Source organism: Oryctolagus cuniculus, chromosome 4 (genome assembly GCF_964237555.1).
Source record: "Oryctolagus cuniculus chromosome 4, mOryCun1.1, whole genome shotgun sequence".
NCBI classification, from domain to species: Eukaryota; Metazoa; Chordata; class Mammalia; order Lagomorpha; family Leporidae; genus Oryctolagus; species Oryctolagus cuniculus.
Window position 1 is genome coordinate 147,038,513 of NC_091435.1, and position 68,848 is coordinate 147,107,360.

The following is a 68,848-nucleotide window of genomic DNA, read 5'->3' on the forward strand; positions in this document are numbered from 1 at the left end:
CAGGGCCCAAGCACTTGGGCCATCCTCCACTGCACTCCCTGGCCACAGCAGAGAGCTGGCCTGGAAGAGGGGCAACCGGGACAGAATCCGGCGCCCCGACCGGGACTAGAACCTGGTATGCTGGCGCCGCAGGCGGAGGATTAGCCTAGTGAGCCGCGGCGCCGGCCGTGATGCTCTCGTACCTCCTGGGTGAGACTGTGCACTAGCACAACCTCTCCTGAGAACCGCTGGGCGCTTTCTGTAAAAGCTGGACCCACACCTCCCACCTCCAGCAGCCGTTCCTCTCCTAAGTGCCTACCCGAGGGAAGAGAAAATGGACCTCTGGGTAAAATCTGGTACAGGACTGTTCACAGCAGCTTTATTTGGGGGAGCCATCATCTGGGGGGAAAAATCAATATCCATCCAAAGATGAATGGATGAACAAAGTCTGGTCCACGCACACAATGGGACACTACCTGGCAATAGAAAGAAATGAATGGGAGTGGGGGATGTCATAACAGAGACGAAACTCAAGGGAATTATACTCAATGAAAAAAGGCAGACCAGAAAGGTTGCCCATTGGTGGGAAGTTTAGAAAAGGCAGAGCCACCTACAGGAACCAGGGTGGGGGAGGGGACAGGCCCAAGGGAACTGCAGGGGAGGGACACGTTCACGGCCGTGGTCACGTACGCACACTAAGCCGAAACTCAACCAAGGGTTACATTTAGTACATGCCAAGGAACCCTCAATAAAATCTTTTTTAAACAAATACACAGATGCACCCAAGGGGTCAGCAGGGAAGTCAGGACCCAGAGTGGAGCTCCGGAGCTCCAGAGCCCAGGCTCACCCCGCCCACGCAGGCCGCCTGCCAGAAAGCCAAATTCTGCTGGCAGGAGCTGTGTGCTGAAAATTATGGCTGGAATAGCTGGAATGCTTCACGTAAATGCCAGGAAACCCAGGGGCTTCTGGGCACCACATGAAAATAAAAAGAGGGAAAAGTGGCTCCTTTTTTTGAGAAACACAAACTTGGTGGGGTGTTGGGGGCCCTCGCTGGGTGTTTGTCAAGTTTGGAGGTGATGTCGGGAAGAGAATGCCCCGGTTCTCCTCGCCCCTTCCAGCCGGTCTCAGGAAGAGGCTGTCACGGAGCCCTTGGAAGCTGATGGGAGGGGAGGGAAGCGGAGGGGTGCCTGGAAGGGAAGGGGCACTCACTCGGGGGCGTGGGGGGCGTCATAGCAGGGGAACTGCTGTCCCCTGAGGGAGACCGATGTTGCCTGCAGCTTTCCCTGGTGTGGAGGGGGCTGCTCCCAGCCAGAGCCAGCTCCGCTCTGCAGGTAAGACACACACCTGCCCCCCGCAGCTCCTCGGGCTGCCCCTGCGATGCTTGCCAGACCGGACTCCCGCAGGCTTGTCGCTTTGTGACCAGGCCTTCCTCGTGCCATGGGCTCGGTCTTCCTCTGCACGCATGCTAGCTGAGTGCCTGCTGTGTGCTGTGCATCTGGTGGTCTCAACCTCAGCCCTCGCGAAGCTCACCTTCCAGTGGATGAACAGAGCATGCGCAAGACAAGAGAGCGTGCGGTGTGTGATATGGGGCGGGGACCAGGGGCGTGGGCAGAGCCAGGAGGGGATGGCCGTGTCACCTGCCTCAGAGGATGGCTTTTCCTCCCCATCTCACAGCAGAACACAAAGAGGCAGGTGACTTGGGGCTATCATTGTGGTGTAGCGGGTAAAGCAGCCGTCTGCAGTGCTGGCATCCCATATGGGCGCCAGTTCGAATCCTGGCTGCTCCTCTTATGATCCAGCTCTCTGCTGTGGCCCGGGAAAGCAGTAGAAGATGGCCCAAGTCCTGGGGCCCCTGCACCCATGTGGGAGACCTGGAAGAAGCTCCTGGCTCCTGGCTTTGGATCAGCACAGCTTTAGCCATTGCAGCCATTTGGGGAGTGAACCAGCAGATCTAAGCGCTCTCTCTCTCTCTCTCTGCCTCTCTCTACCTCTGCCTTTCAAATAAATAAATAAGTCTTATTAAAAAAAATAGTCAGGAGACTCTGTTGTCCCCTGGTAGCTGTATCCACGACTCACCCACACGCTCAGTTGCTTCTCCTGGACAGGAGGAAGTATCATGGCAGCCCCGCACATACACAAAGTCCTTTGCAGCCTGCTGCTAGGGGCTGCTCATCCCTGCACCCATGGGGTGAGCTAATTACTGGGTAATTGAGCACTTTCCTCATCTCCCTTTTAAGAATCAATGCCGCCAATCCCACCCCCCAACCTTACACAGGCCCTATGCTGCAGCCTCGTGGGATTCACTGAGGCGCTGTCATGCACCTTGTGTCCATTCCAGTCATTTCTCTGCCCGTGGTCTTGCCTCATCAATGCCCATCTCCGAGCCTCTGCTGGTGCTGCTTCTTACCGAGCACACTCAACTGTTCAAACACTCAAAGCCGAAAAACGACCACTTCCAGAACCGGCCCCTGCCCACCCTGCCCAGGCCGGTCCCGGGACTCCCCGTCTTGCTCTCTGGCTGCCTGCTACACCTGTGCCTCACACTTCAGGCAGCGGTGTCTCTAGGACTCGCTGTGATCTCCCCACCATTGGTCCCATCCCTCCAGTCGTCTTGGGGGCTCCTCCCATGCCTTCCTTTCTTCTCTACCCCCGCAACATGGGTTCATGCTGAGCACAAATGGCACACCACAATGCGGCAGGTTAAGCTGCTGCCTGTGATGCCGGCATCCCATTTGAGTGCCAGTTCCAATCCTGGCTGCTCCACTTCCAACCCAGCTCCCTGACCATGTGCCTGGGGAGGCAGTAGAAGATGGTCCAAGTACTTGAGCCTCTGACAGCCAAATGGGAGACCCAGATGGAGTTACTGGCTTTGGCCTGACCCAGCCATGGCCATTGAGATTATCTGGGGAGTAAACCAGTCTCACTGTGTCTCTCTCCTCTCCCTGTAACTCTGCCTTACAAATAAATACATCTTTTTTTTAATGAATACCACAAATATAGTCCATTTTTCCCTTAAAAACAAGGCTTTGGGGGCTGGGCATTTGGCGCAACATACGGGAGTGCCCGGGCTCAGGTCCTGGCTCTGCTTCTGACTCCAGCTGTCAAGTGCACATTCTGGAAGGCAGCGGTGCTGGCTCAAGTCCTTGGGCCCCTGCACACACAGGAGACCCAGACTGAGTCCCTAGTTCCAGGTTTCACCTGACCTGGCCCCAGCTCTTGCGGGCATTTTGGAGAGAGAACCAGAGAGTGGATGAGATCTCTCTCTCTCTCTCTCTTTCTCCCTCGATGTCTCACTTGCTCCCTCGCTTGCTCCCTCTCTCGCTCCCTCTCTTTCTCTCTCCCTTTCAAATAAACAAATAAATTAAAAAAAAAAAAATAGAAGCAAGCCTTGGTCTAAATTCCCACTGTCCATCTGAGAAATGGAAAAAATTAGGAAAATTCCAGCATGGGTATGTTCAGCCTTGTTTGAGTTGTGCAAGTGGGGGAAACTATGCTATTCCCCAAATTAAGAAATTCCCCCAGTCCTTCTTCCAAAGCAATTCACAAACCTTGGAGCCCTTTACGTAGCCATTGGTTTCATCAGCCCGCAGAGAAATGGCCTGTCTTCCCGGTTGTGTGCTGTGTGCACACAAGCAACTGCGGGAATGAGGAGGAAGACGTCAGAATGGGAGTTCACCAGTCTGGAAAACGAAGCCAGTGACAAGTGACAAGTGACAGCCTCTTTGATGCCCATGTGCAGTGGTTTTCCAAAATAATGTCTTGGTAGCAGCAAGCCCCTCCCTGTCTCTATTCTTCCTCTGTCCTTCCATTCATTCATTCCCCCATTCAACAAAGTTCATTGAGAGTCTCATGTGCTTGGCAGAATCTCAAACATTGCCCAGTGATGCCAACTTCCTGGGGCTGACACCTGGGGGAGTCTTCCTCCCTCGAGCGTGCACTGGACCTAGCCAGTTTGAGTGACAGCGAGATGGGCTGTCACAACCGGCAATGATTCAAAGGCAGTCTCCTCCTTGCCCGCACTCTCTCTGTTTCCTCTGGTTCACTCCTCTGATGCCACAGTGGGAGCTGCCCATGTGCCAAGAAACTGAGTGCCGGTGTTGGCCAACAGCCAGTGAGGAGCCAAGGCCCTTGGTACAACAGCCTGCAGCAAGCCGAATCCTGCCAACAACCGTGGGAGCTTGGAAGCAGAGTCTTCCCCACAGGGGTCTTCAGATGAGACTGTGCCACAGGCGGTGCTTTGCTGGCAGCCTCAGGGGAGATGCTGAGTCAAAGGAGCTGGCTCAGACACCACCTGACTCACAGTAACCTTACGGCAGCAACTGAGTTTGGGGGACATTTTCTAGAAGGCGACAAATAATTCTCGGGATTGGCGTTTTGGCACAGCAGGTTCAACGGCCACTTGGGACACAGGCATCCTGTCTCAAAGTGCCAGCCCAAGTCCTGGCCACTCTGCCTCCTCTACAGCTTCCTGCTCATGCTCCTGGGAAGGCAGCAGATGGCCTAAGAATTTGGGCCTCTGCTGCCCATGCGGGAGATCAGAAGGGAGTTCCTGGCTCCTGGCTTTGACCCACCCCAGACCTGGCTATCGAGGCCATTTGGGAAGTGAACCAGATGATGTAAGAGCTTACTCTCTCTCTCTCTCTCTCTCTCTCTGTCTCTCTCTCTCTCTCTCTGTCTTTCAAGTAAATAATCTTTGAAAGCATAAATAAGGAATATGCCAACTGTGTGCCAAGCACTGCTCTTGGCTTTTGGGGGGTGGCGGTGGAGGCTAAAACACTCAGTTTCCTGCTCTCGTGTTGCTGGCAGCCTAATGAGGGGAGATGGGTGACAAGTAAGACACAGTGACTGGAGGTCTGAATGTGTCCCCCCAGATCCAGGTGCTGGAAGCTTGATGTCTGTGGGGGTGTTTAGGTCATGGGGGTTCCATTCTCATGAATGGCAGGAGTGAATTCTCTATCTCTCCCCTCACCCTTCTGCCTTCCACCATGTAAGGATGCAGCAAGAGGGCCCACCTCTGATGCCGGTGCCTTGGGCTTCCTACCTTCCAGAACTGTGAGCAAATACATGTCTGGCCTTTATAAACTCCCAGTCTCGGGTTTTCTGCTCTGGTGGCAGCAACTGGACCCAGATGGGACAGAGGGAAACCAGCCAGTGAAGGAGACTGGGGGATGACCAGGGTTTCGGGGTGAATGGTGAGATTGGGGTGATGGTGTTTACAGCTTAAAACAGAGTGGTCAGGAGAGGCCTCCCTGAGAAGGTGGCGTTAAGCAGAGACTTGCAAGGGCCTGGGGCGAGCCAGGCACTGTCCTGGGGATGGAAAAGTCTAGAACAGATTTTTGTTTTATTTGGCAAAATAAAATCTAGAGCAGCGAAGGCTCTTGTTTCCCTTCTGAGCCTGGGGGAAAAGAGCTGAACACCAACAGCCCATCAGAAACGCGCTCCGACGCGCCCCTGGGCCCCGAGACGCTCAGCGGCCAGAGGAAGGCTGTGCCTCCACGTGGTTTGCTTCCTGCATCCGCAGTACAAGCAGTTCTCTCGCTGGCTGGTGGGATTCATGATTTTAATTTTTGAAGGCTGTTTATTCACTTGAAAGGCAGAGTGACAGGGAGGGAGGGCGAGACAGAGAAGCGTCTTTCGTTAACTGGTTCACTCCCCAGAGGTCAACTCCAGCAGGGGCTGGAGCCTGGAGCCTAGAGCCTGGAACTCCGTGCAGCTCTCCCACAAGTTCTTGGGCCCTTACCTGATGCCTCCCAGGTGCATTAGCAAGAACCAGATTGGAAGTGAAGGCAGGATTCCATCCCAGGCACTTGGATTTGGGATGTGAAGTGGTTAACCTGCTGTGCTACAGTGTCTGTGTGATTTTGGGGGGAGAAAAGAAGCCGTCCAGTGCCTCCTTGTCCTACTGTCTGTCCTGGGGTGGCTTCTTGTTTGACTTGGAGCACAGGATACAGGGATTGGGCAGCTGGAACCCCAGGCTGCACGGGTGCCATCTGGACCAGACTTGTACTGCCCAGTTCAGTCCAGAATCCTTGGGGCCACCGGCTCATACTGGGCCAAACCTTCTTAGGGTCTAAGAAATCCCGGCAGAGCCATCTGACTGCCAGAGGTGGTCAGCGCCAGGGCCCCCCGTGTGAACACTCACTTTGGCATCCATTCCTGGCGGAGGAATCCAAGGGGAGAGCAGGTTACAGGAGGTTTGCGAGTCACTCCTTGAGGAAAACGGGTGGGATCAGGTCATTTCCCAGCAGGAGAGGGAAAGAAGAGGTCTGGGTGGACTCGGAGTCTCGGCCACGGCCCCGTGCTCAGCCACCACGTCTAGTGAGGCTGCGCAGACACCGACACCACTGCTGTTGACAGGGAGCGTCCCTTTGCAAGAGCAGGTGCCCAGAGCAGCGTCCCTTCCGAAACCCGACCCCAGCCAGCTCTGACCCTTTGGCCCAAATCAGAATGGAAAGACCGCCTGTGACTTCTGCCAAACACTGACTACACTGGAAGCCTCTCAGATCCGAGAAACAGGATGTGAACATCGCATCCAACCCGTGCCATCCAACTCTTCACACCTTGGGATCAAGCATGCAGTACTTCTCTGCAGGCAGGAGGAAGGACACAAGCAAGGCATTTGCCTATCAATGGAAATGGGGCCCCTGAGCAAGCCGTAAACCCCCATCGGGACGTGCTTGTAGTCCAAAAAGGAAATGGCCCCCGTGGAAGTACGGAGATGTTGGGAAAGGGCAGGTCCAAAGGAAACGGACGAATTATAAGAGGAAAATAATAATATCTTGTGACGTTTAAAATACGTAGGGAATTAAAATGCACAACAAGAGAACTCATTCAGAGGGGAATCAGTCAAAGTGTTCTCAAATCTTGTCCTAAAAGTGAAAAAAGTACTAATTAATGTTAGACTTCACTAAATCAAGGATACATGTGATAATCTCTAGGGAGAACACTAAACTATATATAATAAATATTTAGCTAATAAGCTGAACTGGATGAAGCAATAAAAAAGCTTCATCCAAAAGAAAGGAAGAAAAAGGAAACAAAACAAGTAAAAGACAAATAGTATAAATAAACCCCACTATATTAATAATTTCATTACACATAAATGGGCTAAATGCTCCAATTAGATTAAATTTTTGACAGACCTAATCGTTTTTAAAGATTTACTTTATTTATTTGAAAGAGTTACAGAGAGAGGTAGAGACACAGAGAGGGAGAGGTCTTTCATCCACTCCCCAAATGGCCTCAGTGGCTGGAGTTGAGCTGATCCTAAGCCAGGAGCCAGGAGCTTCTTCCAGGTCTCCCATGTGGGTGCAGAGGCCCAAGGACTTGGGTCATCCTCCACTGCTTTCCCAGGCACATTAGCAGAGTTGGATCGGAAACGGAGTAGCCAGGATGTGAACAAGTGCCTGTATGGGATGCTGGTGCTGCAGGCTGGGGCTTTAACTCACTGCACCACAGCACTGGCCCCCAGACCTGATTTTTTATTTTCAAAGAAAAAATCTTCAATTGCCAGTGTCGTTGCATAGCAGGTCAGGCTACCAGGTCGTGCTGAAAGATGGTGTAGGACAAGACCCATGAGGGAGTGAGTGGCAGACAAATGACAGGAACAATAAGCTTCAATCATTCATGCCAGGGCAAGAGGACAGGCTCTGGGGTAACATTTGCCCTCAAGAACAGCTGTGGCTGAGAGTGCTGCTTGCTCAGGACTGCCCTCGAGTCCTGGGAAGGGGAGCTAGGTGCTTGAGGGGTCCCAGTGCAGTGAGCAGAGGTGAGAATTTAGAGAGGCTGACTGTTGAGAATATGTTGGATGCCATTAGGCAGATTGTTCCATTAATGCTCGCAGTGACCCTCCCTGTGAGGTAGGTTCTGTTATGATGAGAAAGGCTTGCCTTTTTGTCCAAGAGGCAGAGTCACTAAATGAGGGTAGAGGCTGCTTCCAGTAGCCGCCCTCAGCACCTGTCACCCCTCCTTCTTGTCTCCAGCACTTGGCCACAGGGGACACATTGGGAATAGTACCAGCTGAAGCAAGTACCAGGAACCCAGAGGTGGAGAGAAAGGACCCCAAGGAAGATGTGGCCCATTTGGAAGCGCTGAGCTGAACATTTTGTTCCTTCTCTGCCCGCACATTGAGAGGGGCTTCGCAGGTCCAGGGGGCCAACGTGGCTGCAGGTATGGGGACCATGGGCTGACCAGGTCTCCAGCACTAAGATTCCAGGTTGCAATGGCCAAGGTCTCCCTCCCCTTCCAGGGCCCACCTGCTTCTCCACCCTCCTCTCTAGCTGATTGCCCACCTTCCCTTGGCCTTTGTTCTTCATGGAAATGAGGCAGCCAGCAGATGCTTTCCTGGCAAGCAGGGAGGGCATCTGGAATGTGCTGGAAGGGGTGTCAGCTCCCCCAGGGACCCCAGCTGCAGTCAGGACTAATCAGTCGGCCAATGTGCACTATGAACGTGACATCTCCCCCCTCCCAAGACTGGACCTCAGCAGGTGTCAGGGCCGGCCCTGGGCTGCAGATGTGCCTCAGGGCTCCTCCGCTGCCCTCGGAGTGGCAGGAGAGAGGGAGAGAGGGAGGCACAGAAAGTGAGTTCCCCAGAAAGGGCACAGGGCAGAGACCCAGAGCTCTGCCCCCACATCTCCATTTATTGTGAGCTTCTGAAGTGCCGGGCACCTCCAGGGCACCCCTTATGATCACAGCAGCCCGTGCAAGGGTCCCGAGGCACAGAGAAGGGAACTCACACAGTGCACGGCATGCAGCAGTGGCCTTGAGCACCTGGGTCCAGGGCCGGGCTCGGCACCATGGCAGCGTCTCTCTCTCCTCTCTGCGCTTTCTCATCTGTGTTCTTCCCCCATCTTCCTCCTTTCTCCTTTCCCCCTTTCCCTTGCTTCTTTGGATTTGCTGGCCCATTATATTTTTTAAAGATGTATTTATTTATTTGAAAGTCAGAGTTACACAGAGAAAGGAGAGGCAGAGAGAGAGAGAGAGAGAGGTCTTCCATCCACTGGTTCACTCCACAATTGGCTGCAATGGCTGGAGCTGAGTTGATCTGAAACCAGGATCCAGGAGCTTCCTCTGAGTCTTCCTATGCAGGTGCAAGGGCCCAAGCACTTGGGCCATCTTCTACTGCTTTCCCAGGCCATAGCAGAGAGCTGGATAGGAAGTAGAGCAGCTGGGACTTGAACCAGTGCCCATATTGGGATGCCAGCACTGCAGGTGGTGGCCTTATTTGCTACACCACAGCACCGGCCCTGACCCAATATTTGTAACCCAGCTGTTATGTGCCAGCCCTGGAAACGAAGCAGTGAAGAAAGACAGAGTGCCTCCCCACACTGAGGTGGAGTAGACTGACAATCACAAAACACTCAAATGCATAAACAAAATCTTAGATGTATTGCTACACAGAGTTTTAAGTTGGGTGGTCAGGGAGGGCCTCTCTGAGGAGGTGATTTTGAGATCAGACAGGAAGGAAGAGAAGGAGCCAATCGTGTGAAGATTTGGAGTCAGAGAATTTGGGAGATGGGGATTGCGCTGCAAACGCCCTGGTGGCGGGGGGAGGGTCTTGGCAGGCTTGAGGGACTGCAGGCCAGTGGTTGGAGCACCGCAACCAGACTGCAGGAGAGGCAGCACCAGGCGCGCAGGCCACGTGGAGAAGACGGGCAGGGGTGACTGCAAGAGTTGCAACGTTTCCAAGGAGAGGTGCAGTGTGATCTCAGTCTCGTCCTGTAGGGTGGCTCCTACAGGTTGGGGGCGAGGCTGTGGGGGTGGCGGTGGAGCAGAGAAATGAGGGAGGAGGGCGGTGCCATTGCAGCAGAGAGACGGGGTGGTTTGGGCCCGGGTAGGGACAGTAGAGATGGAGAGAAATGGGCCCTTACTGAAAACTCTGGGTTCCGAGAGGAGAAGGACCCAAGCCCCTGCCTTGGCAAGGTGAGTGGTGAAAAACGGATGAAGAGACAAGTTCACGGATGTGTGCCCTCAGAGTGGACGCAGAGGTTCTGGGCCCAGGCGCGAGGCAGGAGGGAGGTCGTGGAGAGCCTGGGTTCATGCAAAGCCCTCCACTGCAGAAGCTGCGGTGTCCTCGGGGCCCTGACGGTAGACAGCACTCATGAGAGTGTTCCATAAAAACAAGGCTATTAGTGTGTGCCAAGGCCTCATGTATTTTTTTTTATGTTTATTTATTTATTTGAAAGGCAGCATAAGAGAGACAGACAGACAAATACAGGGAGATCTTCCATCCGCTGGTTCACTCCCCAAATGGCTTCAATGACCAGGGCTGGGCCAGGCTGAATCCAGGCTCTGTCCATGTCTCCCACATGGGTGTCAGAGGCCCCAATATGTGGGCCACCATCTGCTGCTTTCCCAGGCGCATTAGCAGGGAGCTGGACCAGAAGCAGAGCAGCAAGTGTTGAACCTGTGCTCTGATAGGGGAAGCCAGTGTCTCGGGCAGCAGCTCAGCTTGCTGTGCCACAGCGCTGGCCCTCGGATATATATATATATTTTTTTGACAGGCAGAGTTAGACAGTGAGAGAGACAGAGAGAAAGGTCTTCCTTCCGTTGGTTCACCCCCCCAGATGGCCGCTACAGCCAGTGCGCTGCGCTGATCCGAAGAAGCCAGGAGCCAGGTGCTTCCTTCTGGTCTCCCACGTGGGTGAAGGGCCTAAGGACTTGGGCCATCCTCCACTGCACTCCTGGGCCACAGCAGAGAGCTGGACTGGAAGAGGGGCAACTGGGACAGAATCCGGTGCCCAGCCGGGACTAGAACCCGGAGCCGCAGGTGGAGGATTAGCCTAGTGAGCCGCTGCACTGGCTTCGGATATATATTTTTTTTTTTTTGAAAGGCAGAGTGGACAGTGAGAGAGAGAGACAGAGAGAAAGGTCTTCCTTTGCCGTTGGTTCACCCTCCAATGGCCGCCATGGTTGGTGCGCTGCGGCCGGTGCACCGCGCTGATCCGATGGCAGGAGCCAGGTACTTATCCTGGTCTCCCATGGGTGCAGGGCCCAAGGACTTGGGCCATCCTCCACTGCACTCCCTGGCCACAGCAGAGAGCTGGCCTGGAAGAGGGGCAACTGGGACAGAATCCGGCGCCCTGACTGGGACTAGAACCCGGTGTGCCGGCGCCGTAAGGTGGAGGATTAGCCTAGTGAGCCACGGCGCCGGCTTTTTTTTTTTTTTTTTTTTTTTGACAGGCAGAGTGGACAGTGAGAGAGAGAGAGATAGAGAGAAAGGTCTTCCTTTTCCGTTGGTTCACCCTCCAATGATCCGCCGCAGCCAGCGCACTGCGCTGATCCGAAGCCAGGAGCCAGGTGCTTCTCCTGGTCTCCCATGGGGTGCAGGGCCCAAGCACTTGGGCCATTCTCCACTGCCTTCCCGGGCTACAACAGAGAGCTGGTCTGGAAGAGGGGCAACCGGGACAGAATCTGGCGCCCCGGCCGGGACTAGAAACCGGTGTGCCGGTGCTCTGTGGACTCCCTCCCAGGTGGTCCCCAATCTGAATCTCTCAGGATACGTGGACTTCTCGGGCCAAGACAGAGGGAGGGCTGGGCATTCCTGCAACATATCTGAGGGGAGAGCCCTGGGGCTTCTACTCAACAGCCAGCCCCACCAATGCCAGCCAGAGCTCGCCCCGGAAGCCGACCTTCTAGCCCAAGCCAACACTGCAGGGAGCCGCAGCCCAAACCAGGAGCTGACTGCAGGCTCTTGAAAGACCCCTGCCAGAAACCCCAAAACCACCCTCAAATGCCTGAGGCAGAGCCCCTGAGCGATCCCAGCTGCTCACTGAGGTGGGCTGGCTTGTTCCTCAGCAGGTAACTGGGGCAGAAGGCAGGTGTGAGATGGCATTGAAGACAGGCCGGAGAGACACAGGAGCAGGTTTCAGGGGGCCTGCCCTGCTGTGCTTGCAAGCCAGGCTCTCCCTCTGCTTGTGGCCAAGGGGCATCCTCTCCTGGGAGGGTCGTCCCTTGGAACCGCTTCCACACACGAGAGCAGTTCTGATAGTCGCCGATGCAGCGTGCATCAGGCACTAAGAGCACAGTACGCTTCCATTCCGTTCTCCCGGCAGAACTTTGGGGTGAATGCTATCATCTCCGGTGCCAGGTCTCGCAGGAGTCGGGGAAAGGAGTGTGCGCCAGGCTGCAGGAAGAAGTAGACTCCCCAATTTTAGGATCCTGGAAAACAAGCAGTTTAATCCTTTTTCATTGAAATCGGGGGCGAGGAGGCGGGGAGTTGAGTGTAATGTGAAAATCCACTGAATACAGCCCTGGCATCTTGTTAATCAAGGTTCTCTGCTGAAACAAAACCAAGGCTCGTCTTTTTAGTATGTGTGTGTGTATAGTTGCATATAGATAAAGACGTATGGAGAGAGAGGAATGTATTCTAGGGGTGTTTCTCATCGAGTTGTTGGGGCTGGCAGACTGGAAGTTCCAGCACAAGTTGATCTGCAGCCTTGGAGTCAAAGGCGGGCTTCTGTCTTGAGTGATCTCCATCCTTTTCTTAAGGACTTCACCGGAGTCAGTGAGGCGCCCCCCTCCCCCCATTATGGAGGGTGATCTGCTTTCCTAAGAGTCTTCCGACTCAGATGTAATCACAGCTTAAAAAAAAAAAAAAAAAAAAAAAAAAAAAAAAAACCAACTTCAAGATTAGCGTCTGATCAAGCAAGTGGATACCCTGGCCTTGCCATGTGGGCGTGTGAAATTAACCGTCACAGCCACCTGTCTCTGTGTTGCAGGTTGTTAGTGACCGGGATAGAAAAACATGGAAAAGCCGATTTCTGCGAGAACCACGGGCCCTTCCTGGTCTTGTACCTCTCTTCGGACTCGACCTTGGCCCCCTGTCGGACCTTGCGTTTAAGAGCAGGGTCTCTGAAGGCATTCTGATGACCTCAGTTCTGTCCAGCGGAGTATCCACAGAGCACCTTGTAATGCAAGCTTCCACAAAGGACCGGATCTTTGCCTTCTTGGCCATTTTCTTCTTGCCTATGGCAGCTGTCTCTGAGGACAGCAGTCATTCCCAGCCACCAGAGCCTGGCTGCAGGGGCGACTGAGTGCTGTCACCAGAGCTCTTCACGGTGATGACCTGAGCAGCTCCATTTCCCAGGGTTCCCCACGGCCGCCACTCAGGCCCACCACATTTCTCTTCTGGAAGGTAACTATTCTATCAGTGAAGGGTTAAACAGATTCCTTTCCTGTGGGTAAAAAACATATGCATTTCTCTTTTTTAAAGATTTATTTTATTTATTCGAAAATCAGAGAGAGAGAGAGAGAGAATCTTCCATCAGTTGGTTCACTCCCCAAATGGCTGCTATAGTCAGGGCTGGGCCAGGCTAAGCCAGGAGCTCAGAGCTTTATTGTGGCCTCCCACGTAGGTGACAGAGGCCCAAACACTTGGGCCATCTTTGACTGCCTTCCCGGGCATATTAGCAAGGAGCTGGACTGAAAGATCAGCCAGGACTGGAACCTATGCCCATATGGGATGCTGGTGTTGCAGGCAGCAGCTTAATCCCCTACACCACAGCACCGGCCCCCAAGTCTAAGCATTTCTGGAGAGAAAAGTTTTGTCATTGGCTGTGCCAAGCTTTGCTGATGGAGGGTGCCCAGCACTTTGTCCCTGTGCGTGCAATGCTGGGATATTGCCCAGGCCCGACACAGATGCCCCACCCAGCTCTCCCCACTCACCCTGTGCACAGCCAGGTGAGGGGGCCAGGAGCTGCAGCAGGCACGGTGGGGTGGGAGGAGGGAGGAGAGGCTGCTTGCCGGTCCGTGCGCCCCTGGGGCTGTCTGCGCCCTGAGCAGGAACTGTGAAGACGTAGGTTGTTTCAGCACCACCAATTTGCCGTCGTCACCTTACCTGCAGAACGTCTTACATGGGATCCCCGGGGCGGGGGTCCTGTGGTAGACTTCCCGCCAGAGGGCTCCGCTCCCTCCTCTGCTCCCCCTGCCTCAGCGGCGTTATCCCCAGGGGTGCGACCCCAAACAAGAGGACACTTAAGCACATGCTCCACTCACACGACTGAGTGCCGATTTTCCCATAAAACGCTACTTTGCTTTGATCGTTATTTTCAACATGAAAAACATGCTTTGTATTGCAGCCACTGCATACTCATGATAATTGCAAGAACTTAATTCAGAATAAACTGTCTAATTATCAGCAACTTATAATCACATGTAAAATGTTTCAAATTGTTTCATTTGTATTTTTATTGAAGAGAGGTGTGAAAGATCAGTGAAAAGAAACTTTTTCTTTTCTTTCCTAAAAACTGAGGACAGCAGCAAAAAACTCTGTGGGGCAAGGAAACAGAAATGCAGTTTCAAGGAGGTGGAAACTGACTGGAATTCTTGATTCTTAGAGGGACTCCTGGGGCCGGCGCTGTAGCGCAGCAGGCTAAAGCCCCAGGCTGCAGTGCCGGCATCCCTTATGGGCGCTAGTTGGAGTCCCGGCTGGTCCACTTCTGATCCAGCTCTCTACAATGGCCTGGGAAAGCAGTAGAAGATGGCCCAAGTCCTTGGGCCCCTGCACCCGCATGGAAGACCCGGAAGAAGCTCCTGGCTCCTGACTTCAGAGCAGTGCGGCTCAGGCCATTGAGGTCATTTCAGGAGTGAACCAGCGGAAGAACTCTCTCTCTCTCTCTCTCTCTCTCTCTCTGTCTCTGTCTCTACCTCTCTCTGCAACTCTTTCAAATGAATAAAATAAACCTTAAAAAAAAAAAAAAGAAGGGCTCCTTCCTGTATTTTTTTGTCTAATGAATATTGATGTGTATTATATTATCATGACATAGCTAGATGCCATATGGTACATTGGAAAGGACAATTGAGCAGTCTTCCTGTTTAGATGTCATTTTTACTGAAAATTGCGTCACTCGACGTGATTTAAACTCCTGACATACAGTGTAAATGTTGGAGCAGGGTTTTGGTGTGGTGGTTAAGACGCCAGATCTCTAGAGTGCTGGGTTCACGTAGTGGCTTTCTGATGCACACTCAGAGAAGCAGCAGCAGATGGCTCAGGTAGTTGGGCCCCTGCCACTCACAGGGGAGACCCAGACTGAGTTCTGGGTTCCTGGTTTCAGTCTGGCCCAGTCCCAGAAGTTTCAGGCATTTGGGGAATGAACCAGAGGATGGGAGACCTCTCTGTCTCTGTCTCTCTGCCTTTTCAATAATGCACACCCAGCACGCAGCCTGGCGCCAGGGGCCGGTGGGAATCCCCGCTGGTGGCTGTGGGCATGTCTGCTGTGGCTCTGCCCCTCATCATCGCTGCCCAGACCAGTAAGCATCCCTGGAAGCTGTTGCCCACTACACTCTAAGCAGGGTGAGGCGCTTCTCAGCCTGTAAGGAACTAACTGTCAGCCGATCTGTGATGACACAGCACTCTGTCTCTGTCATAGCTAAGATTTCATTGGTTGTTTTGAGGATCTATACAAAGACATTTCAATCTAGAACAATTCTTCCAGTGTGCTCTGAAAATCTAAAAAGCCACGTGGGAGCAGGCATCTGGCCATAGCATGTAAGGCCCCTCTTGGGGTCCCTGGTTTGAGTCCTGGCTACTGGGCGTTTCAGACCCGGCTTCCTGCTGATGTGCACCCTGGAAAGCAGCAGGTGGTGGTTCAAGTGCTTGGGCCCCTGCCAACCTACATGGGGAGACCTGGATGGAATTCCTGTCTCCTGGCTTCAGCCTGACCCAGCCCCTGGCAGTTAAGGCCACTTGGGGTGTAGAAGCACTCTCTCTCTCTCTCTCTCTCTCTTCCTGTCCCTCTGTCCCTGTAACTTTCAAATAAAAACATAAATTTTAAAATAAAAAAAAAAAACCCTGACCTGTGGCGCATGGTCCCTGTGTGTTTCACCCTCCTGCCCACCCCATCCCGCCCAGCCGGTGTACCTCTGAGGCGCCCCGAGACCCTGGGGAAACTCCCCTGTTATGGTCAATCTCTTTACCCAAGTGCAGGATTCTGTGGCGCCTCCAGCACAAGCCACTTTGTATCTGCTGCTAAAGGGGTGAGTGACCCCCCAGGCCCCCCCAGGCCCCCGGCCCAGCTCGCGTAAGGGCTGCATCATTCATTGCCTCCAGCTCCGCAGCTGCCTTGCTCTCGTTGGGACGCTGCACTCCCTACTCCATTCACTGCAGGCGTTGCTGAGAGCATCTGGTCTCGAGCCTGTCCTCACATGGGCTCTGAGACAGCACTCACGGCTGGTCGCTTCCTGCACGTGTGTTCAGGGTCCTCACGCAGCCTGCAGCCTCTGGGAGTGTCTCAGGAGGGAACACCAACCATGCCATGTCCCCGGCATATTGCATCAGTGCCCACACTGAAGTAGGCAGGCATACAGGCTAAAATCGATTAGGTTTGTGAGCTGGAAGACCACGCCTTCACCACCTCCCTGTGTGACCTCATCCCCCTACCAGGCCACACCTGGGTGCCCACCAGCCAATCAGGTTAATTAACCACTCCCCTTTGGAAGTGGGTTAAAAGCCTGGGACACGGCGTGTCCGCCCCTTCTCTGCTTCCCTGGCTTCTTGCCAGGAGGGGGCCTGCTGTAGCCCTGCGCCTCCAGGGCACATGGCCTTCGGGCCACCCTCCCTCGGCTTCCTGGCCTAGATGCTCCTCCACGTGGCTGGTTCCTGGTGCTCGGTGTGAACCCAGATTTACCCCTCTCTCTTAGATAAAACTCTCACTCTCCTATGCGTCTTTCTCACTAAATAAAGGCTTAAAATGTACATGCTACCTCATTTATCTGTGCCGGTATTTAGAATTCTTCTCTAAATATTAGGCAAGAACCCCTTGGGCTTATTATTCTGAATTCATTTTGATATGAAGTCAGAGACAGTGTTATTATTAATAAGCACCCCAAATTCCGGTAGCATATGCTGCACCCCAGATAGCACTTCTAGGGAACTTCAAGGGGCCACATTTTTGTATAAATTGTGGGGGGTCATCTCCAATTTCAACACCACACACCCCGAGAGTCTCGGCACAAGCCACGCCAGCCTCCCAAGAGATGCTCCAGCCCCAACCCTGCCCGGGAAGCCACTGAGCCTGCCTGTCCAAAGAGGCTGCAAAAGGCGGGCTTGGGGGAGACAGGGCTCCCTCCCACCACCTCTCTTGTGAGTGCCAGGACGGGAGGAATGAGGGTAGCCCTGGGCTAGCCTCCTCCTGCATAGCCCAGTTTGGTGAAGACCAAGCGGTGTCTGAAGGGAGTATCACCTGTCTGCTGCAAGGGGAGGTTCAGCCTGGGGCCTCCAAGACCCCCAGTCTCAAGTCCTGGCTTCGGTACTGGAGTTTGGCGCCCAGAGCACTACATTCCCAGAAGCACCCGGGCCCTTGCCTGCCCTTGGTGGATGGATGGGACTCCGGCTGGGCGTGGAAGTTGCAGAGCCAGAGGAGCGGTGCTGAGCCTGCCAGCGGTCTGCCTGGGTACCCGCCTAAGTGCCCGCACCAGTCCTGACAAGGCCTGGAATGCGCACTGCAGTGCAGGAAAACACACAGGAGGTCAAGCGAGGACAATGCCTTCACCTGGGCCCCACCCCAGATCCACCTGCTGGCGGGAAAGAGAGGAAAGCGCAAGCCCACCACTCTGCAGCAGAAGGTGGGGGAGGGGAACTGGACAGGTGGGGCAGAGCAGACAGCTCTGGGGAGGGGGGGGGACAGGAAGAGGAGGAGGAGTGCACACCAGGAGCCCCTCCCTCACCCCGCCCAAAGGGAGGACCAACACCTTGAGTGGAGCCCCTCCACTCCCCTTCCTGCTCTGCTCTCAAAGCTGGCAGCCAGGATTGCAGCCTCCAAGTAGGAAAACCTGCCCAACACAGACAACCCACAGAGTCTGCTACCTTGGGGTCCCCAGAGCCCCATCCCACCCTTTACTCGTGCGACCTGCCAAGAAACCGGCTCTGTCCCTAACACCCACAGGGCTTCCACCAGCTGCTAACCGCCCGCTCCCAAGTGGGAACAGTCAGCCAAGAACCCAAGTCATTTTGGAGAAGCCTTAACTACAGAAAACCAGAGACCAAAACAAACAAACCCCGAGAACTGAACTCCAAGGAAACAGAGATAGTGCTGAGATCGGAATGAGAACACAGTTTTCGTTATAATTACTACTCCCAGAGGGAGGAGAGGAGATAATTAATTCATGAAACCAGAAGAAGACTTAAAGATCAAAATCTCCGGACAAGAAACAGCTCGTGGAAATTCAAAGCAGAGATTAAAATGTAGAAAGCTTGAAATAAAAGGGGGACAAAGTTCCCCAGAAAGAACAGACAGTAAGAAAAAAGCCAGCAAACTTAGTCAGGCGACAAGTGACAAAGTGAGAAAACTTCCCCGAGGTGAGGACAGGAGGTGCCAGCTTAAAGGGCCCAGCCAGCCCCAGAACAAAGGGCAGAAAAATACCAAGATGCACCACTGGGGAATTTCAGGACATCAGCCACGCAGGGATCCTCAGAGCTGCCAGAGAAAAACAGCTCATGCCCAGGAGCAGCCGTCCAAGTCGTCATTGTTCTCAGTAGCGACACAGGGAACAAGAAGACGGCGAAGAGACGCGTTTTCAGCCCAGTGATAAACACGCCTGCATCTCCCAGCACAGTACCAGGCTTCCCTGCTGGGGCTCTGGCTCCTGCCTCCAGTTTCCTGTTGGATGCAGACCCTGGGAGGCTGCAATACGATGACACAAGTCACCACAGGAACACCTACCACCCCTGTGGGACACCTGGCACCCATGTGGGATACCCGGATTGAATTCCGGGCTCCTGGCTTCAGCTCGTGTCCCAGTGTGTCCCAGTGCTATTGCAGGCTTCTGGGGAGGGAACCAGTGGATGGAAGCCTGTGTCTGTGCATTCGCATGCGCCTCTCAAGTGAAACCAAAGGCAGAGGAAGAGGAGGAGAAAACACAATACAAATGGAAAACTTTTTCTAATCTAGAATTTTTCACTCAGCCAATTATCAACAGCTCAATGATAAATTTCCAAAGCACCGAGCCGATGAAAAAGGAGACCAAATGTAATGCCAAGAAAAGCACAGGTTTTAGGAAATAGAATTGTGACATAGTCTATGATTCGGCTATGAACAGCATCGCCATAGTCACAGTAACGTACGCATCAGGCTGACCACACCGTCTGGGAGCGTGTGCACCTGTGTGCCCTCCCAGTCTTTCACTGGAAGTGGGTAGATAATTCCTGAAACAGAAATGCAAAGAAACAGAAAGAGGAAGGATTTTTTTTTTAAGAAATTCTAGTATAGGCCGGTGGTTATGCAGCATATCAAGCCGCGGCCTGTGATGCCAGCTTCCCTTATGAGGGCAGGCTTGAGTCCTGGCTGCTCCACTTCTGATCCAGCTTCCTGCTAATGTGCCTGGAAAGCAGCAGAAGATGGTCCAAGTACTCAGGCTCCTGCCGCAGACATGGGAGACTTGAATTGAGTTCCTGGCTCCTGGTTTTGGCCCATTGCAGCCCTCTGGGGAGTGAACTGGAAAATAGGAGCTCTTTCTCTCAATCTCTCTGTCTCTCTCTTCTGATGTTGTAGGACTACTTGATGCTTTAATTATTTTTTTATTAAGGTACACTGGGCTTATAATCGACTCCAGCTATTTAAAGAGCACATTTTGACTCAAGTTCTCATACATATGCACCACAGTGGTGATAGCAAGGGTACCTAGCACCCCTAACAGCTTCTGTGGGCCCTGGGTACCCCTTTCTCCCAGGATGACTCCTGGGGAGGGCCTATGGGTGCCTGGGGGTGAGTGACCACCCAAGAATGGCTCAGTACTTCCTGTTTCTGCTGTAGTGAGCCAGGGGTCTGCTCTAGTTGAATGTTCTCCAGATGTCAGCCTGGTGAAGCCACTTCACAGGCCTCAGCACTCAGCTTGAGAGACACCTCCTCCAGGAAGCCTGCCACGACTGTCTGCCTGTGTCCATTCTCACTTCCTCAAGGTAGCTGGCTTCACTCTGTAGTGAGAGTGAGAGCCTCTTGCCTCTCTCTGCCCTGTACCCAGAGACCTGTGGGCCCTCAAAGGATGGAGGCCCCGTTCGACTCCTAGGCACTGGCCAGAGTAGTTGGTGGGGAAATCTCTGTTGATGATTGTGTAAAATACGCCACAGAGCGGACGCAGGGAAGGGAGAATGTGCGAGGGAATGCCAAGTGCTTTCCATAGAAAGCTGCTTCTGCTAAGGATGGTGTCTCTTTCAAGACCTTGTGAGGGCCTGGCAGAGGCTGAAGTGAGAGGAAACACAATGGGAGGAGTCTGGGAGACACCTGTCTCAGGATGCAACTCTGCCCCAGACATCTCTCCCCAACCTCAACCCCAGCTCCAGGCCCCAGACCCACCCGGGAGCCTGAGCGGAGCGGGCCCCCGCAGCTGGGATGAGGCTCACTAGGGGGCACTCTTCCGTCACACTGGTCCTGCCTGTCCCCCACCCCACAAGCTCCCCTGTCCCCCAGGCACTTTCCTGCAAGAACAAACCCAGGGGCCAAACCCAAGTTCCCTGTAACCTCTTGCCAAGAGCAGAGGGTCTCTCCAGGCAGCAAGGGCCCATCCACACTGTCAGTGCCCGCTCAGGACAAGACAGCTTTGCGAAAGTCGCTGTTTCTAAATGATCTGCCTTGACTTGCTGGCCAAATGGCGCCAGCTCTGAGATGCCCACGTCTGCCTCCTCCCTCAGTCTGATGGTTGCCAGACCAGCATGAACTGAAGGGTGCAGTCCTGTAGCTTGTCCACGTCTTGCATGCAGAACTGGGATTTGCGGATGCGCTGGGCAGTGACAGGGCGCAGAGAAGGGAGACAAAATGAGAGCTTCCCTGCCCATCGTGTGACCCATCCCTATTTGCAAGACTCGTCCCAGCCCTCAACCTGCAGGAACCCCGGAAGCAAAGGGCCCTGGAGGAAGGCCAGGGGCTCCAGGGGTGTGTGCTGTTTGGAAAGGCAAGGCTCCTGCAGTTGCTCCAATTTCACAGGATTTATGGACAAAGGCAACTTGTGCCTTGTGGAGACTCCAAGCCAGCATGCCTGGGAGGGAAAGAGAGACAGGCAGCAGAAGGGGGAGAGCTTGGAGATAGAACCCAGAGGCTGGGCAAGGGGCAGAGGTTTGCAAAAGGACCAAGCGCAAACGACTCTGGCTCGTAACTTCTACCCCAAGATGCAGGCTCTGCCCGTGATGCGCTTCCTGCCCCAGATTCTCGTAGGCCTCCAGTTCCCATAACCTGTCAGAGGGAGTGTCCCCGAGGCTGGCAGGGGGAGTTTCACAACTTGCCGCCTTCCTTTGATGTTGCCAGCAGGGTGGCCCCGGGGGTCCCTCCTCCACCAGCCAACCATTTGGGAAGGGAGGAGCTCATTCCCTTCCTAGCTCCACGGGAGGAGCTGCTGGGGTCCCACTCAGACCCTGCCTGCATGTTCCTGCCCAGCGTGTGAGATGCAGGCACACAGCCAGATCCAGGCGAAGAAGGGAGGGAGGGATGGGTGCCCGGATTCCTGGCTAAGCCCCGTCCACACCTACGATGCAGCCACACCCCCGCGGGCTTCACTCTGCCCAGCCAAGGCCTCAAGCCTGGCTTACTCTGAGAACTGGGTCACCTCCGCACCTTTCCCAGGCAAGATCCCAGACCCAGCCAGCCGCACGGTCACCTGGGATGAATCATTCCCTGAGGGGGAGGGAGACAGCAGTGGCAGGAAGAATGCACTGGCTCACTCTTCCCCAGTTGGCCATGAGAATTTACATGCAAACAGATTGGCCAGCCCAGGGGTCGCCTGTGCACACCTGCCGCTGCACAGCTGAGCTGTGGTCACCTCTCACTCAACTCTGCGGGGTGTTCTGCCCACTCAGGCAGCATAGGCCCCCAGCCTAGCCCTGCCTGGGAGGCCCTGACACCCACCCTTCTTGAGAGAGGAGGAGAAGAGAAGAAAAGTGTGTGGAAATTTCCCTATCCAGGGTTTGGGACCCCTCTGTCCCTCTGTGGTGCAGAGGCGAACAGCTGGGTTTACAATAGCCTTGCCCACTCCAAGATGTAACCGCCTTGAACCAGCTGGCTCCTTTTTGTCAGCATATCGAGTCAGTACCCCTGGGGCTGGCGCTGTGGCATAGAAGGTTAAGCCTCTACCTGCAGGGTTAGCATCCCATATGGACGCTGGTTCAAGTCCTGGATTCTCCACTTCTGATCCAGCTCCATGCTAATGTGCCTGGGAAAGCCACGGAAGATGGCCTGAGTGCTTGGGCCCCTGCACCCACATGGGAGACCCAGAAGAAGCTCCTGGTTCCCGGCTTTGGGTTGGCCCAGCTCTGGCTGTTGCAGCCATTTGGGGAGTGAATCAGTGGATGGAAGATCTCTCTTTCTCTCTCTCTTTCCTTCTCTCTCCATATCTCTGCCTTTCCAATAAACAAATAAATGTATTGCCCTCAATGCCCCTGCAATACAGGACTGTCCCATGTGGTCTTTCCCCTGATTTTGCAACCCCAGGGTACACCTGCCCACACCCAACTCATACCCGCACCAAGTGTTTCCAAGAACGTTGTCCATAAGGCCAGGCCACCTGGGGGCCTCTTCCCTCTCTTACTCCTTTTCTAAAATACCTACCTATTGTATTCAGATTGGGCAGAGGCATATTGGCCACAGCTTCTCTTGCTGAGGTAACCCTGGGAGGGCCAACTATCCCATAGCTTGTCACAAGAAAACCCGTTCTTCACGTATTTCAGATCCAATCCTATTTGGAATGCAATATTCAGCTTCCAGGTAAACTATGCACACACACACACACACAGAGAGACAATGGGAGGGGGTGTTATTAAAAATTAACCCTGTCCCTGACTACTGAGCTTGAGTTTCCTTGTGCCTGCTTCCCTCTGGGGAAACCTGGGAATTGCAACTCTATGCTGAAGGGCCCTCAAGGGGAGTGGAGGGTTTTAGTGTTGGGAGTCCCCCCACTAGGCCAGGGCCCCAGAACGACACAGAACTTGGGGGACAGGAGGCAGGGGTGTTGGAGGTTTTGATTTCCACAGTCACGGCCACCTGGAGCCCCAGAGGTGGGTATGGGGAGGGCCCTTGGCAGGCAGGGGTGTGGGGGAGGTGAAGAGGAGACTGGAACAGGACAGGGCAGGTGGACATTGGAGGGCACCTGTGTGGGTCTGCGTGGGACCCACGATTCTGGTGGCAGAAGTGCTCAGAGGTTGTGATAGCAGAACTGCCTCAGAGGGCGACAGGCGGGACCAAGCCACCAGCGGATGGTTGCCTGCCGCCAGCTCTCGTGGAGGGGCGCCGGCCACCACCTGGACGACAGACAGTGGAGCACCTGGCGGCCATGAGTCACTGGGGGGGGGGGGGGTTCAAATTAACCAGATTTTTCAGCGCGGATACACACTTCCTGTGGAGGCAGGTTCTCAAGGCGCGGGCGAAGATGTTTGTAAACAATAAAAGTGCAATTCAGAGGTTGCCGCTGGGGGTGAGAACAGCGAGGCTTAGGAAGAGGCTGGGCGGCTGGAAGAACCGTCCTGTCTTGGCCTGGCCACTGCTCTCCCTGTCCCCGCCGTACATGCCCCCTCCGAAGCCACCCCCGGAACGCGCCGCGGGCGAGTTGAAGGACGAAGGGCGACAGCAAGGCAGGAACTGGGTGCCCGAGCGGTGTGAAATCGTGCCCGGCAGCTCTGACGGCCAAGCGCGCGGAGGGGGCCGTGCGCGGCCGGGGAGCGGAGCTCCGGGGCCGGCCCCGCGCCCAGCCCTCAGCGCCGCCTCCCCGGAGGAAGGCGGGGGCCGGAGGAGGGAGCCGCAGGAGGCGGAGGGCGGAGGAGGGCGGCGCGCTGAGAGGTTATTTGTGGTTCGCTTTGATCCCGAGGGGGAACCTGAAACTCTCACATTCCTGGCATAGCAGCCGCCTCCAGCGCGGGCCGACCCTGAGGCTGCGCGCTGCGGCCGGAGCGGCCAGAGCGTCGGCGCCACCGCCGAGTGCACACCTCCGCCGCGAGCCGGGCCGAGCCGAGCGGGGCCGGGTCGTCGGATCGGACTGCGCCAGGCGCCCGCGGGCCGCAGCGGTAAGGAAGGCCGCTTGGCGCTCGGGCCAGCGCGCCAGGCCGACCGCCACGCTCCCGGGCCGAGGCCCGAGGTCCCGCGCAGCCCGGCCTTTTCCGGGAGCGGAGCGTCCTCGGGGCGCAGCGCACCCTTTCCAGCCCGCCCCAGTGCCGGGTTAGGGCCCCTCCTGGAGCCGCGCTGTGCACCCTGGGGGGGACTCTTAAAGGCGTGCAGGTGCCCGGGCTGGGGGAGGGGGCCGATGACGGGGAGAACTGGGTCGGTGTTTGGGGTGGCGGGGTCGGACTAGGCGGGACGCGGGACTTGGCCGCAGGCGCCGCTCGGAGTTCCAGTTGCAGGGCCTTGGGGGCTGGCTTGGTTAGGTGGGGGCTACAGGTGTCTTTGACCCCTTCTTCCCCCGGCAGCCCAAGAATTCCTCTTTGTCTTCCTTGGAAAATCCTCTCTGGAGCCACGAACTGGCTCTCACTTAGAAAGAATGCAGCCTGCTGTCCAGCCCGGTGACGTCAGCGCTGGAGTATTTGGAAAACAAAGAGGGCTCGGGAGGGAGGAGGGGGCGGGTCCGCGACGCTTAAAGACCTCTCCCCTGGTCCCCCCCACCCCCCCACCGCCGGGTTCCCAGAAGGCCGCGGCCGGGAGCCCCGGCAGCCCCGGGCCGGTGCGACGTGACTTTAAGACGCCGTAGCTTTGGCTTCTCGGGCGATGCGCGCTTGGAAAGGCAGCTTTCAGGGAGCGAGGAGGCGCGCGGGCGCAGCCGGGGTGGGGAGAGCCGATCTCAGCGGCGCGGTCCTTAGGGGCCTGAAAGGATGCTCGAGTGAGGGGCGATGCCCCTATTCTAGCTCCGCGCCGGGACAGGCGCACCGTTGGCGCGCCTGGAATCTGTGGCGAAAGCTCTGCCTGCCTCCTCGCCGCGGGGGGGCCGCCTCGGCGGAGTCCGCCCAGACGGTGATTAACTTAGGGAATGTCCGCAGCTGAGCTGCTGGCGAAGTGACTCCCAGCGGCTGCTTTTGCCCCTGGGGTTGAGTGCCTGGGAGGCTGGGCACCGAGGTGTCCACCCGGCGCACCCCCACTCGCAGCTCTGGGCAGCTGGAGGCCAGGGGTTGGGGGAGTGGATCAGGAAAGGCTGCTCTCCCGCGGTGTCGAGCCCCAGCCGAGGCAGGGCCCCGGGACTTGGGTCTGTGGCCGAAGACGGGGCTGCATTGCAGCCCTCTCCACACGAGCAGGACCTGTGGCAGTGAGTGTTTGGTTTGGCATTCCCTGAATCCCAGTTTGGAGGTTTGTGTTGGAGGAGGCCGTGGAAAGGAGGCTGGGTGAGGGAGGTGGGCCGCCTTCCAGGCCGGGAGCCGCTCCCTGGGAGCCCAGGCTTACAACAAGGGAGCACCTTCTTTGGACCTTGTTCACCCTTGAGGCTCACAGCCCGCAGTCTCAGCTGCCTACAACCAAGAACCTCCTCCTTGCTCCCTTCCGCCTCCAGGCAGTGGGTGTAACAGGTGGACAAGGATGCTGTGCGCCTATCTGAGAACAAGCAGAGGCTTTTCCAAGTGGGGAGTGGAGGGTGCAGGGCTGGCTGATCCTGAAATCATAGCTGCCATGCCATCCTTTCCCGGCTCTCTCACACAGGGACCAGGCGACCCACCACTAACCTGGCTAAGCACCACCTTTCTTCCGTCCCACCTTATGAAACCCTTGTCTTCAGGCAGGCTTTCTTTTCTCATCCCCTCCTTCACCAGCTCGGGTGCAATTTCTCCTTCTTCCTGTTCACCTTGCGGAATACCGGCCAAGGGCATCCTGTGCCTGGGAGCTCCAGTTCTGTTCTCGGAGCAGCCCTTGGTGAAGCAGAGCTGGGTTGGGGGTGGGGGCGTTGGGGGTGTGTATGTCTGTGCTCCAGGAGCTCAGGGAGAGGGAGAGGAGTGGATGGGGGGCTCGGTGCTGAGGGTGGTAGGTTGAATGCCCAGCCCGGGCTGGGCTCAGGCCTGCTGCACTGGGCATTGACTGCCGAGGGCTTCTGCCGGCCTGCTGTCATCGGCAGCAGCCGGGGCCCTGCCTCCTTCTGCATGGGTCACTTAGATCTCAACTAGGGTGCCCTGCAGTGGCTCATCAGGCTGTTGGATGGGTGGCCTGCTGCCAGGGACCATGGTTCCTGGCCTTAGTTTACTATTGTCTTTCTTTAGGCATAGTAAGTCTCCATGAGAAACATTATAATGGTAGCTGTTTGCAAAGGCTCTGTGGGGAGCCAGGAGCTCCACAGTCCTTGTCCCTTTACTTCCCAGCTCCATGAGGCATTTTCCTGGTGGTTAGGTAACTTAATTAGCAGGTGGCAGCATTATTGCACTTGCATCCAGGCTTGTGGGATCAGCCCCCAACCTCTCCTTGGGCTTTAGCTCCTGCTTTCCACTTCTCTGTGATGGAAAGTGCTCCCCCTGTCCCATGCACTGTCGCTGATTGCTCTTCTCTCTCTCTCTCTTGCCAGGTGCTCTGGGGCCAGGTGCCACTGGCCACTGTCCAGGCAGGTGTGTGCAAGCCACAGAATCATGAGGACGCTGGAAGATTCCTCAGGGACAGTGCTGCACCGCCTCATCCAGGAGCAGCTACGCTACGGCAACCTGACTGAGACCCGCACGCTGCTGGCCATCCAGCAGCAGGCCCTGCGGGGTGGGGCCGGAGCTGGGGGCACAGGGAGCCCCCAGGCCTCCCTGGAGATCTTGGCACCCGAGGACAGTCAGGTGCTGCAGCAGGCCACGAGGCAGGAGCCCCAGGGCCAGGAGCACCAGGGCGGTGAGCCCCACCTGGCAGAGAACACCCTCTACCGGCTGTGCCCGCAGCCCGGCAAGGGCGAGGAGCTGCCCACCTATGAGGAGGCCAAGGCCCATTCGCAGTACTATGCGGCGGCCCAGCAGGCGGGGCCCCGGGCGCCCGTCGTGGTCGTCGGGGCCCCTGGAGGCAGCCGGCGGCAGGATGAGGCCCTGCGGGAGCTGAGACACGGGCACGTGCGCTCCCTGAGTGAACGACTCCTGCAGCTGTCCCTGGAGAGGAACGGCGCCCGGGCTCCCAGCCACATGAGCTCCTCCCACAGCTTCCCGCAGCTGGCGCGCAGCCAGCAAGGGCCCCTGGCCAGGGCGCCCCCTGCCGAGGGCCCCGAGCATCGTGGACCCCCGCCTCAGTACCCACACATAGCCCACGAGACCGCAACCACTGCTGTTGCCGAGCCTCGGTACCGCGCCCGCGGCAGCCAGCACTTTCAGCACGCAGAAGTCAGGTAACTAGCGGCTCCCACCTGGCTCCCCTACCCGGGGAGGCCGGGCTCACACCTGAGCTGGAGCTGGCAATGCCCCTCCCACCCCAGCCCCGCCTTTCCTGAGCGGGGAGGGCCTGGCTGAGGTCACAGAAGGAATCCATGGCATTCCTTGCTTTAATTCAGAGCTGGACACCATTGTGTGCTTTGCTGTGACTCAGGTCCCCAGGGGATGCGGAGTGCAGCAGGCGGCTAAAGGTTAGGTTTCAGAAAAACTTGCTGAAGACAAAGGTTGGGAGTCCTTGCCAGACTGTTTCCAAGTAAAGTGGGAAGAAAGGGCACCCTCCTTCTCTGGAGGCTTTTTGAGAAAAAGTAGACAGCTTGCTTTCTACCGTGATCGGTTGTCGCTGGTGACCGGAGGCTGGAAGGACCCGGTGGGCCTCCTTAGCTACCGTCTCCACTGTTCCTTGTCTGGGTCCAGGAGAGCCCCTTTCTTCGGAGCTCAGGAGAGGCTGCCGGGCAGGGCAGGGACCTACAGTTTGGTTCTAAGGCCATTCCAGGATGGGATTTGGTTTTGCTCTGAAAGCCTTCTCTCTGGCTGCCTGCAGAGAATAGCTTGTAAGGACCAGAATGGAAGCTGAGAGGCCAGAGGGAAGCGGGTGGGACGTTTGCACAAATGGGGGACCCTGGGAACGAGGCTCTGGCACCTGCAGAGGAGCTGCTACTCCCCTACCCACATGGGAGCCAGGAAGCACCACCAGAGGGGCTTGAGGATTCTTCTGCTCTGGTGGCTCAAGGTCAGAAGTCTGCTTCTCCTCCCGCCTGCCTGCTGAGTCTTTGTTTAGTCACCCACTTTCCCACTGTTTGGGCTTCCTGAGAAAGATGCCTGATGTGAGGGCGCCAGAGCCTGCAGCCTCACCATTTTCCCCAGGCCCCACCCATCCCTACCGCCCCGCCCCAGACCCCCCCACCCCCACCTTATCTCCCTTCTCAGGCCTCAGCCGGGAAGAATTTCGGAAGCTGAGTTGAGGTTTCTTCTTTGGGAACAGCCTTCTTGAACCCTGTCAGGAAAAGATAATATCACGCGAGGAAGTGGACTGTTTGCAGAAGAACAAAAAGGGAGGGGGAGGGGAGGGGAGGGGAGGGGAGGGGAGGGGACAGCAAGTAAGCAGGGCAGCAGAGGCTTTGTCGTTCGCTCGTGCTTTCTCCCCCCCCCCCCCCCCCGTAGCCAAGTCATCCCAAGGCAGGCCACTTGGCTGTGCCTTGCCTGGTGCATGGGGAGCGAGTGCCTGCAGCCACGCTGAGCCTGGCCATGTGTCATGGGGAAGGGAGAGTGTGGGTGTCCTAGTGGGGACCCTGTCCCCAGCTCCCATGGGAAGCCCTACAGGTAGAAGGAGAAACTCCCCAGCCCAGCCTCTCCTTTGGGCTGATCTGATACAGGTTACTTGTTGGACCGAGGGGCAGTGGCTGTTTATTGCTTAGCCTAGGGTCCTAGGAAGACCACGGGAGCCATGGGCTCTTGTGGTGGTGGTGGTGGTGGGCAGGGGTCCCGGGAGTGGACTTAAGTTCTCATGGGCCTTCTGCAACTTGGGGAGTTCCTCGGGCCGTGGAGGCAGGTGTGCCCCTTGGAGCCACACAACCCTAGCAAGGTGCCCCTGTCGCCGTGGTCTCTGCTGTCTCAGCCCTGAGGCTGATAGGGTGCGGGTACCAGGGGCTAGTCTCACTGTCCCTGAACACATCATCCAGAGGTGGCCCCACTCCCACAAAACTCAGGGTGGGCGGTCCCCTGGAGGCTTTAAACTGGGACTCAGCTTCTGGCGAGGCGGAGGAGGGGCCATGGCCTGGAGTGGGTGTCTCTGCAGTGCTGTGCTGGCCTGGCGTCCCCCGGGACAGGAGTGCCGGACAGAGGGGCCCAGGCACTTGCCCAGTGTCCAGCTTGAAGCCCATCTTGTCTCCCTGTGTGGGAGACTCTGGAGCTCAGACTTTGCCCCTGACAGCTGTCTCGCCACTCGAACCCTAACCAGGGCCTTCTGAAAATGTTGCTGAGGAGGCAACAGGACCTGCCCAGAGAGGGAGAGAGCTAGGGTGTGCTGCTTTGAACAGCGGCTGGAGGCAGCTGCAGAGGCCCCGTCACCAGGTGGTCCAGCATCCACGTGGCCTCTGAACCCGAAGAGCCCCTTGCACCGATGAGGAGGGTCTGGGCGCGAGTTTTAAGATGCCTCATGCAAACCCTTGTTGCTTAGGAGGTTCGGGATGGCTTTGGCTGATCCCCGAGGCCTCGGCCACGGTGAGGCTGGGCATGAAATCAGCATCCGACAGTAATCCCTTCAGCCCTGCTCTCCAGCCCTTGCGGGTCGCAGGCAGACGCCGCATGGACAAGGCCGTCCTCACTGGCCCCAGCCCAGCGGCAGCCTCAGTAATTCCTTGTCTTCCCAGTCTGTGCGGCAGTCACCGCGTGTGGGCTCTGAGCACCGTCTTCTTCTGTCGCCCAGGATCCTGCAGGCCCAGGTGCCTCCTGTGTTCCTCCAGCAGCAGCAGCAGCAGTACCAGTACCTGCAGCAGCCCCAGGAGCACCCCCCGCCCCCACACCCAGCCACTCTCAGCCATGGCCCCCTGGGCTCCCTCAGCGCCCCTGGGGTGGAGGTGCCAGCGAGTGTGCAGGCGTCGTCGGCCGCCCCGGGCGGTGCCCAGCTGGAGAGCGTGTTGCGGGAGAATGCCAGGTTGCAGAGGGACAACGAGAGGCTGCACAGGGAGCTGGAGAGCTCGGCAGAGAAGGCTGCCCGCATCGGGAAGGTAGGTGCTGCCCGAGGGGCCCCTGGAAGGCAGAGCAGCATGGACGCCTGCCCTGGCTGGATTTCTCTCCTGTTAGCTGCCGCCCCCTCCCGGCTCCCCCAGCCCTCCTGCGCCCTTCACGGCTGACTCCAGACAGCTGCGGAGCAGCCCTGGGGCGGGAGCAGTTGCCTGGCCCGTGGTGCTGAGAAAGAGCCCATTCAGGGCCCCTGCACACGCGCACCCTGGGCCTGCACCCCCCCTCCCGCAGACACCTCCCACAGAGAGCCCTTTGTGTCCCCCACACAACAGCCTGTCTGTTCCAAGCCAGCCCTGGCCAAAGAGAAAAACCCCTCCTCGTGGAAAAAAAAAAAATTGAGCGACTTGTTAGGCAGCAGGCTGGCCAGGAGCACGTGCGGGAGCTGCCTGCGGCCAAGTGGGAGGGACAGCTTATGGGTTGGAGGGGGGCGGGGCTGGCTCTCTGCGCTCAGCCCCGTGCTGGGGTCCCTTCCTTGGTGAAAAGTGACCAGTGGTATGCAGATGGCCTCAGGCCTCGATGAGTGGCCTGTTAGTGGCAGATAGGTCAAAGCACCTGAACATGGCAGAAGTCTGTGCCCACTGCTGGCCCGCATGCTCGGCCTTCCCGACAGAAACCAGCAGGAGTAAAATGCTTCTTTCTGAATGGTGAGCATAGCAAAGTTTGTGTTTGGTCACTCTGGGTCCCGGAGTCCTGGCCCTGGGGTCACTCAGCATCTGGTCCTTAGGACAGCCGAGCTGAGGTGCCCAGCAGTCCCAGTGCACCGTGGAGGCCAGCAGCTTCTGACCTTCCCACGGTAGCCCCCTGGAGCTTTGGCTCCCGTCCCCTTCTGTGATGGAGAGCAGCGACTGGCCGGGGTCGCGCCCTTGGCGCTCTCACTTCCCTTCAGCTCTGCTGTCTACCTCTCGTAGCTGGAAAGCGAGATCCAGCGGCTGTCCGAGGCCCACGAGAGCCTGACCAGGGCCTCCTCCAAGCGGGAGGCCCTGGAGAAGACCATGCGGAACAAGATGGACAGCGAAATGAGGAGGCTGCAGGACTTCAACCGGGACCTCAGAGGTGACAGCCAGTTGGGGAGCACCTGTGGAGGGCTTGGTTCATGTTCCCTGGGGGGAAAAATATCAGTGCACCTCGACTCGGAGGAGCCCAGGTCTCGTAGACAGAGGCTTGTCTGTTCTGTACCTTGGGGTCCCTCATGGAGCTCCGACCGCGTGGCCCAGGTCGCTCATCGGGCCCTGAGTGGAACCAGGGGCATCCCAATGAGCTCAGCCCTAGCTTAGACGATGCAGACCCCAGGGAAAACACCGACAAGCAGCTCCCTGTGACTAAAACATCTCTCCTTCGTTGCAAACAGAGAGGCTGGAATCTGCAAACCGCCGTCTGGCGAGCAGGACCCAGGAGGCCCAGGCCGGCAGTCAGGACATGGTGGCCAAGCTGCTTGCTCAGAGTAAGTAAGGGTCCCGCAAAGAGGAAGCCGGGTCGACTTGCAGGCAGTGGCAGCACCGCTGCTGCTCGCGGCAGTGCTGGGGGTGCTGTTTACCAAATGGTACCCACCTGCAGGCCCGGGACTGCATGTGTAGGGGGTTGGGCTGGCTTTCGAGGAAGACAAAGATCAGGTTCTATATTTATTGGGAAGGTGAACAGAGCTGGGGGACAGTGTTTGTGAGAGCTGTGTTGGTCAGCAACAGAGGGGCACCGGGCAGAGGGAGGCGGACAGCCCTGCAGGAGGAAGCTGAGAGTTGGCCAGGGAATTTCAGGTAACAGTAAGTGTGCAGGGAAGGGAGGAGCCTGTGGACCACGAGGCGGCCAGGTGGGGGCACCTGAGACAGTCCAGGTGCTTCACCAACAGGTGCAGTCTGAAGAAGAGCTTCTAGAGGCTTCTCAGAAGGGGAAGTCCAGCACCCCCTGCAAGGCAGATGAGCTCAGTAACTAGTCCCTTCATTCATTCAGTCATTCCTCCATGTGTTCGCTTGCAGATCTGTGCCAAGCACCAGGCAAGTGTTTAGCAGAGGAGTGGGAGCAGCCCCAGGAAGTGGCTGGGAGGTTCAGGGGAGACTGGTGGGCTGTGGAGGGAGCAGGTTCCCAAGGCCTGAAGGGAACAAGAACGCTGATGGGCGGGTGCTGATGAGGGAGTCCCCAGTGGCCTGAGAGCAGCCCTGGTGATGGGCATGGTGAACTGGCCACAAGTGAGGAGGCATTGGGTGCAATGCGGATGGCCCAGCTCGTGGGAAGTTCCAGGGTTTGAGGACAGAGTGGGCTGGCAATGGCTGCTGTCCACCAGGAGAGCTGCTATGTGTGGCACAGACCACAGGGGTCATGTCCAGTGGATAAGCAGCCCGAGAATGGAGCTCTGGACAGGGCCCTCAGAGAGGGTTTCAAGCCCAAAGCAGGGAACGGGACAGGGGAACAGCGCTGAAGCCACTGGGCAGGACAGTGCTGGATGAGGGTGGGCTGGGGCGGCCATGGCTGTGGGGGACTCTGGCAGGGGGACCCCTGGGAGGTTGAGGGGGAGGGAAGGGGCCTAGGAGTCTGGAGAGGTCTGGCTGCTGGGGGAGCTGAGGACTTTGGGGGGCCTGGCCCTGCAGCAGAAAGGAAGTCCTGGGGCGGGTTTCTGGGCGGCTGCTTGGGGAGGGAGGGGGAGCCATCCAGCCGGCCTGGGAGGCGTTTCCGCTCCCTGGGGAGCGAGCCAGCCAGAGCCGGGCTGTTCTTGGCTCCTGGCTGGAGCCATTAATCTGGCAGCTGTGGGTGACCCGGATGCCTGGCATTCCAGAGCCGGCTGTTCCGCTCCCAGCCGCTCCCCCCGCTGCTGCGGCCTGGCGCCCTGCTCTATGCCGCTGCCCAGGCTTTGGGAGGGGACAGGGCGACACAAGGGAGGCTGGGACGCTGGGCAGGGGGGCCTGTGGGCCCTTCTCCCCCTCGCAGGAACCGCACCCCACTGCTAGGCCCTGGCTGCTCTGTCAGGGTCCCGCTGGCTGGGGATGACCAAGGCCCGAGCCTCCCAGCCCCCAGCAGAGCCTTAGAGGTTGTACAGGGCAGCCCTAAGCAGCCATTCCTTGCTGCAGGAGCCACCCCGGAGGGCTGCAGAATTCTCAGTGCAGATGTCTCTGGTCAGCCTCTTTTTTTTTTTTTTTTTTTTCAAAGATCCTGAGCAAGCCAAGAGCTGGCCTGGGTTGGCTCCTGCCCCAGTCCCCTGAGTCAATGCATCCTCTCTTCCACACGCCAGGGATCCAAGCCATCAGCCTCCCATCCCAGAACTCATCGTCCTAGGCAGGCCCTTGGCCACACGTGGCCCGAAAGCTCAAACTAAGGAGAACCAAGTCCAATCAAAGCTTCAGAGGGTTCCTCCTACCTCCTAGGGTTGCTGTGAGGATGAGAAGCAATTGTGCTCATCCAGTCGGGGAGGTCGCCATCACTGACCCGGCCACGTCTCCCTGCAGGCTACGAGCAGCAGCAGGAGCAGGAGAAGGTGGAGCGGGAGACAGCGCTGCTGCGCAGCGCCGTTGAGGACCAGCGGCGGCGCGCGGAGCTGCTGGAGCAGGCCCTGAGCAACGCGCAGGCGCGGGCGGCCCGCGCCGAGGAGGAGCTGCGCAAGAAGCAGGCATACGTGGAGAAGGTGGAGCGGCTGCAGCAGGCGCTCGGGCAGCTGCAGGCGGCCTGCGAGAAGCGCGAGCAGCTGGAGCTGCGGCTGCGCACGCGCCTGGAGCAGGAACTCAAGGTGTTGCGCGCACAGCAGGTGAGCGGACGCCTGCATGCAGGTAGCAGAGCAAGGGCGGGCATCCGAGGATGCCGGATGCCGGGGTGTGGTGTTCCGGGCCTGGTTCCTGAGGTTTCCGGGAAACCTTTGCTGCATGGTCACTCCCACTCACCAGTGTTAGCCAAGGCTCTGCCACGTGGTCCTAGCCCAGCAGCAGGGAGTGGGAGAAAGACAGCCAGGAGCCTTGATGAGAAAGCTAGCCAGCTCTTACCTGTCTCCCCAAGATCAGGACCTAGGTCTTTCCACCTTCTCCTCTCTTAATAGCTTACAAACCTGATGGCTTTTGCTACCCTCGCTTCCAGCCCTCCCCTTCCCACAGGGCTGGGGTACCCATGCCTCCTGGTTTGCCCAATCCTGTCCCAGTTGACTGTAGTTGGAAGGATTGTGGGGGGGGGGGTCAGTGAGTCCTCTTAGGCTTCCCACCTTGGGGTTCAGGACATAGTCTGGACAGAAGCAGGATATGGGATGGGTGTGGGTAAGGCTGAAAAGCCTGTGAACAAGTGAGAGTCCTCTTGTGGGGGAGAGGACGTGGCTGCCACACCAGCTTCTCCGCCTTCACCATGATGCTCCTTGCCCTGCAGAGACAAGCCAGCACCCCCGGCAGCGGCAGCGGCAGCGGCAGTGGCAGCGGCAGCAGTGGGTCCCCCGAGCTCAGTACCCTGCGGCTGTCTGAGCAACTACGGGAGAAGGAGGAGCAGATCCTGGCGCTGGAGGCCGACATGACCAAGTGGGAGCAGAAATACTTGGAGGAACGTGCCATGAGGCAGTTTGCCATGGACGCCGCCGCCACGGCCGCCGCCCAGCGGGACACCACTCTCATCCGACACTCGCCCCAGCCCTCGCCCAGTAGCAGCTTCAACGAGGGCCTGCTCGCCGGCGGCCACAGGCAGCAGGAGATGGAAAGCAGGTGCAGCATGGCAGGCCAGAGGGTGGCTCCTGAGGTCAGGGGCCGGGCGGGGGGTGCTCACGTCCAGTCCCTGCCCAGTCCTTGGTCCCTGGCCAACAGGGCCCTCTCCCCACATAGCTCGGCCATCCCTCCTGCTTCTGTCTGACCCCATGTGCCAGAACTGTATGCATTCTTTCTCCCAGAAATGCGCATCAGGTCCTAAGTCTCGCCAGGCTGTGGAGGTGTTGGATGCTGTACCAGCTGTAGGCTGCTTCCTTGCCCCTGTGGAGGACTTGCCCTCCAAGGACAGGGGCTGTGTCATCACCAAGGCTGTGTCATCAGATCCTTCTAGAACCACCCCCTGGCCAACCTGCCTCTGCTGGTGTCAGCGGGCCCAGGCCCCCGTGGTCTGGTGGTTTTTTAGCGCCTGGCTCTGAGAACATCAAATTCCAGAGCCGTGATGACAGCTCTAAGTGTCTTGCCTTTTTTTTTTTTTTTTTAAAGAGTGGTGTATTTATTTGAAAGGCAGAGGAGCAGAGAGGGAGAGAAGAGAGAGAGATCTTTCATTTGTTGGTTCACTCCCCAAATGCCTGCAGCAGCCCAGGGCTTGTCCAGGCCAAAGCCAGAAGCCCAGAACTCCATTAGGGTTCCTCGTGTGAGTGGCAGGAGCTCAAGCACTTGAGCTCATGTCCAGTGCCTGCCCAGTCCTTGGTCCCTGGCCAGCAGGCCCCTCCCCCCACGTAGCTCGGCCATCCCTCCTGCTTCTGTCTGACCCCATGTGCCAGAATTGTAAGCCTGGCTGCCTCCCAGGCACATGAGCAGGAAGCTGGATGGGAAGCAGAGTAGTGTGAACTTGAAACCAGCCCTCCACGCAGGACGCTGTGCTGCCACGCATGCCCCACAGCTCTGAGGTGCCCCAGGCTGCTCTGGGCCCCTGCAGGAGGAGGGCGGGTGTGGTTCTGACCGCCGGGCGGGGCTCTCCTGCAGGTTGAAAGTGCTGCACGCTCAGATCCTGGAGAAGGACGCCGTGATCAAGGTGCTGCAGCAGCGCTCCAGGAGAGAACCTGGCAAGGCAGCCCAGGGCGCCCTGCGGCCTGCCAAGTCCGTGCCGTCCATCTTCGCCGCGGCGGCAGGGGCCCAAGGCTGGCAAGGGTTCCCGTCCAGCGAGCGGCAGGCAGATGCCCCTGCCCGGCTGGCTACAGGTGAGTGGAGGTGGGTGGGCGGCACATAGGAGCCAGGGCTGCCCCACCCCTCTCCCAGGGGAGCCGGCTCATGCAGTGGCTCCAGTCACCCCATAGCACACAGCGGTCCTGTCCATGTGACCAGGGCTGCTCAGCCCGGGTTGCTTTTCCATCTAAGGAAAAGTGGAGCTCCCCATGCAGGGGCACCTTCTGGGCAAGCCCCTTCCTCGCCTCCCGTCCAGCAGATGCCACAGAAATTCTGGAAGCTCCAATGTGCAAGGAAGCGCCGCACCCCTCAGAACATTCTGGACGCAGTCCATCCTGATAGTTACTCCCATATGGAAACAGGAAATGTAGTCCTCAGAATTGTCGGAAACCCAGAGCAGGCACATTCGCCCAAGTTCCCCAGTGGGTGCAGCTAACTTGGGGTGTTCCTTGTTGGAGCCACTTCCGGAGGCAAGGCAATAACCATCCTGCCCTTCCAGCAGACAGGGTGCCCGCCGAGGAGCCTGTGGCTGCCACTCCCCTCTCTGCCCACGCCAAACATGGGAGCAAGGACGGGAGCACCCAGACGGATGGCCTCTCGTCGGACAGCACCCCTGCCTGCCTGGCCCCAGAACCCGACAGCCTTCTCGGGTGCGGCAGTGGCCAGAGGGCAGCCTCTCTAGGTAAGACGGCAGGGTTCCGGGTGGGCACTGGACACCCAGGGTAGCTCAGGGGGAGCCCTGCGGGGGGAGGGGGTTCTTGCTCACTTACATGTGAACAGGAAGGGCCAGTTGGGTTGAGTGGAGGAATCCCAAACCCTCATCAGAAACAGCTCCAGAACCCAGAAAGAAAGCACCCAGACAGGAGGCCATTTCTCGGTGGCCTTCCTTCCGTGCTGAATGGCCAGGCTGAGTGTCTTAAGATGGCCGAGCTTGGCGAGTTAACTCTGCTGGCATTCTCCAGTCCCTAAGACTTTTCTTTAAAAAGAATCTGGGAAGGAGAAATCGGAGAAGAGGCCTTTTCTTCCCCCTCCCCCCCACCTCCCTGTTCACATTCGCCTTTGCATATTTGCCTGGGCCTCATGATCCCAGCAAACCACAGGCATGAAAAGAATGCTGTAGCCTTCCTGCCTCGGGCCTCTGCTCGGCTCCCTGCAGCCAGGTCAGAGTTAGAAAGAAACGCGTGGTCCTCTTTGGAGCCTGGTGGTCTGGGAATGGAGGGTAAATTTTAGGGGGTCTTTTCCGATTTCAGTGCCGGGTTGGCTGAGTTAGGGGGACCTGGGCCATACAGGGAGGCAAAGTTAGTGAAGAAAGATGCTGACCTTCAAATGCGCCAGCAATTTAAAGGAGCGGTCATGTGCTTCTTGTCTCTTCCCCAGACTCTGTGGCCACGTCCAGAGTTCAGGACTTGTCCGACATGGTGGAGATACTCATCTGAAGGAGGCGGTGCCTGGGGGACCCTGATCGAGCCCTGCCCCCCACTGCAGGCTCAGCCATTCCCACGGCCCCGCCCACTGATGTTCCCCCTTGCCCCAGCCATCGTCTGTGTGGTCCCTGGAGCTCGAGCAGAGGGGCTGGGGGAGACAGGAGTCGGCCGCTTCGGGGATTCAGCGTCTTCCTTGCTACTGGAGCGGCGATGGAAAGCTCAGAGAGCCGAGCCCCCTCTGCCAGGCCCGGCCATCTGCTGGTTTGGGAAGCTGATTTCAAGATGGCCGCCCACAGACACCCGGTGGACTGGTTTGACAGTCAAGCCGGCGGCATGCTCCTCTGGCTGAGTCTGGCCCCAGCACCCTCCCAGGCTCTCCCGGTCCTCGCTGCTTCCCTGGCATCCCGTGGGTCTTCGGGGGTCTTGAGTGGAAGCCGCAGCATCATCGCTCCCCGCTGGATGGGCCAGAGGCCAGTGTGCAGATTGTGTGTGGTCCCCTTTCCCGTGGAGTAGAGGAGTATATCCACGGGGGTGCTTCCGTGCCACTGTTCCCAAACCCCAGCCGCTGTTCTCCGGTTTTTTCTCCTCCGTGCATGTTTGACACTGGTTGAGCCCACTGCTCAGTGCCCACAAGAGCCCCGCCACCAGCCTCCTGCAGAGCCTCCCCAGCTCCTGTGTCATGGGAGGTTGCAGAGAGCTTGGTCGTAAATGCTGAGCCACACGGAAGGAGCCGCCCACGCGTGAACTTGGGTGGTCTCCCCGGGGCATCAGCTCCCTCTGGGGCAACTGGAACAATTGTCTCGAGCTCATGCGTGTCTGTTCCCAGCGGGCATTGGGAGTGACATTGTTGGCGACTGGTTGAGAGCGACAAGACGTGACTCGAATCGTCCTCTGGACGGAGCCCGTCACCCAAGAGGCTGGCTCCTCAAGCTGCCGCTGCCCGGCGCCCTGAAGCAGGCCAGGCCCTCTGGGCTTCGGGCGCAGCGTCCCTGGTGGGAGCCAGCGAGCAGCATCAGTGACTGACTTCTGTCTTACCAGAGTTCCCGGCTCAGCCCCCCAGAGCAGTGGGTGGGATTAGCGGTTTGGTCTTTACTGTTTTTAGTTCTCCTTGGATCTTTGTTTATTTCCTTTGCTGTTTTTAAGTCCTGTATGTGTTGTATTCCCATGGCTCCCTGAGTTTCCTTTTTAAACATTTGCATTTGCTGGACAATTGCATATTTTTTTAAAAAGTTCCCCATCCCTGTTTAAAGCTGAAAACTACATTTGGTTCATGTGCGTTGTTTACAAAGCCAAAAGAAAAAGAAAAAAAGGCAAAAAAATATTGTGAAAGAAGAGAAAAAAAACACAACAACTTAATATATTTTGGATTAATATTTGGTATTTCTTTTAAAGTATTTTTTGTGCTGTGAACGTTCTCTGCCAAAGACCATGGTGTGTGTCTGTATGTTTAAGTTATCGTAAATATTTAAGATGTAAACCTGGCTGTTTTGTTATGCCATCCCTGGGCCAGGATTGGTGCTGCATTCCACTGGGTATAACAGTATTTTAATAAAAAAAAAAAAGGATTAAAAGTGACGCGAGAGACTGCTCAGAGAGGGGCTGAGGGTTTAGGGGAGGGAGGGCAACCCCGTAACCCATCCTTGGCTCTTCAAGGACCCGAGACAAATCCTGGGGATCTTGGGAGGCTGCGTTCAAGGGAGAGCTTGAGACTGAGATGTCAACTCTTTCCCCCTACTCTCGACAGAGGCGATTCCCAAAGGCTGGGGGTATAGGGAGAGTCTAGCCCCGGCGACCTCCCCAAGTAGAAGTCCTGGCATGTAGCCGTGCCAGGGACCAGGCACCATGCTTGCCCTCTTCCTGGGTGTGCACAGAGGGTGGCCAAGTGCATGGCGTGCTGTTGGACACGTGTCCCTTTGCGATAGCATCACCACTCTTTCCCGATGCCTGGAGAAAGCATATTGCGCCAATTCAAGAGAAAAAACCGTTCTCAACCTGTAACGTTCTTGTGTCGACAACACAGCCCCCACCCTGTGCTTTCACAGGTGTGGCCGCACACACTCGAGGTGCTCAAGGAAGATGGGACAGACAGGCAGAAAGCGACCATGAGGCAGCCCCGGCAGCTATAGGGCTTTCCCCTCCCCCCAAGGGCTGTGGGTGAAGAATCTTCAGGGCAGGTGTGGGCACTGAGTAGCCACTCTGATGAGTAACCAGGCTTGGAGTCCAGAGAAGGTGTCGTCCCCAGCTAGCTGCTCTGCCTACAAGCATGGAGCCAAGCAGGTGCAACAATTGGAGGCATCTGGAGACTGCCTGGCAGCTTTGCTGCTGGCCATGGCCCCATGGCATGCAGAGAGCTCTGGGTAGGATTCCCCAGGCAACCCAATGCAGAAGCAAGAGACCAGCCCCATGGCCAGCCTCCACCCAGCGCCGTAGCCTGCCCCCTGCCACCTGGGCAGCGTAGACGCCTGCCTTCCCCAACACAGAGCCTCCGCTGTGTGAATAGGTTGCCCACTCAACAATGGGGCTCCTGACCCCCCAAATGCACCTTCCTGGGCCAACCAGCCCACAGCTACATTTGCTAAGTTGGTATCCGTGACACAATGGCAGTGACTGTGGCAGGGAGTTCCAAAGAATGGGTCAGCAGAGAAGTTCAGGCTGACTCTACACGTCCACCAGGAGCCCTGGGAAACAGCTCAGACCAAAGCATCGGGAATCTCGTCTGTCACCTTCCTATGTGCTCAGAGAAATCGCTCTCAATGTGCCCAGCACATGTCCTTGCAGGTGTATTTGTGTGTGCATATGTGCACCTGTGCACCTGGCCCTGCGTTCCAGAGAAACGTGCGAGTCTTCTGGCTGCAGGGCCCCAGGGCTCTTGGGCCACGTGGTCACCATGGGTGAGTGGATTGCTTAGTGTGCTTTGAAAGGCAGCCTAACCAAGTGCTGGAGCGGGTGCAGCTGCTGCTGTGGAGAGATTGGGCAGGCCCTGGGGAGGGAGCTGTTTGTCCCATGTGGCCAGATACCTGTGAAGGGGAGGAAGAGACCAGAGGCTGGGTGAGCCCTTAGGAGGTCGAATTCCTGTTGGAGGAGACAGCTGCAACCTGCCTGCCCTGCCCCTGCCCTGCGCCTCCCCCAGCAGGGCTGGAGAGCGGCTCAGAGGGGGCCATACTCGACTCCAGGTTGGGAGCCTGGCTGACCCAGCCTCTCTGCTCTCTCACCTCCTGGTTAATTGTTAACTTCTTCTCTGACTTGAGCATGTGCCAGCTTGGAGAGCTTGGTGAAAATGTGCCAAGTCCAAGGCAGTGAACTGGGGCCCAGGGCTCACTCATAGAGAGCCAAAGCCGCTTGACTGTCCCCATCCCCCCCAGCGGCGCAGGAATCCTGCCTGCAGCGCCACTCTGTCTCCTGGCACCAGTGCGGACCTGCTCAGCCCTGGCTGCGTGTGACCCGCCCCGCTGGACACAGTCCAGACCCCCCAGCACAAAGCATACCCTCCCGGGCCCACCAGGGTGGATCCAACACATGCGAAAGCAGCATCCTTCATAAATGAGATCGAATTCACATTCCATGAAACCTACCCTTTTGAAGTGTACGACCCAGCGGTGTTTGATATCACAGTGTCCCCTTAAAGCCAGCGGTCAACCGAGGGTCATTACCAAATGTCCCACCAGTGGGCCGGAGGGACGCAATTAGAAGTGTAATTAGGTCTCATGTGCTCACACTTGTGGGCCCTATTTTCCAGGATGCAACTTTCCGTAGCTGGTGGTCTCCTTCCACCCATCCCGAGCCCAGCCCCTCCCAGTTGCGGTGAGAACACTGCTCTGAGCTGGAGCCCTCCACCTTCCTACTCCCAAAAGCCTCCTGGCTAGGTCCTGGCCTGACGTTTGGGAAGGAGGCCCACGCACACTGACCCCTGACACACTCACCATGGGCTCAAGGTCTTCAAGCCCAGGGGCCAGTGCTGGAGCAAGTGCTAGGTCTAGTTTTATGAAGCCCGAACTTCTCTAAGAAAAAGAATACAGCAGCTGGCGCTGTGGCACAGTGGGCAAAGCTTCCACCGGCATCCCATATGGACACCAGTTCATATCCTGGCTGCTCCTCTTCCAATCCAGCTCTCTGCTATGGCCTGGGAAAGCTATAGAGGATGGTCCAAGTGCTTGGGCCCCTGCACCCACATGGAGACCTGGAAGAATCCCCTGGCACTTGGCCATTGAGGCCATTTGGGGAGTGAACCAGCGGATGGAAGATCTCTCTCTATCTGTCTCTCCCTCTCTGTCAGTAACTCTACCTCTCAAATAAATAATCTTAAAAAAGAACACAAAACGATGAATTTGCAATTGGGGAGAGGCCTGCTCAGGTGAATCCCCCAAGGCACAAACTTGGTTACGTGGCTGAGTCCTTGTCCGGGCCCTGGGCGCTGTGCCCCCGCAGAGGAGGGAAGCTCCGGGAAGGGCCCATGGCAGGTTCATCCTCCCCTCTCCCAGGTGCGACCTGGTGCCAGAGACCCGTGGAGCCACAGTTGTTCTCCCCGGGACAGAGGGGCAGGGGTGTAACTACTCTGGGTACCCACTGCAACCCAACCCCTTCTTTGGACAGAGGTGCCACGAAGGGGACCTGGGGTCCAGGTAGGGGGCTGTCACCCCAGAGACTTGACAGCAGCACTGAGTAGCTGGCCTGGACCCCATGTCTGCACCCTGCCCTCATCCTCTGGGCAAGCCCCCCCAGACCCCTCCCCCAGCGCCCAGCCAGGGTCGGCTTGCTGGGTGCCCTGGAGAGCCATGCTGTGCACCCCTGACTGTGGCAGGGACACGCATTCCTCTCCTTGGAGGCCCGCCTGCCAGCTTGCAATTCCGAGCCAGCCAAAGGTTGCGATCTGCCCCTCGCGAGGCCAAAGGCTCACATTCCAGGGATGTTGGGCAACAGGGTGGCTGTGTCCCTGCCCAGGTCCGCCTCTTCTTGCCTCACATTGCTCCCCCTCCCCCCCTTTCTGGCTCCAGGCAACCCTGCCCCCCCCACCCCCGCTTGCTCAACGCCACACACCACGGAAACTCTCACGGCCCATTGCATCAGCGGCAAAAGACTAAAATCTCAGCCATCAAGTGCCTCTCGGCAGAGACCACAGCTAAGGTTCGCCAGGGAAGCACAGTAACCTTTTTTAACTTAAAAGGCAAAATAAATAAATAAATAATAAAAGGCCTCCTTCTTTCTCAAAGGTTTAGCTCCTCTGCCTCAGCACGGCCGGCTCCTCCTTCCCCCTTGATGTCATGGAGGTTTCGTGTGTGCCTGCCACACACCCAGCACTGCACAGAGCTTCAGCAACCTGCATGCCCAAACGCTTCTTTGTCCCTACCATTGGTTTGAGCCCTATGCCCCATGCCAAGCCTAGCGCAGGGAGCTCATAAGCATTGCGGAAATGAATGCTCTTCACAAGGACTGGTCCTGGCTGCTTCCTCGGCCCGGATTCCACCTGCCTCCGGTGTCGCCCAGGTGGTGGGAGGGCCCTGACTGCCCCATCCTCTCTTCCCTCCGGCCTCTCTCTCTCCTCTCCGGCCTTTGCACATCCCACTCCTCTTCCCCGGAATGCAACACCATCCTCCTTTCTCTTCTGCTCCTGCTTGAGCGTGGCTTCCTTCTGCCTCTCCAGCTTCCTGGAAGCTCCCCCAGGCCCGAGCAAGGGAGGCGGGCGTGGTTACGTGGACTGCGGCAGCCCTTGCTAGGGAACGTGGGTCTGTGGCTCTGCTTGGCTGAGAAGCGGGCCACAGGTAAGAAAACCTAACTGACATTTCCGATGACACAGAGGTTGATTCCTTGTGCCCCATGGCTCTGGACACAGCTTGCACAGGCGCCCCTTAGGATATTTGGACCAGAGGAGCCAAGCCCCTGCCCACCGGCCAGAAAACGTATTCACTGGAGATAGAGAGGAGGAAGGGGCCAGGGCTGGTGGTGTCTCTAGGTCATAGGAGGAGAATCTGAGCTGGAGGGCTTTCGCCAACGTGGAGAAGGAGGCCATGGGTGTGCGAGCCCAGGACCCGCCCTGCTGCATGGCTGGCCCCTGAGTCAGGCCCAGGTGCTAATGGCCAGGTGGGCCTGGGCCAGACCCAGCCATGCAAACAGCAACAGGCAGAACGAGAACTCCCTCTGCCCCCAAGAGAGGGGCTCCTGCCAGGAGCTGCTGCTGCCTGGCCCCGCCAGGCCTGGGCACCCCCTGGGAGCAGGCCAGGGGCAGGGGTCGAGGTGGGGTGAGGGTAGGGACCCATTACATCAGGGCAGCCGTTCCCAGCCATGCGCTGGGGTATGTAGCTCCTAAGAACAACTCACAGGGCTTCCAACCCAGAGCAGGGTGAATGGAACGAGGCAGCCGTGAGGGGAGGCCCTCCCCGCAGGGCCTCCGTGTCCTCCCCAGGTACCAGCCTCCCTTCCCTGCCTCCCTGGAGGCAAGAGCACCACAAGCAAGGGAGAGGAAGGAGGTGGATGAAGCCTTCTGGGGAGCCCTGGCCCGTCCTGTTCCCAAGGCCACAGGAGAACAGGACCCCTCCTGCACCCGAAGGAGGCCGGCCTCCGGAGCTGACGGAAGCCTCAACTCAGCACACGGCCGGGAGAACTGGCCTCAGCCTGCCCCTTCCTCCTGCAGCCCGCGCCTGGCCCTTCACGGCCCCCGCTCCAGAACAGCGGGGCTAGGCCGAGGGTCACGTGAGTCAGCCTTCTCCAGCGTCCCGCGCCGCATCCAGGCAGACAGGCATCCCCCAGGACTGCCTCTAACACGTGCACTCACGCAACAAATAGCCACGACGCACCTACTGTGCGCTGAGCTCCAGCCCAAGGCGCTGGGGCAGCAGTGAGGATCGAAGCAAGCAAAATCTGCACCCCGTGAACTGACACTCAAGCAGGGGCGGGGGGCAGAGGCGACGGGATGGCTACAGCACCCGTGGCGAAGGCATGTTTCCTTCCCTTTTCATATGTTGGCTGGCGAGGCCGCATGGGGATCTCAGAGCCTACGAAAGGAGATGACTTGGAAAGGCAGACCTCACACCCATGAGCCTCCACCTGCAGACTGCCAAGCGTCATTATCAAGATGCCTCCACCTGGTGGACACCAGGATTTCCTGGACAGACCAGCGTCAGCACACCTGAAAGTCTGCCTGATTGTCAATGGGCTGTGCTCATTTCTTCTCTAACCCCTACCTGCAGCTACCCCTGCCCTCTAAAACCCTCTCTGCCGGCTTGTTGGGTGGAAAGAGCACATTTTGTATCTGGAGGTCACACTTTCCCGAGACCACCAGCTTCTCTCAATCAGCTCTTTCCTCTTAGCAACTGTCTCTGGTGAGCAGGCTGTCCAGCAGTGACCAGTACAGGACAGCTTATTTAGGCCAGTATCACTAGATCAGTGATCCCCAAGCCTTCTGGGGTGAAAAGCTAGTGGCATTTTTTTCTAAACTGCAGTTGAATTTCTGGGTAGCATCACATTACCAGAGATGCTTGAGCACCTGCCGATGCTAGGGTGTGGACATCTGCAAATGCATACCCCCCTTTTCTGTATCCATGTCTTTAAAACATGATTTATTTTTATTTATTTGAAAGGCAGAGAGAGAGGGAAGACAGAGAAAGAGAGAGAGAGATCTTCCATTTGCTGGTTCACTCCCCAAATGGCTGCAACAGCTGAGGCTGGGCCACGTAGAAGCCAGGAGCCAGGAGCTTCTTCTGGGTCTCCCACGTGGGTGCAGGGGCCCAAGGACTTGGGCATCTTCTGCTGCTTTTCCTAGCTGCATTAGCAGGGAGCTGGATCAGAAGTGGAGCAGTCAGGACTCAAACCAGCACCCATATGGGATGTCGGCGCTGCAGGCAAGGGCTTAACTCACTGGGCCACAATGCATGTGCCCATGTTGTCTCATGGTGCTGTGTGACAAAGTGACAAGAACTCTGGAGGGAAACAGGAGGCGAGAGGGAGGAGGCGCTTAAAGCAAGCTGGTGGGGCGGGGGTGAGCATTGCCATTGTCCGGGGGCGGTTACTGAGAAGGTGGCGTTGGAACAGGGAATCCCCGGTAGGTGAGGGAGTGAGCGCCTCCGAGGAAGGCACAGTGCAGACAGAAACTTCAGTGAGAGAAGAGACCTCGTTAGTGTGGGCTTTGGCTGGTGGACGCCTCCCTGAGGGGCTGGGCCAGGGGCAGAAGAGAGGGGGTATCGCGAGGCACATCCCTGGGCAGGCCAGCCCTGCCGAATCCTGCAAGGCCTGGATCCCCAAGTGGTCCTGTACCCTTCGGGGTCCACAGCCCCCCAACGCTGCATGTGCAGCCTCAGAGCCCATCGGGCCCTTCCTGGAGCCAGTGGCGTCCTCCGGGAGGGCACAGCTACCCTCGGCTTGGCCTCTTCCCTCCCTTCTTTCTTTTCTCTCTCTATTTTTTAAGATTTATTTATTTATTTATTTGAAAGTCAAAGTTACACATAGAAGGAGAGGTAGAGAGGTCCTCCATCTGCTGGTTCATTCCCCAAATGGCCCCAAAGTCCGGAGCTGCACTGATCTGAAACCAGGAGCCAGGAGCTTCTTCTGGGTCTCCCATGTGGGTTCAGGGGTCCAAGGACTTGGCCATCTTCTACTGCTCTCCCAGGCCATAGCAGAGCACTGGATTGGAAGTAGAGCAGCTGGGACTTGAACCGGTGCCCATACAGGATGCTGGCACTGCAGGCAGTGGCTCTAACCGCTCTGCCACAGCGCCAGTCCCTACCTCCCTCCTTTCAACTCCTGACACAAGGCACTCAAGACACAGACACAGGCAACACCCTTGGCAAAAGGACACAGCGTGCTACACTCTGTGCAGCTCCCTCCAGCCTTGAACCCGAGAGCTGCTTTGAGCCCAGGAAATGGCTTCGGCCCCATTCCTGTGTCCACAGAGGCATGGGGTGGTTGCACCTGGATGGTTTGCCTCTGCCGCCAGTCCTGGGCACGTGCGTTTAGATGGAACTTCCTCCTCCACTGAATGCCCTCCCTTCCTCCCACACCTGCACATGTCACACACAGGCACACACACACTTCCACACCAAACATACACACAGACATGAAATATACTCACTGGCTCTGCCACACACACACAATGCCCTCAAAACATCCAGCACAACCCCCAGGCACACGACATGAGCGTGCAAACTGAAGCACAAACATGTGCCTCCACACACACGTTCTTGCGGACCTGCTCCACACTTAGACTAAACACACAGCCTGCACACACACTCATTCCACATGCACTCACCCTCCCAGCAGAGTATTCTTTATTCTTGTTTGTTTTAAAGGATTTATTTTATTTGTCTGAAAATCAGAGTTACAGAGAGAGAGAGAGAGAGAGAGAGAGAGAGAGAGAGAGAGAAAATCTTCTATCTGCTGGTTCCCAGGTTCCAAAGGCAGGGGCTGGGCCGGGCAGAAGCCAGGAGCCTAGAACTCCATACGAGTCTCCCACATCGGTGGGCCATCTTCCACTGCTTTCCCAGGCACATCTGCAGGGAGCTGGCTCAGAAGTGGAGCAGCTGGGACTCGAAATGAAAAACCGCCGCTCAGATACAGGATGCCAGCGTTGCAGGCAGCAAATTAACTACTGCACCACAATGCTGGCCCCAGAACTGTCTCTATTCTGAGCAAACACACAGTGTCTGCAGTGAGTGGCAACCAGGTGCATGGGGCAAAGTTCACTCATGCGTCGAGATGGTCCCATCAGCACAGCCCTAAAGGAGCAGGCAGTAGGCTGGTCCCCCACACCAAGGGCAGGGCTTGGGCGGGAGCCTGCTCAGAGCTACTGGTGGTGACTCAAGGCCAGGAGCAGACGACCTTGTGCATTTCCAACAAATAGGTCAGTCACTCTGACGAGAAATGCTGGCCCCCACGTGGGGACCTAAGGTCGACTGGGAAAGAGGTGGGGAAAACCCAGCCATCACAGGCAGCAGGTGTTAAATAGGTGTTGCCTTCTCACTGCAGCCTGAGTTAGCTTAGGTCTATGTTGCACTGTACTAACCTAACAGGGAAGTGGGTGTCGGTGGCAAATGCTCTCCCTGGGTGCAGCCGAGCCTGGGAGAAGGGGACAGGATCTTAGGAGGGGCAGTAGTGCTGGGAAGGACCTGGGAGGCAAGTGCACACGTTGCTAATGCTGTTACATTAGTGCTGGGTGGTTTCTACATATTATCTCCCATGATATATTCCTTGCAAATTTTCATTTGTAATAAGAGCTGTACCCAGGAAGATACAGATACAGGGGCTGGTGTTGTGGCACAACAGGTTAAGCCATCACCTGTGACACCGGCATCTCACTGCAAGGTGCAAATTCAAGTCCTGGCTGTTCCACTTCCAATCCAGATCCCTGCTAAAGCGCCTGGAAAGCAGTGGAGGATGGCCCAAGTGCTCTATTCGTTGTGTTGCTCCCTTGTATGGAGGCTTAGAGGACTTAAATAAGTCACTCCCAGTCCCCAGCTAATAAGGGCAGAGCTAGGATGTGAACCAAGGCCTGCCTGACTCCAGAGCTCAATGCTTTCTGTATTTCTAAAGGTAAAGTAGAACTCAGATTTTAAACTGTGCTAAATGAGAGGAGTCTAAAGAGACGTGACGAGTAAAGCAATGTGGTGTCCTAGAGAGGATCCTGCAACAAGAGGACGTTGGGGGAACACAAAATGAATAAATACGGGCTTCGGTTAGGGTAATGGATCAGTACTGGTTGTTAACTCTGACAGGTGCCAAACAAGAAGGGAAGCTGGAATGTGGGACACAGGAACTCTTTATTGTTTTTTAAAGATGCTATTTTATTTATTTGAAAGTGTTACAGAGAGAGGTAGAGACAGAGAGGGCTTCCATCCGCTGGTTCACTCCCCAAATGGCCACAATAGTCGAAGCTGATCTGATCTGAAACCAGGATCCAGGAGCTCTTTCAGGGTCTCTCACACACAGGTATAAAAGACCAGGGACTTGGACCATCCTCTAGTGCTTTCCCAGGCACGTTAGCAGAGATCTGGGTTGGAAGTGGAGCAGCTGGGACTTGAACTGAGACTCATATGGGATGCCGGCACTGCAGATGGTGGCTTTACCCACTATGCCACAGCGCCGGCCTCCCCCTCCCCAGGAGCTCTTTATATTATCTTTGTAACATATCTGCAAGTCTAAAATTGTCCCGAAATAAAAGCTTTCTTAAAAAAAAAAACAAAAACAAAAAAAAAAAAAAAACCTTGCATTTTTTCCAGGAGCAGGAAGCAGCAGATAATTCACATTCCAAAGGGCAGCCCGTGCAGGCCAGGCGGAGGAGGAGGGGCTCTGGGAAGTTTCTCAAAATGAGAGGCTACACGGGCTTTGCACCCCAAGTCTCCATCACAGTCACGGCCACCAGAATCCTCTTCTGTAACGGGGCAAGAGAAGAGCACGGTGGGAGGCAGCTCTGGGGCTCTGCACGGAGTTGTGGGGCCCTGGCGGGAGGCCCTGCCGGCTCTGCCTGCTGCTCTGACCTTGTGGCCTGGCCGAGCTGACATCCGGTCAGCGCACAAATCTCACCCTTCTCTTCCTGAATATGTCCCTCGGCATTTTATTCTTGTGAAGACTACTAGGAGTATGATCGTTTTCTTGATCTCATTTTCTGTTTATTTCTAGTGTGTAGACATAAACTTAATTTTGTGTACTGATCTTGTATCTTGCCACCTCACTGAATTTATTTATTCATCCTGATAGTTTTTTAAGTGAATTCCTTAGGATTTCCTATACACAAGGGAGCTTCAAAAAGTTCATAGCTAGCTTCCTTCTAATGTGTACCACAGGAAGCAGCAAGTGATGACCCAAGTACTTGGGTCCTTGTCACCCAGCTTGGAGATCTGGGTTGGATTCTGGGCTTGGCTTTTGCTTGGCCAAACTCTGGCTGTTGCAGGCATTTGGAGAGTGAAATAGCAGATGGGAAATTTCTCTTTCTTTGTCATTCATCTTTCAAATAAAAATTTTTTTAAATTCAATTTATGCTTTTCCCATGAACTTTTGGGGGACTACCTGTACAGTATAGGATGGTGGTGTCTGCACTCACCTCTGCATTTTGAATCTGACTGTCTTTCATTTCAGTTTCCTAAGTACTCTGGCTATCACCTGTAGCACAAGGTTGAGTAGAATCGGAGGGAACAGAGATGCTTGTCTCGTTCCTGATTTTAGAAGGGGAGTATCCGATTTTCATCATTTTTTTAAAGATTTATTTACTTGAAAGTCAAAGTTACACAGAGAGAGAAGGAGAGGCAGAGAGAGAGAGAGAGGCCTTCCATCCGCTGGTTCACTCCCTAATTGGCTGCAACAGCCGGAGCTGCACTGATTTGAAGCCAGGAGCCAGGAGCTTCTTCCTGGTCTCCCATGCAGGTGCAGAGGCCCAAGGACTTGGGCCGTCTTCTACTGCTTTTCCAGGCCATAGCTGAATCAGAAGTAGAGCAGCCGGGACTCGAACCGGCGCCCATATGGGATGCCGGCACTGCAGGCGGCGACTTTACCTGTTATGTCACAGCGCCGGCCCCCGGATTTTCATCATTAAGCATGATGTTAGGCTCTGCATGTTTTTTATAGATGCCCTTTATCAGGTTGAAAAACTTCCTTTCTATTCTTGGTTTGTTGAATGTTTCCACTCTGAAAAGCTTTGGATTTTGTCAAAAATCCTTTCTGCGTGGGTTTTGTCACCAGTTCTGTTAACATGGTGCATCCCGTTGGCTTCCAGATGTTAAGCAACCTTGCATTCCTGAGACAAATCCCACTGGATCATAGTGTGTAACCTTTTATAGGTTTTATTTGTTCCCAGTATTTTTCTACCGGAATGTAAATCCAGAACAGATACTGGTCTGTTCCTACTCCTTCCAGAACTGCCGGGTGTAGAGAGCTCGGTGAACCCCAACAAATGAACCAAAGAAGCATCTATAAAACGCGGGATCTCATGAGCCTCCAGAGAATTCACGCTAGAAATAGTGGCTGCTGTGTTACTGCAGACACCTGAGTGCAAAGCCCAGCAAACCCTAGAGGCAAGGAGGCTATGAGAAACCCAGACTTGGGAGGAAACCCTGACTGAGTGCGTGCGTGGGTGGGTGAGTGAGTGACGCTGGGCAGTGTGGTCCACTTCGGGTAAGGGTATCTCACCTGGGGCTCAAACCAAGAGGCAGGAGCTGATGGGGCCCGGGAGGCCTCCCTCCGTCTGCAGGTTCCTCCAGCCTGGAGAAAGGTCTCAGGGTGATGACATAGGGTCCAGGGCTCCCAGGAGGCAAGCGACAATGGAGGAATGCGTATGCTGCTGACAGCCGGGCCTTATTGCTGTGGTCAGCGTGGGGATTTCTGGACCCCATGGGAGCCAAGCCCGTCTCCTCTGAGAGGCTGGCCTTAATCTAATAGGATACTTAGCTCATCCTGAAAGCAGGGATATTAATCTGAGCTCTTGACATGTCATGAACATTCCATGAGAAGGTATAGACTTCTGATGCCTGGCATGGAGTATGTGGGGACAGCCAGACGCCCTTGTGGCTATGTTTCCTTTATGATGTTAAAGATCTGGCAGTTGGGGCCAATGTTGTGGCACAATGGGTTAAGCCACTACGTGCAGCGCCAGCATCCCATATCTGCGTGCCAGTTCCAGTCCCGGCTCCTCCACTTCTAATCCAGCTCCCTGCTGATGCACCCAGGGAGGCAGCAGAAGATGGCCCAAATATGTGGGTCCCTGCCATCCACATGGGTGACCCGGATGGAGTTCCTGGCTCCTGGCTTCAGTCTGGCCCAGCTCCTGCTGTGGTGACCATTTAGGAAGTGAACCAGTGGATGGAAGACCTCTCTTCCTCTGTCTACCCAAGTTCCCCAAACTTACCCCAGTTGCTCTGCCTTCCAATTAAATAAAGAAATCTAAAAAAAAAAAAAAAAAAAAAAAAAAAAAAAAAAAAAAAAAACAAAACTTGCAGCCATCTCCCAGTAGATGCCACCCGGAAAGCATGGGGTGGCCCCAGGAGGCAGGGCACCAGCCTCACCCCGACCTGAACACGGGTGACAGCTTCTCCAGGAGCATCAGTGGAGTTTCCTGTGTGTCGCTTTGGGGACCGAGACCTCTCCCTACCGTGTGTCAGGTCAGCCCTTGACCCCCTAGACTGGGGACTGCTCAGCCACAACAGACACACAAGAGGACGCCGTAGGAACAAAGCTGGGCACAGCCAGAGAGCTGGGGGCGGTGGCCCAGCCTGCCAGCTGCAAGGATGGATGACGGGTGCCTCCCTGCCCATGAGCTGGAGACGCCTCCCAGGATTCTGGCATCAGGCCTCGAGCTCCTTATCTGCTCCGTACTCGCCGTGTCTGAGCAAGGCTGTGAACCCTCCAAGAAGAGATTTGCTGACTTTCTAGCAACCAGGGTGCTCACAGGGCCGGCCTTGTGGCATTCCCTCCAGAAACGGATCAGCAGGGCCAGCCAGGCCAGGGCTGCCCTCCCCGCAGAGACCACAGGGACTGGCGATGGCGAGACTGAGCGTCCAGCCACAGCAGACTCACAGCTGCAGCAAATGGAAGTTGTCCACACAAAGACGCTCACTGTAGCATTGCTTTTATGTTTCTGCTTATTAAGATTCATTTATGTATTTGAAAGGCAGAGTTGCAGAGAGAGAGAGAGAGATCGAGAGATCTTCTGTCCACAGCTTCACTCTCCAAGTGGCCATGAGGGTCGTGGCTGAGCAAGGCCACAGCCAGGAGCCTGGAGCTTCATCTGGGTCTCCCATGTGGGTGGCAGAGGTCCAAGCACTTGGGCCATCTTCTGCTGCTTTCCCAGCTGCATTAGCACAGAGCAGAATCAGAAGTGGAGCAGCCTGGGCTCGAACCCGCATCCGATATGGATGTCCTAGGTGGCTCCTTAACCTGCTGCAGCACAATGCAGGCCCCTGCAGCATTGTTTAAAACAGTGAACCATCAGAAATAACTTCAAGGGCCAGCTGCAGGAGACAGATAAATTGTGGGTCAGCCACGCACAGGGGAAAGATTCGTAGCTCAGAGTTTTGGGTTGATTTTAAGAAGAAGGAAGCTGTTGTCCAATAGTAAAATGACCGAGAAGCTCCATGGGAAATAATGTAGACGTTCAGCTCCTCTTGAATACGGCAGCCCGAGGCCCTCATTTCCACTTAGCGTGACTGGCTGGAGTGAGAAGCAGCTGCCTGCTTCAAACGAGGAAGCCCCTCCAGGTGGCCGAGTCGCTCACACACTTCCCGCTGAGTCTCGGCCAGCTTGGGGGGTGGGCCTGTGGTGCACGCTCTTCCCGGGGCCTGGATGAACCCATCTGAGCCCTCCGGGAGCCAGGACAAATACTGCCTTTCCAAGGGAGAGTTCTCGGATGACGTCCTTTTGAGCGTCTTCGCTGCTGTCACTAATCAAGTATTTGTGACAGCTCTCCCTCAAGAGGAATTCCACTTAATAAACGCGGGAGGAATGAGGAAATACAGAGCATTGTTAAGACATCAGGTCTCTGAAGGCAAGACCCACCCAACGATGTGCAACTGAGCAGATGAAAGCTTAAGAAATGTGGCTGGGGCGGGCGCTGTGGTGCAGCACATTAGGCGGCCACCCGTGAGGCTGGCATCCCATATTGGGGTGCCAGTGCCAGTCCCAGCTGCTCTGCTCCCAATCCAGATCCCTGCTAAGACACCTGGGAAGCAGCTGGTAATGGCCCAAGTTCTCAGCCCCCTGCCACCCATGTGAGAGACCTGGATGGAGTTCCAGGCTCCTGGTGTCACAGCAGCAGCTTAAGCCCCTCTGCCATGACACTGGCCCAGTTTCGTAGCTTTTGCAATTGCAGTACATGTATATGGGATGTCCATCTCACATTGTTTTTGCAGCTCTTCTGTAAGAATGAAATAACAATATTTAAAATTATTTTTTAACTGTGTGTTATTGTTTGCTTGATGAGCGGGTCCCCTGCTAGACCATTGGCTTTCTGAGGACGGGGCTGTCATTTTCTCCAGGGATGTAAAGTGCATGACATGCAGTGGGTAGTCATAGATCCACAGTCACTGTCCACATGCAGTTATGCAAAAAATGTAGAACACAAGGGGCTGGCACTGTGGCGTAGTGGATAAAGCCGCCACCTGCAGTGCTGGCATCCTAAATGGGTGCCGGTTCATGTCCCAGCTGCTCCACTTCTGATCCAGCACTCTGCTATGGCCTGGGAAAACAGTGGAAGATGGCCCAAGTCCTTGGGCCCCTGCACCCACATGGGAGACTGGGAAGAAGCTCCTGGCTCCTGGCTTTGGATCGGCACAGTTTTGGCTGCTGTGGACATTTGGGGAGTGAACCAGCAGATGGAAGGCCTCTCTCTCTCTCTCTCTCTGCCTCTCCTTCTCTGTGTGTAACTCTGACTTTCAAATAAATAAATAAATCTTTTTTAAAAATGCAGAACATGAAACAGCACAGATGGTAAGATTCCATTTTTGCTGTGAAAATTATGTCAATATTTGCATAAATGGAGACTATAAAAGGATTTAATTTCTTAAAAAGATCTGTTCATTTGAAAGGCAGAGTAACAGAGAGAGAGAGAGAGAGAGAGAGAGATATCTTCCATTCACTGATTCACTCTCTAACAGCCACGCTGGACCAGGCTGAAGCCAGGAACTCCATCTGGGTCTCCCACGTGGGCAGTAGGGGTGCTAGTACATAAACATATCACGCACTGCCTCCTGGACACACTAGCAGGAAGCTGAATCCAAAGAGTGAAGTACCTGGGACTCAAGCCAGCAACTCTGGGATGTGGGTCTCCCAAGTGGTGACTGAACCTGCCATGCCACAACACCTGCCCCTATTAATGGATTTAAAAACGCAATGTTGACAGCATCTATCGCTGGGAGATAAAGTTTATAAGGCAGTGTTTCTCTTCTTCTTTTCACTTTGCTGTATTTTTATTTATTTATTTATTTATTTTCGACAGGCAAAGTGGACAGTGAGAGAGAGACAGAGAGAAAGGTCTTCCTTTGCTGTTGGTTCACCCTCCAATGGCCACCACGGCCTTCGCGCTGCGGCCGGCGCACCGCGCTGATCCGATGGCAGGAGCCAGGTACTTATCCTGCTCTCCCATGGGGTGCAGGGCCCAAGCACTTGGGCCATCCTCCACTGCACTCCCAGGCCACAGCAGAGAGCTGGCCTGGAAGAGGGGCAACCGGGACAGAATCTGGCGCCCCGACCAGGACTAGAACCTGGTGTGCCGGCGCTGCAAGGTGGAGGATTAGCCTAGTGAGCCGTGGCGCCCACCCTCCTAAACATATTTAAAGTCTCACAAACTATTTTTTAAGATTTGTTTATTTATTTGGAAGTCAGAGTTACAGAGAGAGAGATGGAGGGAGGGAGAGGGAGAGAGAGACAGAGACAGAGACAGAGGGACAGAGAGATAGCTCTTCCATCCCCTGGTTCACTCGCCAAATGTCTGTAATGGCCAGAGCTGGACAGACCTGAAACCAGGAGCCAGGAGCTTCTTCCTGTCTCCCACACGGATGCAGCGGCCCAAGCCCTTGGGCCATCTTCCACTGCTTTCCCAGGTGCATCAGCAGGGAGCTGAACCAGAAGTGGAGCAGCTGGGAATCAAACTGGCCCCATATGGGATGCCGGCACTACAGGTACTGGCTTTACCCACTATGCCACAGCACTAGCCTCACAAACTAATTTTACGTGCAGGAAAAACTAGTGTGCATATACCACGCCCTTCATTTCAAAGGAAGCCCTGAGCACTGTGCTCCTGTGTGCAGTCTTGGGGTCCTGTGTGTGCACAGACCTGGAGCGTGTCCCCAAGGGCTGGCGGAAGGTGTAGGTGTTTCCACCCTGGAGAAGATGCCCAGCTGCGTGGTGACTGCAGCCAGTGCAGGAACAAGGAGCTGGAAGGTTGGGTGACTCCCCTCCACTCTCAGCTTCTCCATTCAGCCTGCTAGCACTTTTTGAGCAAAACTTCAGAATTAGAATATCAATTTCCTAACAAGTTACCACAAACTTAGGTGGCTTAAAGCAACAGGAAGGGACCAGCGCTGTGGCGTAGCAGGTTAAGCCATTTCCTGCGGTGCCAGCATACCATACGGGTGCCAGTTCAAATCCTGGCTGCTCTTCTTCCAATCCAGCTCTCTGCTATGGCCTGGGAAAGCAGTAGAAGATGGCCCACGTCCTTGGGTCCCTGTACCTGTGTGGAAGACTCAGAGGAAGCTCCAGGTTCCTGGCTTCGGATCAGCCCAGCTCTGGCCATTGCAGCCATTTGGTGAATAAACCATTGGATGGAAGCTTGTTTGCTCTCTCTGCCTCTCTGTAACTCTGCCTTTCAAAAACAAACAAAAAACAAAAACAAAAACAAACAAAAAAACCAACAAGGACTTGTTCTCTCACAGTTCTGGAGGCTGGAAGCCCGAGGCCAAGGCGCTGGCAGGGCCATGCTCCCCACAAGGCACCAGGGAGGAATCCTTCCCTGCCTCTTCCTAGCTGCTGGTGGCTTCTGGCTGTGGTTGCATTCCTTGGCTTACCGCCCAATCACTTTAATGTAGCTCTGTCATCACATGGCACTCACCCCTGGGTACCTCTGTGTCTCTACCTTCAAATCTCCTCCTCCTATTTTTTTTAAGATTTATTTATTTGTTTAAAAGGCAGAGTTACTGAGAGAAAGGGAGGCGGAGAATGAAAGAAAGAGAGAGGGAGAGATCTTCCACCTGCTGGTTCAGTCCCCAGATGGCCACAGCAACCAGGGCTTGGCCAGGTCTTTGAAGCCAGGAGTCTGGAATTCCTTCCAGGCCTCCCATATGGGTGGCAGGGGCCCAAGTACTGTAGCCATATACTGATACCTTCTCAGGTGCATTAACAGAGAGCTCGATGGGAAGTGGATGCAAATAGGCACTCAGACGGGGATGTCGGTGTTGCAGGCGGCAGCTTAGCTCCCTGAGCCGCAGGGCCTCCTCCAGCTATATATATTTGTTTGAAAGTCAGTCACACAGAGAAGGAGAGAGAGAGAGCATGAGGTCTTCCAACCGTTGGTTCATTCCCCAGTTGGCCACAACAGTGGGAGCTGCGCTGATCTAAGCCAGGGGCCAGGAGCTTCCTCCAGGTCTTCCCATGCGAGTGCAGGGGCCCAAGGACTTAGGCCATCTTCTACTGCTTTCCCAGGCCATAGCAGAGAGCTGGATCAGAAGTGGAGCAGCTGGGACTCGAACCAGCGCCCATATGGGACACTGGCACTGCAGGCGGCGGCTTTACCTGGTATGCCACAGTGGCGGCCCCAGCTATATTTCCTATAAAGACATTACTCATCAGATTCAGAGATCAGCTTAAACAAGCCTGATCTCAGCTTACCTTGATTACATCTGCGAAGACCCTAGTTCATACAAAGTCACATTTGAGGGACCAGGTTTACCACTTGAACACATCCTCTGGGAACGACACAATTCACATATCCTCGGGGGAGGGGCACAATTCAACCAAGTACAACTAGGAACTGCCCTGTGCTCATTTCGGTGCCGTGTCGTAGAAGTAAAGACACCACCTGCGGCGCCAATCCCATATGGGCACCAGTTTAAGACCCGGCTGCTCCACTTCCAATCTGGCTCCCTGCTAATGGGCTGGGAAAGAAGTGGAAAATGGCCCAAGTGTTTGGGCCCCTGCACCCATATGGGAGACCCGGAAGAAGCTCCTGGCTCCTGGTTTCAGATTGGTCCAGCTCCACCGTTGCTGCCATTTGGGGTGTGAACCAGCAGATGGGAGATCTCTCTCTCTCTGTCTTTAACTCTGCCTCTCAAATAAATAAAATCTTAGAGAGAGAGAGAGGAAGGGAGGGACGGCGGGAGGGACGGAGTGAGAAAAGAATATCCCTGGGAAGAATACTAACTGGCCCAACCCGAGCCACCCCACAGCCCTGGAGCCACCACCATGAGGCTGATATCTAAGAAGAGGGCAGCTTCCACACAGAGCTTGTGGGTGAAGGGTGAGGAGCAGATCCAATGGGATGGCAGACGCTGCTCTGGGCAGGTGAAATGAAGCTGGTCCATGAGTGAAAACATGAAGAGTGAGTCAAGGGCTATGTGCATCCTTACAGGCGACAGTACAACTTCTGGGGTTTGCAAATCACTCTGACAGGTTCTTGTAAATCCCTGTGAGCCGGCAGGTGCCGCGGCTCACTTGGTTAATCCACCGCCTAGTCCTCTGGGTTCTAGTCCTGGTTGGGGCGCCAGATTCTGTCCCGGTTGCCCCTCTTCCAGGCCAGCTCTCTGCTGTGGCCCGGGAGTGCAGTGGAGGATGGCCCAAGTGCTTGGGCCCTGCACCTGCATGGGAGACCAGGAGAAGCACCTGGCTCCTGGCTTCGGATCTGTTCAGCGTGCCGCCTGCAGCGCGCTGGCCGTAGCGGCCATTTGGGGGGTGAACCAACGGAAAAAGGAAGACCTTTCCCTCTGTCTCTCTCCCTCTCACTGTCTAACTCTGCCTGTCCAAAAATAAAAGGCTTGTGAGCCAACATTTCAGACATGAGGAAACAGCAGGCTGGATCCACACCATGCATAACGTGGCCAGGATTCCACCTCCTCAGGGCGCCGTGGACAGATGCCCTCGGAGCTTCTCCTCCCACACCAGCGTGGGCAGCGTGGGCAGCGAGGCCGCTCCCGAGCAGTTGCTGGAGCAGAGGGCAAGCGTTCTCCTGGGAGGGAGGGAGGGAAGGAGGGAGGGAGATGGTGAGCTCCAAGCCCATTCCTGCTTCACCTTTTTTTAAGGATTTATTTTATTCATTGGAAAGGCAGAGTTACAGAGAAAGAGGGAGAGAGGCAGAGAGAGAGAGAGAGAGAGAGAGGTCTTCCATCCCCTGATTCACTCCCCAAATGGCTATAACTGCCACGGCTGAGCCAGGCTGGAGCCAGGCTGAAGCCAGGAGCCAGGAGCTTCTTCCAGGTCTCCCACCTGGGTACAGGGGCCCAAGCACTTGGACCATCCTCCACTGCTTTCCCAGGACATTAGCAGGGAGCTGGATTGGAAGTGGAACAGCCAGGACACAACCTGGCACCCATATGGGATGTGGGTACCACAGGCAGAGGCTTATATGCCATAGCACAGGCCCCTCTCGGTCTCTCTTAAATACTAGCAAGCACATGCTTCCTGTTTGTTTATTTATTTGAGAGAGAGAGAGAGGTGAAAGCTCCTATGTATTGATTCACTCCCCAAATGCCCACACCAGCTGGAGTTGGACCAGGCTGAAGATGGAAGCCTGGAGCTCAGTCCAGGTCCCCCACATGGGTGGCAGGAACCTACTTGGGCCACCACCACTGCCTCCAAGGGCCTGCACTGGTAGGAAGCTGGGATCAGGGGCCAGAGGCAAGTGTGAAGCCCAGGCGCTGTGATATGGAATAAGGCATCTTTTTTAAAAAAATTTATTTATTTATTTGAAAGTCAGAGTTACACAGAGAGAGAAGGAGAAGCAGAGAGAGAGAGGTCTTCCATCCTCTGGTTCATTCCCCAGTTGGCCGTAACAGACGGAGCTCAGCAGATCTGAAGCCAGGAGCCAGGAGGTTCTTCAGAGTCTCCCACACGGGCGCAAGGGCCCAAGGACTTGGGCCATCTTGTACTGCTTTCTCAGGCTACAGCAGAGAGCTGGATTGGAAGTGGAGCAGACAGGACTCAAACCAGTGCCCACATGGGATGCCAGCACTGCAGGCGGCAGCCCAACCCATTACGCCACAATGCCAGTCCCAAGGACATCTTTACTGCTAGGCTAAACGCCCACCCATGGGGAATTTCAATGTGAAGATTGTGACAAAGCAGATCTGGAGCCAGAGAGCTCTGGAGCCGTGGGTGGTGGTGACCGTCCCCACGGGAGGAAGCAGAGTGGGGCAGAAGCTGCCACTGGACCCCAGCGCCGTGTCAGCCAGCTGTCTCTGAGACCCAACACACCCTCCTCTTCTTGAGAGTGTAAGACTTTTCCCAAAGAAACTTTCTCTGTCTGAACTTGTCGCCAAAGGAATCTTGTCTAGAACAGATAGTTTGTTCAACATTTATGGAGCAATCCTGTCTGCCAAGCCCTGGAGACAGCAGGGAGAAGCCCTGGGATCTTTTCTTTGAGAGGGTGTAGCCTAATGGGGGTGGCAGAAGTGACAACAGGGCAGGGCCACGGTCACAGTCCAGAGCCCACACGTTCTGCTCTGTATGGCCAAGTCCACCCAGGCCTCACAAGCTCTGTGGGTGATCTTCCCGGTGCTGGAGGGGTGCTTGGGCACACTATAGACAAAGCCTTGCTAGACTGTGCATGCACACAGGATAGACTGATTTCACTTGCTGGGGACAGAGGCATCTCCTGGAGCAGGGCCCAGGTGGAGAAGGAGCAGGGTCAGATCAGACAGGCCCCAGGCAGCAGGCCGGGGAGTATGGCTGCAGAGGGCAGATGCTGGTGAGCTGGATTGTGGGAACCTGGAGGAGCAGGTGGGTGAATGGAGGCACAGAAGCTCAGAGGTCCGCTCACAGCGGGCCTGGGCAGCTGCCCAGTCTCCCCTGTAGCCTTCACCCTGCACCCGGAGGTGGCCTGTAAGTCAGAGGGGAGGCCAGCCATGCAGACAAGCTCAGCTGGACCAAGCGCCCCCACACCTGGGCCGTGCCGCAGCCTCTCTGCCAGGCCCACTCCCGCTCAGCAGCGGGCACAGCCTAGTGAACCTGGGTGGGTGACGCTGCTGTAGGTGCCATTGCCTCCTGCTCCCATGGGAGCCTGGAGCACGCTGCCCTGGAAACAAGCACATCGACTCACAATCTAAAAGGCAGCAGGGAGCTCTTGGATTCAGAGTCCGGAAGGCGGGGACCACCATGGAGGCCCCCTCATCTATTGGGGCCCAGAGGGTAGCCTCCTTCTGGGGGTCAGAGTCCTTCTTCCCCTAAGCAGCTCTCTGAGTGGCAAGCACCATGCTGGGGGCTTAGCACGAAGCAGAAGGGCAGCCAAGCGGTCAGCCCCTAATGGGGGCTCAGAGCAGAGGGACTGTGTGGACGCGTATTAAAACCTGTGGCCATGGATCAGTGGGCACCCTGGAAGCCATCAGGAGGTAGCGTGAGCAGGTAGAAGCCAGAAAGCAAAGAGCCAGAGAATCTGCCAAGGCTCAGACGCATCTTAAGGGTGCCCCACCTGCCCGGCTCCCTCACAGCCACTGGCTTGGCTCCTGCAGTGACAGGCAACAGGATTTTAGTTGTCTGCCTACCAAACCATGAGAGAGGCCTGAGGATGGGCCTGGCTGTTCAGGCTGCAGTCCCAGCCCGGACCCGGCGCAGGGCAGAGGCAGGCGGCCGGGCAGGAGTTGTTTTATGGACAAGGGACCACCTGAGAAGCTTTCGCATGCACCTTACTTAGTGGGGCTGGCAGTGGTGCTGGGGCCAAGGCAGCTCCAAAACCAGAGGACAAGCTCTCAGAAAAGGCCCCAGGACCTGCAGCCAGCTCACAGAAGGAGGCTTCGGTCTGAGCCAAGCTCGGGAAGAGGATAGAGACGTGTCAGACTGGACTGCCCTGCTGAAGGGAGGATAGTGACACAGGGAGGTAAAGGCCTGGGGTGGCCGGAACCTGCAGGTGTAGGGGCTCAGGGAAGAGATTAGGGCCCCAGGGGCTTATTAGAAGACGCCTAATGGGCACAGCGCAGAAGTCGTCCGCTCCAGCTGGCCGGGAAAACGCCAGAGTGCCCAGGGCCCTATCCCAGACTCAGTGAGCTCCCTGGAAGGGGATGGCTGCGGCCCACACTTAGGAAGGCTGGGTGAGCAGACCCTGGGGGGATCAGGTTGGTGGGCTCAGCCTACAGCTGAGCCTCCTCCACGATGCGATTCCCCTGGCGACCCCCGAGCTCACTTGGTGCTCCTGCAGAGCCTCAGAGGCCTCCTCCGTCCGCACGGCCGTTCTTACTGGCGGAGTTTGACCATCTGCCTCCAGCTCATTTGCACTCCTCGCAGGCAGAGCTGCTGCACCCGTGCCTGGCACCACGTTCAAGGGGGCACTGAAAGAATGCTTGGATCTGTGGTCCCTGTCCCTGGCCACCCCTCACACCCCTCCCTCCCTTCTCCTGTGGGAAGTGAGGACTGGGTGGTCCTTCTGCTGCTGTCCCCACGCCCCAGGGCACAAACACCTCCCTCCAGGAGCAGAGAGGAAGGGCCACCCAGACTGCGGCTCACCTGCACTGGGGCGGGGGGCGGGGGGCTCTGCAGATCCCCACCCTGCCCTGGGCAATGTTCTGCTTTCTGCCCCTGGAGCCAAACAGAGGGACAGGGATATGGTGTCAGCTGCAGTGTGTCCAAGGCACCTGAGCCTGCCTGGCAGAGGCTGAGTGAGGCTGTGGTTGAGATGAGGGAGACAGGGCTCAGCAGCACTGAACAACCCAGAATGCCTGCTAGGCGACAGGAACAGGGAGCCCCAGGTAGCTGGTGAGGGGCCAAGGCCCAGGGTGGGCCCCCAGCTGAAGCATGGGATGAGAAGCAGGTGGCAGCACTGACGCAGGTGCAGGTGAGTGTAGGGCGCAATATGTGCCCCTGGGACCTTCCAGCTTGGCCAGACCAGACCAACAGGAAGCCAGGACTGGCAGGGTTAGGCCAGGTGAGGAAGGCTCATGCCAGGCCTGGATTCCTAAAGGGGACTCCATTTAGGGAGAGCCAAGGTCGTGGTCACGTTTCCCCCACGCCCGGGGTTTTGGGTGTGGCAAGCCTAAGCCTACTGTCTCCCGGGGTCACTGCCCAGCACGGCATCTCCTGCAGCGGCTGCCCCCAGGGGCAGAGCTGGCCACAGGCATCCTGCTGCCCGCCCTGGCTGCCTCCCCTGCTCTCCACAAGTCACTGGTGGGAGCTTGAGGCTGGAGCTGTGAAAGAAACACCAGCGTGCATTCACACTGCGGGCCTTGGGGTGGAGGGTGCTGGGGCACCCTGGGTCAGTGTACAGCTCTTTCAAAAGGCAAACCTGGCCTGGCCACTCCCGACTTGCAGCCCTTGCCCGACTGTGTGTTCGGCCCTGCAGCTCTAATAGCAGGAGAGAAGCCTGTGCAGTGGGGAGACACGCACTTGGCTGTGGGCTCCTTGTGCCCCCAATGGAGCTGCTGTCTCCAAGGAGCCAAGTTGGGACCCTGCTGATCTGGCCAGGCAGGATTTGGAGGCCACCCCTGCTTTGGGCTGTTTGTGTATTCATTCTAGTGCTGTCCTTTTTCGCTTGCATTTGGAAGGGGTTTGTTGTTGTTGCTCTTAAAAGATTTATTATTTATTTGAAAGGCGGAGTTACAAAGAGAGAGGGAGAGACACAGAGAAAGAGACCTTCCATCCCCTGGTTCACTCCTCAAATAGCTACAACTGCCAGGGCTGGGCCAGGCCAAAGCCAGGAGCCTGGAACTCTATCTGGGTCTCCCCTGTGGGTTGCAGGGGTCCAAGCACTTGGACCATCTTCCACTGCTGTCCCAGGCACATTAGCAGGGAGCTGGATGGGAAGTGGAGCAGCTGGGACTCCAACTGGTGCTTGTAGGGTATGCTGGTGTCAGCGGCAGTGGCTTAACCCCCTGATCCACGGTGCTGCCCCCAGGAGAATTGTGTTGTTGTTAAGGTTAATTAATTTATTTGAAAGGCATAGTTACAAAGAGGCAGAGACGCTGTGGCCCAGGAGGGCAGTGGAGGATGGCCCAGGTGCTTGGCCCCTGCACCCGCATGGAAGACCAAGAAGAAGCACCTGGCTCCTGGCTTCGGATCAGCACAGCGCCGGCCATAGCGGCCATTTTGGGGGTGAACCAACGGAAGGAAGACCTTTTTCTCTGTCTCACTATCTATAACTCTACCTGTCGAATAAATAAAATAAAATAAAATAAAAACAAAGAGGCAGAGACCTCAGAGAGAGAGAGAGAGAGGTCTTTCATCCGCTGGTTCACTCCCCAAATGGCCACAGCAGCCAGAGCTGAGCCGATCTGAAGCCAGGAGCCAGGAGCTTCTTCTGGGTCTCCCACGTACATGCAGGGTCCCTAGGACCTGGGCCATCTTCCACTGCTTTTCCAGGCCATAGCAGAGAGCTGGATCAGAAATGGAGCAGCTATGGGATGCTGGCACTGCAGGTGGTGGCTTTACCTGCTACACCACAGCACAGATTGTTTCTGAAGCAGAGGTTTTGCAGGACCTTGGATAGGCCTCCAGCCTTCACAAGAGACTGCTCCACACTGTGCACATGGCCTGCTGCCTCGAATCACCTGTGGGTCAAGGAGAGACACTCTCCCAGATGAGAGAGCCACTCTGGTCACAAAGGGCCCCCCCAGGAGGGGGTGGTATTTTATCGTAAGGCATGGATGACCAAAGAGCGAAGGGCAAGAGCAGAGCACAAAGGAAGGAGCCGCGGTGCTGGGAAGTGCGGGGCCACAGGGACTGAGGCTGGGGAGAAGCCGGGAGATCTGCTGGTGCTGATGGTGGAGGACCCGTCAGTCACGCCGGGTGTAGACCTGGATCCAGGGACATCAGGGTCATCACAGGTGCAGCAGTGACTTCATCAGATCCGCAACAGGGTTGGGCAGTGGGGTGTCCACACCCCGTATTGGAGTCCCAGGTTCGAGTCCCAGGTACTCTGCTTCAGATCCAGCTTCCTGCTAATGCGCATTCTAGGAGGCAGAAGGTGACGGTTCAAGTGCTTGCGTCCCTGCGCCACCCATGTGGGAGATCCTGAGAGCGTCCCAGGCTCTTGGCTGCTGCGTGACCCAGCCCTGGCTGTTGCGGGCATTTAGGCAATGAACCAGCAGGTAAAGAGATCTCTCTCTCTCTCTCTCTTTCTTTGTACCTCTGCCTTTCAAATAAAATGAAAACAAACAAAATTTTTTTTAAAAAAATCCACACACTGTTGCAGCCTGAGTTCACTCCCAGCTAAGGGATTCCTGGCATTCCTGTGTCCTGTCTCTCTCCTATGCTGCGTGCCAGCTCCGACTCAGCCCCGCCCACCTCCTACCTCAGCCTTTCCATCTGGAGCCCTCCTGACCTGGCGTTTCTGTCACCCTGGGCCCCTGTTCATGGGCCCACACTGCTCTGGCCTTCGGCAGGGCTCCTGCCCTCACTGCAGACTCCCGGGCTGAGCCGTCAAGGGCATTGGAAGAAGGGCGGCAGGAGGATGCCAGCAGGTGGCCCCGCTCCAGAGGGCACAGGGGCTCTCTCTTCTAGACCCCTCCTGCTCTCCCATCCAGCTTCCCTGGAGCACTGGCCAGGTCAGATGTGGTCCCTAGGGCCACCTTGACCGGGATGCCCCACACATATTACATTTCCAATAAGCAGGTACCCAAAGCTCCCTGAAGAGAGAGGATGGAGACAGAAGGGGCCTGACCACTGGCATCAGACTGCAGTGGCCTGCTTCCCCGCCCTGTCCTCAGCCAACCTAGAAGGCCTGCAAGGCCTTGCCAAGGACAGCTCCAACACCCCCGCTCTGGGCAGGGCTGGCGCAGGCCCGCTGCCTCCATGGCTCCCGTTGACTCGTCTGTTCCTTCCTGGGCTGGACCTTTGATGGGGCTCTCTTTGACCTTGAGGAGATAGCTTCCCCCTCTCCTGTGGTCAGCTCCTGCCAAACTCAAGAATGGCTCTTGGAGGTCAGGCCCCCACCCTACCCCCACTCCCAAATACCTACTGTGTTGTCAACTCTCTCCTTGGAATTCTCTCCTCGGGCTTCCAGGAAGGGCCAGGGGCCTCGGAACCTTGTGAATCTGCTGTCTGATTCCCCGCTGGCATGTTAGGCATTTTTACAATTGTTTTAAAATTCCATTATCTCAGCCTTCTGAACAGGCTCGGTGGCTCCTGCTGACTGCATACGTGACTGGCCACCAAGCTGTCCCCGCTGGCTCCCATCCCTGGGATGCCAGAGAAGAGCCCTGGGCTGCCGGCTCCATGGGAAAAAACGTAGCACCTTGATAACAAAAACAGAAGCGAACGGTCTTGGCCACACAGGGCAATCATAAACACTGCTGAGGGTTCAAAGCAAAACAAAACTAAAATGACAGAGCCGCTGAGCTGGGAGGAGCTCCGAGCTAATTTTTACTCCTTCTCTCTAGCCAGCACTTACCACAAGTGTAATTGCACACAGGGCTGTGTTATTATTTGCTTAATTCATTCAACAAATATTTACTGAGCTCCCACTCTATTCCGGACACTGTTCTAGATGCTTGGGCTACCTCAGGACCACAGCAGGGACTCTGCCTTCCAGGGGCTTACATCCCCTGGGTGGGGCAGGGAGGCCAAAGATGACATCCTAACAAAATGACAGAACGGGCCAGACAGGGACCAGTGCTAGAAAAACAGGTGCGGAAGAGCAAGGGAAAGGGGTCCCGGGGGTAAGACAGGTGTCTGCCCTCCAGAGTGAGCAGAGAAACCTCGGGGGAGGAATATTCCAGAAGGGTCAGCTAGAGCCGAGGCCTCCGAGGACAGGCCAGAGCCAGGTCCAGGTGGCTGGAGCAGAGCAGTGAGGAGGGAGGGGGTGAGGAGGCGCGGGCGGTGCCAGGGCCGCTCACTGTGAGGACTTTCCGTGAGGATGCAACAGGGAGCAGGGCAGGGGAGGGGCGTGGCGCCATGCGCCTTCATCCTGTGAGGGCTCCGGGAAGGCAGGGTGGGTGTGCAGTGCCAGGCCTAGCACAGGGTACAGCACCTGACAGAGCTCTGATTTCCCAGTGGAGGGGCAGGCATTCGGGGTCCCGGTTAAGATGCCGCCATCCCACGTCAGATGGAGAGCCTGGGTTCAAGTCCTGGATCCACTCCCAGTTCCAGCTTCCTCCTAATGCGCACCCTGGGAGGTAGCAGGTGCTTGGGTCCCTGCCACCCACATGGGAGATTTGGATAGAATTCCTAGCCCCTGGCTTCAGCTAGGCCGAGCCCAGGCTGTTATGGACATTTGGAGAGTGAACCAGCAGGTGAAAGATTTCTCTCTCTCTCTTTCAAATAATTTTAATTCCAGTGCAATGAAAGAATGAATCTAGGCAGTAGGCTGTGCCCACCCATTCCCAGAGAGATAGGCCTGCAGGAACATCACTTTGGCCCTTAATTCCTGTCTGGGTCACCTGGCGAGCTTTTCAAAGTCCTTGCTCCCAGACTCTTCCCCCACATCCTGATTCTCAAGTCCAAGTTGGGGGAGGTCCTAGGTGAGTCGGTGAGAAGCCTCAGCCTGGACATTCCCAGGTACTTCCCCACACTCCGCAGCCGGCATCCCACCCACAATGAATGAACAGAGGTTTGTTGACTGAACTCACAGATGGGTAAACACACAAATGCCACTCACTGAGGGTTCTTTTCCATTTTCAAGTCGGACCTTTGGAATTGTACAAGTAAGCAGCTTTCCAGAGAATGGGAGGAAGGAATGAGGTTCCACCGGACAGCCCCATGCTGTCAGAGGAGCTGGGAGCAGAGGCTCAGGGTCTTTGTCCTCTCCACACGGGAGGGGCCCGCATTCCAGAGGCAGGGGCCAAATGCAGCCCGCAGACACTGGGGCTGGGCGGCACTGCGCTCTGCCTTTCCCTCCCCACCGTGCCCCATCTCAGCCCAGCTGGCTCACCCCAGAGCCTGGGCCCCAGCTCAGGGCACCTGGGTCTCAAATTCCTGGCCTCTTGCTTGCAGGTGCTGGCTGCCAGAAATGTTTGCCCGTAAACAGTCAAAGAGCCCCTTTTTATCTTGACATACTTGGAATAAGCACAGCCATTTTTTTTCTCTTCCCAGAATTCAATAAAGGCCGGGAATTCCACAAGGCATCTGAATCAGCTCCGCTCTCTCCTTCCTCTGGCTTTTCCACCCCTTCTGCACCCTGTGACCTTCAGAGGGCAGCCCCAGGATCCGGGGTTCTGCAGCCTGGCCTGAGGCTGCTGCTGTCCAGGATGGCCAGGAGGGGCCCCGAGCCCACCTGGTGCACCTCCCGGACAGGGCGACAGTACTCAGAAGAGCCAGGAGTGGGGAGGCAGAGACCTAGCGCAAGAGTCAGCCGGCCAAGGTTGACATCCGGGCTCTGCCCAGAGCAACTCTGGCAGATGAGCTGTGCTCTCTGGGCCTCCGTTTTCCTGGTGTCTAAAATGGTTGTGCCAATCATGTCTTTCTCTTGGAGTGGATATGAGGATGGATGGATGACGCATAAAGAAAACGGTCATGTTTGCATTTTCGTTAGTATTGAGCACTTGCCATACACCTGCCCCTGTCTGTGGCTTCAGGTTCTAGGGCTCAGACATAGCTGCCGCAACCACCACCACCACCCACAGAGGGATATGAATAAGGTAACAGGGGCCTGGGTGCTGTGTGATGCAATTAAACATGAGATTTAAAATAGAGGGGCAGGCAGGGGCCATCCTCTGCAAAGAGCTCAAGGCCCTTTCACAGAGGAAAGAGGCCTTGGAAAAGGTTTTGAGGATTTAGTAGGAGCCCTTCAGAGAGGCAAGGTGGCAAGCAGGTCACAGGTAGAGGAGAAAGCACACCCCAAGCCCCAGAGGCCCAGCCAGCAAGCAGGGTTTGGAAGTCCAGGGCTTAGGAACCTGAAACCGGAAGAGGACCAGGGCCAGAGGGAAGTCAGTGAGGCGGGAAATGGCCATCCTAGAAGGCCTGCAAGGCCTTGCCAGGGACAGCTCCCTGCCCACTGTGCCAGGAGGACCCTGCTGGCCACAGCGGGAGAGACCTGGACTGCTCACCGCAAGAAGGAGGGGCAAGTGGCCCTCGGGCTTCATTCAGTATCCTGCCTCCTTCCTGATGTCCAGGGCTGGCCCAGACAGTGCCCGCTGTGACATTTCTCTTTTATGTTAGCTCATTTGTTAAAGCTTTAGTCCCTTCTGTCGCACCATTAGATACGCTACTTCAATCATTCTGTTTTTTAAGATTTGTTTTTTCCTTTATTTGAAAGGGAGGGAGGGAGGGAGGGAGGGAGGGAGGGAGGGAGGGAGGGAGAGAGAGAGAGAGGTCTTCTACCCAATGGTTCACACATCCAATGACCACAATGGCCAAGGCTGGACCAAGCCAAAGCCAGGAGCCAGGACCTCCATCCAGGTCTCCCACATGGGTGGCAGGAGCCCACGCACTTGGGCCCTCTTCTGTCCACTTGCCACTGGACATCACCAGTCCGCTCACTAGTAGCACCTGACTCAGGCCTGGGGTGTGAGAGGCCCTGAGTGCAAGGGGATGACCGTGAAAGGACACAGCATTTCCATTAGATGGGGTAGGTGGGGGGAGTTCCAGAGATCACTTACAACCTGGTGATTGGTTAATCATGATATTCGGTACACCCAGAAATTGCTAACAGAAAAGGTTTTATGTGCTCTCACCATGAAATAAACACAAATATGTGAGCTGATGTATGTATTCATTAGCTTGACCTGGCCATTTCACAGTGTGTGTGTGTGTGTGTGTGTGTGTGTTTAAAATAAGGGAGAAGCTGGCCGGCGCCGCGGCTCACTAGGCTAATCCTCTGCCTTGCAGCGCCGGCACACCGGGTTCTAGTCCCGGTTGGAGCGCCAGATTCTGTCTCGGTTGCCCCTCTTCCAGGCCAGCTCTCTGCTGTGGCCCGAGAGTGCAGTGGAGGATGGCCCAAGTGCTTGGGCCCTGCACCCCATGGGAGACCAGGAGAAGTACCTGGCTCCTGCCATCGGATCAGCGTGGTGTGCCGGCCGCGGCGGCCATTGGAGGGTGAACCAACGGCAAGGGAAGACCTTTCTCTCTGTTTCTCTCTCTCTCACTGTCCACTCTGCCTGTCA

The 68,848-nt window shown here is 56.3% G+C and overlaps 1 protein-coding gene and 2 long non-coding RNA genes across 7 annotated transcripts; 1 reads left to right on the top strand and 2 right to left on the bottom strand.

Moving 5' to 3' along the window:
• Positions 1-23,750: 23,750 nt before the first annotated feature.
• AMOTL2 (angiomotin like 2) lies at positions 23,751-38,789 on the top strand. Of its 4 annotated transcripts, none has more exons than XM_051818601.2 (10): positions 23,751-23,956; positions 26,419-27,204; positions 29,673-29,973; positions 30,898-31,042; positions 31,338-31,430; positions 33,421-33,716; positions 34,319-34,644; positions 35,611-35,825; positions 36,290-36,472; positions 37,168-38,789. In XM_051818601.2, the coding sequence occupies exons 2-10, from the start codon at positions 26,480-26,482 to the stop codon at positions 37,224-37,226; spliced, it is 2,343 nt and encodes a 780-aa protein (XP_051674561.1). In that variant the 5' UTR covers positions 23,751-23,956; positions 26,419-26,479; the 3' UTR covers positions 37,227-38,789. The 4 variants fall into 4 exon arrangements, with proteins under 4 accessions (XP_051674561.1, XP_051674563.1, XP_051674562.1 ...); XM_051818603.2 differs by having other exon boundaries at positions 36,293-36,472; XM_051818602.2 differs by lacking the exon at positions 23,751-23,956 and adding an exon at positions 24,912-25,182.
• Positions 27,549-28,322, bottom strand: LOC103350396 (uncharacterized). Its single transcript, XR_007908720.2, has 2 exons — positions 28,158-28,322; positions 27,549-28,053 (listed from the first exon to the last, which is right to left on the bottom strand). It is a non-coding gene; the product is annotated as an uncharacterized lncRNA (long non-coding RNA).
• On the bottom strand, positions 31,596-33,467 carry LOC138849505 (uncharacterized). 2 transcript variants are annotated; one of them, XR_011388393.1, is made up of 2 exons: positions 33,333-33,467; positions 31,596-31,888 (listed from the first exon to the last, which is right to left on the bottom strand). It is a non-coding gene; the product is annotated as an uncharacterized lncRNA (long non-coding RNA). The 2 variants fall into 2 exon arrangements; XR_011388394.1 differs by having other exon boundaries at positions 31,596-32,072; positions 33,333-33,459.
• Positions 38,790-68,848: the final 30,059 nt, after the last annotated feature.

Coding starts and splice junctions, on each gene's coding strand:
- AMOTL2 (XM_051818601.2), top strand. CDS start 26,480: ATGAGGACGCTGGAAGATTCCTCAGGGACAGTGCTGCACCGCCTCATC. Junction 29,974..30,897: donor AGGCTGCCCGCATCGGGAAG/GTAGGTGCTGCC, acceptor TACCTCTCGTAG/CTGGAAAGCGAGATCCAGCG. Junction 31,431..33,420: donor GGCCAAGCTGCTTGCTCAGA/GTAAGTAAGGGT, acceptor GTCTCCCTGCAG/GCTACGAGCAGCAGCAGGAG.